The 60,948-nt window shown below is 41.8% G+C and overlaps 1 pseudogene; it reads left to right on the top strand.

Moving 5' to 3' along the window:
• Positions 1-5,378: 5,378 nt before the first annotated feature.
• LOC132820330 (sodium- and chloride-dependent neutral and basic amino acid transporter B(0+)-like) lies at positions 5,379-34,338 on the top strand (annotated as a pseudogene).
• Positions 34,339-60,948: the final 26,610 nt, after the last annotated feature.

Genomic DNA, 60,948 nt, shown 5'->3' with positions numbered 1-60,948 from the left:
GGCCAATTAACCTAACCTCGATTGTTGGTAAAATTCTAGAATCCATCATTAAGGATGAGGTTTCTAAATACTTGGAAGAGCAGGGTCGGATTAGAACAAGTCAACATGGATTTAGTGAGGGGAGGTCATGCCTGACAAACCTGTTTGAATTCTTTGGAGAGGTGACAAGTAGGTTAGACCAGGGAAACCCAGTGAATGTAGTCTATCTAGATTTCCAAAAGGCCTTTGATAAGGTGCCACGTGGGAGGCTGCTGAGCAAGGTGAGGGCCCATGGTGTTCGAGGTGAGCTATTGGTATGGATTGAGGATTGGCTGTCTTACAGAAGGCAGAGAGTTGGGATAAAAGGTTCTTTTTCGGAATGGCAGCCGTTGACAAGTGGTGTCTCGCAGGGTTCAGTGTTGGGGCCGCAGCTGTTCACGTTATATATTAATGATCTGGATGAAGGGAGTTGGGGAATTCTAGCAAAGTTTGCCGATGATACGAAGTTAGGTGGACAGGCAGGTAGTACTGAGGAAGTGGTGAGGCTGCAGAAGGATCTAGACAGTTTGGGAGAGTGGTCCAGGAAATGGCTGATGGAATTCAATGTGAGCAATTGGAAAAAAAGAATACAAGCGTGGACTACTTTCTAAACGGTGAGAAAATTCATAAAGCCAAAGTGCAAAGGGATCTGAGAGTGCTAGTCAAGGATTCTCTAAAGGAAAACGTGCAGGTTGAGTCCATGATTAATAAAGCGAAAGCAACGTTGTCAGTTATCTCAAGAGGGTTGGAATATAAAAGCACCGTTATGCTACTGAGACTTTATAAAGCTCTGGTTAGGCCCTATTTGGAGTACTGTGTCCAGTTTTGGTCCCCACACCTCAGGAAGGACATACTGGCACTAGAGCATGTCCAGTGGAGATTCACACGGACTATCCCTGGAATGGTAGGTCTAACATACGAGGAATGGCTGAGGATCCTGGGATTGTATTCATTGGAGTTTAGAAGATTAAGGGGAAATCTAATAGAAACTTACAAAATAATACATGGCTTGGAAAGGGTGGACGCTAGGAAATTGTTTTCGTTAGGCGAGGAGACTAGGACCTGTAGACACAGCCTTAGAATTAGAGGGGGTAAATTCAGAACAGAAATGCGGAGACATTTCTTCAGCCAGAGAATGGTGGACCTGTGGAATTCATTGCCACAGAGTGCAGTGGAGGCCGGGACGCTAAATGTCTCCAAGGCTGAGATTGACAAATTCTTGATGTCACAAGGAATTAAGGGCTACAGGGAGAATGTGGGTAAGTGGAGTTGAAATGTCTATCAGCCATGATTGAATGGCGGAGTAGACTCTATGGGTCGAATGGCCTTACTTCCACTCCTATGTCTTATGGTCTTATGATCTTACCTGCATATCATGCTTCAAATGATCCCAGTTAAAGTGGAATTTGGGACCTTTATATCCTTGCTCATGATGTTATCCTTCTGACGCATGTTTCTTAAAGATATACTGCATATTAGTTATGAGACATTGCAGAACAAAGGCAAGATCAGGATAGTAGTATGCAGATTTCCATCCTGATATTAGCTCTCTCAATCTCACACAGTGTCAGTGATGGAAGCCCACACAAGTCTGATAGCAAAAGACATGGACAGGCAAGGAATTCCCAATCAATGTCTGAACCAGAACTAAATCCTGATCAAAGATGACACATTAATGAATCACACCCTTACTGACCCTAAAGTGATTGCTGGCAGTTTTCTCGTTTGCAGGAATCCAGTGTAAATGCTCTGAGGTGAGCGAGGTTAAGTTTCACGTGGTGAATCTGGAACAGGTCAGAATTTTCCCAACTGTAGACTGTTGAAGATGGGATTTATCATGGAGTTATAATCCCACCTTCATCACACAATACCAACAAGTGTAATTTTTGTGTCTTTGTGGATGGAATTGTCCTACTGCCTCTGAGAGCAGCAAACATGAGACAGAGTCAATGGCAAATCAGTGTTAAACAATCCAATCCCATTTTGAGAAATGTCAGAATAATTCCTCGTTTAACAACTGCTTTAAAAACACGTTAAAATAACCCAACGAAGGAAATTGCTGTTATCATGTGAGTAGATGTAATCATGTTGTAACCATGCAGGGCTGCAGCTTGCTTCTGTGACCAGGCCTGCAGTCCTCGGCCTTGCCTGATGCCGGTGCCTGGGTGTTGACACGTTGGAAGCAGTGTGCAAGGAGGCGGAAGTGTGGTAAGTATGGAGGAGTTCTCAGCTTGCTGCAAAGACCTGGCCTGCAGTCCTCGGCCTTGCCTGATGCCAGTAGCCTGGTGTTTGGTCATTGGAAACGGTGTGTGAGGTATGGAAGCATGGTAAGTGTGCAGGAGTTCCTGCTAGGCTTAAAACAAACCCAAGCTGGTCAGCTCTATCGTCCATTCTGCTCTCTAATGTCTGCTCCCTGGACAACAAACTGGACTGCATCCGACTGTGACAGGTGACTCAGCGTGAGTTCAGCGACTGCTGCGTCCTTGTTTTCATGGACAGAGTTCCTGATACTGCCATCCAGCTAGACGGGCTCACCTTGTTTCACTCCGACAGAAATACAGCTCTGTGTGGTAAGGCTTGGGGTGGGGGTCTGCATGTCCACATCAACATGAAATGGTGCAAAAACTCCCTGCCAGTCTCCAGTTACTGCTTATCACTGGCGGAGTTTGTGACTGTTAGATGCAGACCACAGGAATTCACCGCTGTCTTTATAGTCAGGGTGTATATTCCTCCCAGTGCAACTGCTAAGGAAGCACTCGGTGAACTAGATAAAAACAATAACTGCAGATGCTGGAAACCAGATTCTGGATTTGAGTGATGCTGGAAAAGCACAGCAGTTCAGGCAGCATCCGAGGAGCAGGGAAATCGATGTTTCAGGCAAAAGCCCTTCATCAGGAAAGAGGCAGAGTGCCTGAAGGGTGGAGAGATAAATGAGAGGAGGGTGGGGGTGGGGAGAAAGTAGCATAGAGTACAATAGGTGAGTGGGGTGGGGATGAAGGTGACAGGTTAGGGAGGAGGGTGGGGGCAAGTTGTCAAGACTACATTGGGTAAATGGGGGTCTCGAGGAATTAAGGGCTACGGGGAGAACGCTGGTAAGTGGAGTTGAAATGCCCATCAGCCATGATTGAATGGCGGAGTGGACTCGATGGGCCGAATGGCCTTACTTCCACTCCTATGTCTTATGGTCTTATGGTCTTATGGATGAAGGTGATAGGTCAGAGAGGAGAGTGGAGTGGATAGGTAGAAAGGAAGATAGGCAGGTAGGACAAGTCATGGGGACAGTGCTGATCTGCAAGTTTGGAACTGGGGCTAGGTGGGGAAGGGGAAATGAGGAAAGTGATGAAGTCCACTTTGATGCCCTGGGGTTGAAGTGTTCGGAGGCGGAAGATGAAGTGTTCTTCCTCCAGGCATCGGGTGGTGAGGGAGCGGCAGTGAAGGAGGCCCAGGACCTCCATGTCCTCAGCTGAGTGGGAGGGGAAGTTGAAATGTTGGGCCACAGGGCGGTGTGGTTGATTGGTGCGGGTGTCCCAGAGATGTTCCCTAAAGCGCTCTGCTAGGAGGCGTCCAGTCTCCTCCCAATGTAGAGGAGACTGCATCGGGAGCAACGGATACAATAAATGATATTGGTGGATGTGCAAGTAAAACTTTGATGGATGTGGAAGGCTCCTTTGGGGCGTTGGATGGAGGTAAGGGAGGAGGTGTGGGTGCAGGTTTTGGAATTCCTGTGGTGGCAGGGGAAGGTGCCAGGATGGGAGGGTGGGTTGTTGGGGAGTGTGGACCTGACCAGGTAGTCACGGAGGGAATGGTCTTTACGGAAAGCAGAAATGGGTAGGGAGTGAAATATATCCCTGGTGGTGGGGTCCATTTGGAGGTGGTGGAAATGTCAGTGAATGATTTGGTTTATGCGAAGGTTGGTAGGGTGGAAAGTGAGCACTGGAGGGTTCTGTCCTTGTTACGGTTGGAGGGGTGGGGTCTGAGGGCGGAGGTGCAGGATGTGGAATCTGTTAAGTAAATAATACATCACTTGATTATGCATATAGAAAGCTATACATTTCAGCAGCTCACAAATCAGCAAAAGTAAGCAGCCATTACTTAACTAAGTAGTTAAAGGCTTCAAAATTATTATCTTCAAAATTTCATATATCTGTCAATTCCACCAAACCCACTCTTCGATGACAAGCAAAAAAATGTTGTACTTCCAAGCCTGTTGGTGCTTGTGAAACAGCCTGAAGATCATGCATCTAGTAAAGCTCCCATACAGCCAAACAGATGCATGAACTGATCAGTAACTGACATATGAAAGCAATGGGAGTCTCCAAATAATTAACTCTGGATCTCTCACTGGGTTGGCCCTGTATAATGACACATTGCAGAATATCACCTTGTCCAATCAATAACCTACATCAATGCAAATGAAGACTTTTTTTGACTTTTAAAATGCTCCTCTTTCAATTGATGACTGAATGGTTATCAGAGGAAACAACGTAGGAACCATATTATTTAATATCCAATTCCTTATCCAACACATGGAGCTATTTCGCTTCACTTTAGTGAGCAGTTATAACTCATGATAAAATACTAAAGAAGACAACACAAATATATTGTTTTTTTTATAATTTTCGTATCTCCAACACTTTGTTCATGTCTCCACTTGGAGAAGTGATTTTGCGTGGCCTTGAAATTTCAGTCACCTCCATGAAATTTCCAGAATTTCTGAATGCCCACTTCTTCAATGATGTGAGCTACCTCTCAGGACGGTTTTGCAATGTTCATTATATTCTTGGATCTGCTAAAAATGCCTGGTGATAGAAACGGAGGAGGGGCTTCCAGCTCAATGGTTAGGCAATTGTGTTTTTCCCAAATCTAAGTGTATTTCACAAAAAATCCATCCCACACTTTTGAAAAGAAAGAAAATGTCCGTGTGTAAAATGAACTTGGGCAACAGTGAATAACAGTGATGTTTCTGATATGGGAGAAGACCAGTTCCTTTTTGTATGAAATCTTACATAGTTTTGCTTTGTCTGAAGTCCAAATTGGTTTAGATTCACTTGGGAGCTGTCCCTTTTAAAACTAGCACTTTGTCCAAAGTCAGTAGACACAAAATTTATGCACTTTGATCCTGAATGTTCTGAAAACAAATCATTTAACTTTTCAATAGAAATGTTTAGTGTGGAAATTGAATGATTAACTAAGCAGAGCTTCTCAGGCACCTTAAACAGAGTTACACCCCCTTGTGAAACACTGTGAGAGGCTGATTTCTGACTGGGCAAGAATCATTAATGAGATGTTCAATGACTTTTGGCCAAAAGGAGTGTCCTCAAGGTTTACATCCAATTCTTGTGCAAGTGCAAGAATAATTCATTGATGTCTGCAAATGGACCAGAAGGAATTGCCTTTATCTGGATTCTCACAGAATGATATTCAGACAATCCATCCAGATGACATGGTATGTATTTCAACAAATCTGTAAAAACCTGTTTAGACAATGGGAGATACTGTTAATTTGTATATTGTGAACTGTACACTCTCTGTGAACTTCTGGCTGTTTATAATCTGCAAGATATTGCTGCAAATTGGAGAACAACACAGTTTTCCGATACAGGTAGTTGTGAGGAGTGGTGACAGTACATCTTGGGGAGGTCTAGTTTGGGGAAAGACCCATTTCTGAGCTTGCCATTTCCACTCTTTCTCTCAGGATACTGCCAATGAACATGGTGCTGTGGGTGATGAGAATGCAGAGCGGGGTAACTGGTCTTCGAAGACTGACTACTTGCTCTCGGTGATTGGTTACGCTGTTGGTCTGGGCAACATCTGGAGGTTCCCTTACCTGGCTTACAGAAATGGAGGAGGTACTGTAGACAAATTTAAAATATTGAAGAGTGAGTAGCAGAGCTAAATGGGTCAATTCATCGATATGTCCAGAATGTTGAAGTTCAGGAAATAGCAAATGTTTATTGCACTAAAAATAATACAGTAAATAATACAGGTTTAAACAATTAATGTGAAGTGAATTCAATCCCACAGCTAACAAATTTGCCAAATTTTTTTTCTGATGTGAGAAGTGTGTCAAGGTGATGCCTTAGAATTAGCCACGCAATGCATCAATTCAATGCTATTTATAAACCAAGGTAAATAGTTCATTTATTAATTTATATTTTCAAATAATATTATATAGAATGCATGAACCATCCACATCAGATATATTAACTGCACATTGTGTGAAATCCTCAGAATAACAGGCTCCTCAGTCAGGCCCTGGGGTCAGGTTTGTACATTATTATCAAAACTGCTCAAATCAGGGCTCTTCACAACCCACACCATTGGATTGATGGAAACCAAGGACAAATGCATTAAAGAAATGTCATGACATGATTGTATAAAATGACAGGGAAAGATATTTGATTCATATAGAGAGTGAAACTCAGAAAGTGGTCATTTGAGTACAACCTCCTGAATGTAGTAGAAAAATAAAAGTGCAGCTGAAAGTCAACCATCTCAATAGATTGCTAGATACACAGACAGACAGACAAAACATGCATTCATAGAGATTTCAGGATTAATTTTAACCCAGTCAACAAAGTGGAGACACCGAGTTTCAGCTTGAACGTATGGTTTTATCCACATTGAAATCCTTTCTACTATTTTCCAGGTGTATTTCTTATTCCATACATTGTCATCCTGGCACTTGTTGGGATTCCAATGTTTTTCTTGGAATGTTCCCTTGGGCAGTTTGCCAGCCTCGGACCTATTGGAGTGTGGAAAGCTGTACCAATATTCCAAGGTTAATGTTTATTTCTCAAAATAGTTATAACAAGCTTAAATAAGCCATACAATAAGTCAGTGTCAATGTCTTACACAAATATTGTTAAATTTTCCTTATCTGGTCGACGTTTAAACTGGACTGGCTGACGTAGTGTTTGCACTCTGATCTGCTGTGCACATTATGAAGTGCTGAAGATGGTATTTATTACCAAGACTGGGAATGTGTGATTATCACCAGCCACAATGATGATGACGTCCTAAAGTGTTAGTGAGAAGGAGTCTAAAGGTGAAGACAGGGATCATCATTCTTGTAACCAAGACATAGAATTCTAAGTTCATCAACATCTCCTGTTTAATACAAAGAGCCTTTGAAGTCTCTACTGTTGGACACTGAATGCTGAAGCAGCCAATACCGACTAAACAGAACAGACATGTCCTGAAAGGTGTGGTCAGCCAGGACAGTCTCCCTGCTCTGTACTGTGCCCACTGAAAAAAAATCCAATTTGATTGAATGACCAGTCAAACCCATGCCAAATACTTTATTTCACATCAATAGCTCACAATCTAATCTTCTGTTCTTTCATGTTTTCAGGTGTGGGGATTGCTATGGTCCTTCTGATTACAATTGCCAATATTTCATATGCCTGTATCATTGGCTACAGTCTGTACTACCTGTTTGCTTCCTTTCAATCGCCCCTGCCGTGGGCAGACTGCTTCAGTTGGTGGGGAGCAGATGAAACATGCAGCAGGATCTCCAAAGGTACAGTCCTCAATTCTGTTGGGGGATTGTACACACCGACTGTTCATTGTTCATTCTGTCAGTCTGAGTGAGGGAGAGAGATGGACAATAGTTTCAGTGACCTCCCTCATTGTGACCATACAACAGAAAGATTCAGTTAGAAAACAGCAGCGGTAATCATGGCACTGAGTCACTGGAATAGCAGGACAGTCAGTCAGAAATAAATAGTGAAGCATCAGAATTTGTCAGTCTTTGATAAAGTTGTTCATATGTCTTTTATTCTTACATCTTGTCAATAAGTCTGTCTTGTGTTCTTTCTGACTAAGTTCATTGTCTGTATCTCTCTAACATCCCAGAACGGTGGCTCACATTGATTCTCTTCTCTATCTCTGTGTTTTATGCAGGTATCATTTTCTCAACTTTTTCTCCGCTTCTGGGTTTTTTCCAAGTATCTACTATCTCATATATATTTCTTATACCATCTGACTCTATGACACATTCAGTTTTTATTGTGTTATTTAAAAGCCTTGTTTCTTTCATTTTCATCTCACCTCCCACACTGACACTGTTTCACTCCTAATATCTAACATTGTTATCACAGATTATTTCTGTTTGAATTGGCAAGAGTAAGTCTGAAATCTTGAAATGAGTCCATTTAAAATTTCTGAAGCAACTTTGAAACAAAATTTCCTTTTGCACAGACTGGGACTGTGGGTGCTCCCTGACTATCTATGGAATTGGGAGATAGTGAGGACTGCAGGTACTGGAAAAGTCAGAGTCGATAAAATGTGGCCCTGGAAAAAGCACAGCAGGTTAGGCAGCATCTAGGAGCATCAGAGGGCTGAGAAATAAATGGTGGAGGTGGGGCTAGGTAGTTGGGATGGCAATAGCTGGCCGAAGGTAGGAGATGATTGTGATAAGTCGGAAAGGTGGGAAGAAAGATGGACAAGTAGGTCAACTCAAGAGGATGGAGCCAAGTCAAAAGGTTAGAATTTGGGGTGGGGTGGGGTGAGGGAAGATTTGGAAACTGATAAATTCAATGTTGAGGCTGTGTGGTTTAGGGCTCCCGAGGCGGAAATGAGGTGTTCCTCCTCCAGTTTGGGGGTGACCTTGGATGGTGGAGCAGACCCAGAATGGACAAATCATCAGTGGAGTGGGAGGGGGAGTTGAAATGGATGGCTATAGGAAGGTGGGTTTGGAAGGTGCATACGGACCAGAGGTGTTCCCTGAACATTTTCACAAGTTTGCGGTCGGTATCTTCGATGTAGAGTAGATCACATTGAGAACAATGGCTGCAGTAAATGGGGTTTGAGGATATGCAAGTAAATCTCTGCCAGATTTGGAATGCTCCTTTGGGACCTTGGACGGAGGTGAGGGGGGAGATGTGGGTGCAGTTTTTGCACCTCTTATGCCGGCTGGTGAAGGTGTCGGGTGTGGAGAGGGGTTTTATGGGGAGTGTGGACCTAACGATGGAGTCTTGGAGGGAACGGTCCCTGCAAAACACAGGTAGGGGTGGGGAGGGAAATATACTTTTGGTGGTGGTGGGTCTGACTGTAGGTGGTGAAAATGACGGAGGATAATATGCTGAATTTGGAGATTTGTAGGTGGAATGTGAGAACCAGGGGATTCTATCCTTGTTGCAGTTGGGGGGAGTGGGGTTCGAGGGCGGAGGTGTGGGAAATAGAGGAGATGCAGTTGAGGGCTTTGTTGATAACAGGGGAAGCGAAGCCCCCATATATGAATTTGGGAAATGTTTGAAGTTTGTTTCCTTTGCTACATTTACATCAGAGATTGCTTTTAATTCTTGTCATTTTAATCATCCATCACTCAATGTCACACATCACCCACAATCACAGTCTGTACAATACGGTCAGGGATCACCTTGACTGTATTGGTTATGGTGAACTTATTTTTAAAAGACTGCCTCAGTTTCAGCTGGTTTATTGTGTCCTATCCTGGGCACTGCACTGCACATGAAAGGGTCCCGAAAAGGCTGATGGGAATGATTCCAGGGATTGAGGTTCAGACGCCTAGATAGATTGACAAAGCTGTGACAGTTCTCTTTTGAGATGAAAAAGTTGAGAAGAGATTTGGCAAAGCTGTTCAAGTGTATGAGGGATTTGGGCAGAATAGATAGCCATAAACTGTTTCAATTGGCTGAAGGCTCAAGAATCAGAGAATTGAATTGAATTTATTGTCACGTGTACCAATGCTCAGTGAAAAACTTTGTCTTGTGAGCAATACAGGCAAATTACAGAGTTAAGTAGCATAGGTAAGTAAATAATATGTAAATAGGGCAAAAATAAAAACGCAGATACAAACGAATGTTAAATGTTTGTGAATCCATTCAGTTTTCTAACAACAGTTGGGTAGAAACTGTTTTGAAAATGGTTGTTGCATGTGTTCAGGCTTCTGTACCTTCTCCCCGATGGTAGAGGTTGTAGAAGAACATTGCCAGAATGGGATTGATCTTTGAGAATGCTGGCGGCCTTTCCTTGACAGATGGATAGATGGATTCTATAGATGGGAGGTTGATCTTTGTGATTGTCTGGGCCGAGTTCACCACTCTCTGTAACTGTCTCCAATCTTGAGTGGTACAGTTGCCATACCAGGTAGTGGTACATCCAGACAGAATGTTCTCGATGGTGCACTTAAAAAAAGTTGGCAAGCGTAATCGCCGTCATTCCGAATTTCCTCAGCTGGCTGAGGAAGAAGAGACATTGTTGGGCCTTTGTAACCAGTGTGTCCACATGAAGAGGTCAAGATTTAAACTTCTTTACAACATACCCAAAGGTGACATGACTGATGAAACTATATTAAATAGTTCCTCAGCAAAAGATAGATTATTACATCCATGGTTCATTGCCCGAGCAACTGATGAAACATATTTCATACTTACCTCATATAATCTGATCCTTACAGTAGATCCCTTACAGTATCCAAACCCTGACCAGAAAACCTGGATACCTCCCACAGTCCCCACCACAACTTCCTCTGGAGACCTAACATCACCCCCGATCTCTGATGGTGTCAAATTTGGCCCATCCTCCCACTTACTGATACTGTTGGATCACCCATACCCCACATTCCCTTTTCCCCAATGTCACTGCTGCTGGAACTAACCCCAAGATTGCCTCCTTCCCTCTCTCCACAAATTCTCCCATCAACCCCAACCTCTCTTAAATACTGCATTATTTAGCAGGATCTTTAGCTATCCTGCACCATGGTTCCTTACTCACTTGACGCCCTACCTCTCCTCAGTTGTCACCTTATCCACCTGGCAGCCTGGCACCCTGCTCCAATCCACATGGCACCCTCCTTCTATCACTCATTTAGCTGCCACCCTCCTCCTATCAGTCTAGCACCTTCCCCTCCCTGCACCTGAACACACATTTACCTTGTGAACTTACTAAATGACAGCAGTTGTTAAAGTGTCATTAAAATGTCAGAAGACAGCAGCTGCCTGCTGTGAAAACGGTCATGTTCTGCCTTCCCCTGGCAGGCTCTGTGCTGTGAAAGAACTGTCAGAGTTCAAATGTGCCTCCGTATTTCTGAGAGAGCCCTGAATTGAATCTCCTGCTCAGAAATGTGGAGCTCCATTCATTCATCTGACAAAAAAAAGAGTGGTGTAGCCAGGTGTGTGAGACTCCCCTTCCCTGGGAAATCCAGCTCATTATAATTCTTAAAGTCTTCTACAATAACTACTACTGAATGCTTTTGAAGAAACTTTTTATACTGTAAAATTTTAATTTGGTTTTATGATTCTCATATGACAGACTTTGTCAAACAAGAGAACAAGCAGATTGAGCAGCAGAGCTGGACTGGGCTGAGAGTGAATGCACGGACTGTACCTCTGTGTTCTGACCTATGCATGACCTTACCCTTGTAATGAAAATGATTAACTGATTCAGTCAGAGTGAAACAGTGACCCTGGTTATGTTGAAATGGAATGCAAAATGTAAATGTAATACTGAAACACATTCCATGTTTTCCAGACCCACTCTGCAATCTCAGTCTGAATGATGGATATTTTGAAATCGTTAATATAACATGGCTGCAGACAAACAATGAAAGTTGTCCAAATGGATCAGAAATCTCCATTCCTCACCAGGGCCCGAGTGAGCAATATTGGGAGTAAGTACATTGCTGCAGATAGCTACACCAATAACCTGCCCAGTAGTAATTCCTCTGTAGATGGTTATTTAGTGAATGTCCTGTTTGATGAAATGGAAGCTGTTTGAGTTTGATAGAGAGGCTACTTACATCACAAACCTATTACAAAATGGCATCATTGGCAGGGACCCGTTGCTAGTTAACAGCCTTCTGGTTTCAAAACCCTGCTTTTGACAACATTTATAGCACAAAAGATTTAATTGAAAAAAATTATTCATCAAGGAAAATATTCACCACCAGAATTCCTAAACATTAAATGTTTGAAATTGATCAATGTCCCTTTCTCTGCTTTCAATTGTGATATTGTCTTGTATTTAACATATAGACCTGGGAACTGCATTTAGATTAACTATCTGGAAGTAGACACCATGTTAAACAATATGAAGGAGCTAAGTTCACTGGGAGACATAGTGATTAAATCAAATAGTTTTAACAGTGCAAAGTGAGGCAGTCAGTGAAACTCTGTCACAAACTCCTTCAAATCAAATCCCCTCTGGTCAACAACATTAGCACTCACTATTAAAACAAAGATCTATATTGAAAGGCAATAGAAAGAGTGAGATAGATCAGAAAGAAGATCAAATCTCATCTAACCTCAGGAACAATTTTTAAAAACTACAGGCAAACGTTATGATGTTCAAATCTACTTAGGTGCTTTGTATCTAATCGATGATATGGGCAATTAATTTTATCCTGACACAGATGCTCTGTGTTTTCATTTCCTTCAGTAAAGTGGTTTTACGCCGTTCCAGTTCAATGGATGAGACTGGGGAGATAGTCTGGTATTTAGCCCTCTGTCTGCTTCTGGTCTGACTGATAGTTGGGGCAGCGTTATCGAAGGGAATCAAATCATCAGGAAAGGTAAATGTTTGTGATGAATACAGTGATAATTAGTGACTAAGCATGAATTTCTGAAACAAATAAATTAGAATTTATAATTCATTTGTGAAGAGGCTGGTTTATCTCCCAGGTGATGAAGAATAATCATTGAGAGAAAACAATAAAATGCTGATAATGTCTGTAAGAGGATATCATAACATATCTGATATTCCAGCATAAAGTTACCCACCTCACCTCCTGTGGTTATTAAAGTTGCAGAAATATGTTGATAGCCTTGTTGCAGTTACTGTGGGTGGACTCTGTTCGGGGTGTGAGCCACGTGGCCTATGGTGAGATTTAAAGCAAAACTCTGACATGGTCCATTTCCATCAGGAGCAACTCGCAGATCTTTTATGAATTTGTTGAATGTTGAGGTGTGTTTCTTACTAGGCAGTAAGGGGAACTGTAACTTGTTTAGTGCCTTATTAATGACACAAATTGCTGATTAATAACCCGTTTCCTATCTTACCATACACGCCAAACAACCAAGATGTCGTGAATCCTTGGTCTAGAAGTCAGAGTGAGTACCTGGCAACTTCAGATCACTACTGACTGTGCATAGCTTCCATGTTGCTCACCATCAAACTCCACCCACAAACATTGGCAGCTAGCATTTACCAATACTTTGTGACCATCATGGGATGTGGTGAGGGTCAGGGAGCAATTAAGAGCCAACCTTTATTGCTGTATGTCTGGAGTCATATGTATATCAAGACCAGGCAAGGATGGCAGATTTTCTTCCCTAAAGGGCATTAGTGAATGAAATGAGTTTTTTCAAACAATTGACAATAGATTCATGGTCATCATTACTTTCTAAACTCCAGATATTTATTAACTTTAAATTCCAACATCTGCTGTGGTAGGATTTGAAACTACGTTCCCCAGAACATTATCTTGGTCTCTAATATTGCATTGATAATACCACTAAGCCATTGCCTCCCAAGGGTGTGAGACATCTCTCACTGTGTAGAGGAATGTGTGCAGCCCTCATCTGCAGGGTATTCCTCCACTGACTGTGCTCACAGCTAAGAGCCTCCTTAGCCCAGTTATGTACGTAGTTTGTGACAACTAGTTACTTCTAAGGAGCAATAGGGGCTCTGTACGGTATAGTTATGTCACACACCCACAAATACATCAGGACAATGAATGATGCCATCTGTGCCCCAACAATGAGGCTTGTGTTGTCACCCAGGCAATAGGATTCAAGAATATAGAGTTCAGGCATCCCCAAGAAACAAGGTGTCATCGACATGTGGCTATAAGAGGGCCATATCACAACACTGTGGCATTTATCAACAGAAAAGGTGTTCATTCCATTAATGGTCATGATCTCTGACCACTTCTTACCATTTCCTGGAGTTATGTACCTGTTACCTTGGTAACTGCTTCATTACTTTTCCAGTACATTGACAACTGTTTCAGTATCACCTCTTCCCCTCTGCAAGAACTGGAAAGCTTCATTCATTTTGTATCCAATTTCTAACTTCCTAACCTTCACCTGGTCCAATTCTGAATCTTATCGTCTCTTTTACACCCTCTGTGATTTATGGAGCTAGGCTTTCTAAAGTTCACTCAAAAGCAACAACTCTCACAGCTGCCTTTTGACTACATTCCTCACATCCTGCTTCTGTCTCTGTCATATTGATTTGATCTTGCAACCTTTCACACCAGTACTTCTGATATTGGTAACTTTTACTGAAACCATGGGCTCCCAATATGGCCGTATCCTACTCTCTGTTCTATTTTTCTTCAGTTCTATTGACAGGTCAATGACCTGAAATGTTAATTTTGTTTCTCTCTCTCTGCAAGTATTAGTTAAATTGCTGAGTACCTCCAATATTTTTGTTTTTATGTCCCAATATTCAGCATTTGCAGTGTTTTGCTTAAGTAACTGTAAGGATATCTGTTGTATTATTACAAGCCATTTGGGCATCGTTGGCTATACCATCTTTTGTTGGTCATTAATATTTATCTTTGAGAAGGTGGTGGTGAGCTGTCTCCTTGAACTACTAGAGTCGAATTGGTGTCGGGACACCCTCAGTATTGTTAGGGAGGGAGTTCCAGGATTTTGACCCAGCGATACTAAAACAACAGTGATATATTTCCAAATCGGGATGCTGAGGGCCTTGCGGGGTAAACTGCAAATGATGTTGTTCCCATGTATTTGCTGCCTTTGTCCTCCTTGATGGTAGACGTCATAGATTTGGTAAGTGCTGTCTATGGAATTTGGTAAGTGGTATACATAGCTGCCTCATTGCACAAGTGATAGAAGAAATGAATATTTAAGATGGAGGATGGGAAAAAAGTCCAACTTTTTGGAAGTTTTATTGTCTCAAACGGCATTTCCCAGCGAGATGATGTAAAAGATCACATAATAGAGACATGTAAGAAGAAGCTGCATAGCTTCCACTGAGTTAGCCATACCTCTGGAAAGCTGTATATAGTTGTTTGATTATGTTAACAAACTGGGAGTTGTGTAAACCTGCAAATAGCTTTGTATCTCTCCTAAGCTCAACTAATTAAATACATAACATCAACTGAGAGGCTTGCTCGATCATGGACAGTGGAGAGGTTTATGAGTGTTGTGGGGCACATTTATTTAGACAAGTGTGGAGTATTCCATCACTCTGCTGACCTGTGCCTTATACATGATGGTTAGATTTTGGGAAGATTTGGAAAAGAGCCATTCACCGCAGAGTTTCCCACCTCCAAATGGCTGTCGTAGCCACAATATTTATATGGATGGTCCATTGAGGTTTCTGGTCAGTGGTAACCCCGACGATGACTGAATGCACAGGAAGATGGCTGGATTCTCATTCATGGGTGATGATCGGCATCAGTGGCTTAGTGCTTAGCACTGCTGCCCCACAGCACCAGGGACCCAGGTTTGATTCCATCATTGGAGCACTGTCTATGTGGATTTTGCACATTCTCCCCATGTCTGCGTGGGTTTCCTCTGGGTGGTCTAGTTTCCTCCCACAGTCAAAGATCTGCAAGTTCGATTGATTGGCCACCCTAAATAGTGTCCAAGGATGTGCTGGCTAGGTGGGTTAGCCATAGGAAATGCAGAATTACTGGCATAGGGTAAAGAGTGGTGGTGAGTCTGGCTGGGATGCTCGTTGGAGGATTGGTATGGACTTATGGGCCAAACGGCCTGTTTCCACACTGTAGGGATTAAATGATCATTATTTGGTACTTGTATGCTGTGAAGTTTGCTTAGCTCAACCTTAAATGTTACCAAGTCTTACTGAATATGGGCATGAACTGCTTCACTGTCCTAGAAATTGGGAATGACATTGAATTTTGTGCAATCTTCAGCAAACAGTCCCATTGCTGACATTATGATGGAGTAAAAACATTTGATAAAGCAGCTGAAGATGGCTGGGCTACGGACCTGATTGTGAGCAATGCCAACACAGATGTCCTGGGATGAGTTGCTCAGTTCCTAGTCACCATAACTAATTTCCTTTGTGCTTGCTCTGACTCCAACCAGTGGAAAGTTCTCACCCCTCCATTCTCCACCCTGCTGTCTGTTTCCATTCCCTTCAATTTTACTCGGACTCATTGTGGCCACACTCAGTCAAATGCTGCTGTGCTGTCTAGGCCAGTCTCTCTCACCTCACGTCCAGAGTATGGCTCTTGTAGGCATGCTTGGACCAAGGTTATAGTAAGCTTAGGTGCTCAGTGAGCATGGAAGAGCCTGAATTGTGTAGCTAATGAGTAAGGAACAGTTGCTAGAATGTCAACTCTTCTTTCCATCACATCACAGATGATAGAGAATGTACTGATGGAGCATGACTCGGTCAGATTAGATTTGGTCTGCTTTTTGAAGAGGCGGCATACCTGAATAAATTTCCACATTGTAGTGGAATAATTTAGCAACGTCTGCAGCTCGTTCTGGTACATTGCAAAGTCTGCTCAATAATAACTGATTATACATGTGTATTCATATTTTTGTTCCTCAAATAAATAAAATGTAATTAACTTTATTTGATTATCTTTATTTTGTTATTTCTATTATTTTATCAGTGGGTTTAACACTTCTTAAATGAGCACATTTATAACAAGGTCTTGCAAAGCACAAGCTCAAGATGCAAACCCTGTGAAACCACATGAAAATGTGATCCTGTGTGTATCCTCCATGTCACTATTCCTCTCCTGGTTGTTGTCTGTTAACCTTGGTGCACAAATGAGAATCCTGTTAGTTTGCCATTTAGTTGGATAATGTTGTTTTTATTGCAAGGAGAATGAAGTATAAAAGTAGGCAAGTCTTACTACAAAGGTACAGCAGCTACTGTTCTGATTTCCTTATTTAAGAGGTATATTTGTTTTTGAGACAGCTCTGTCAACCTCTTTGTGCTAATTCCTCAAATAAAAGGTATATCTTAGAAAACACATGTTTGAGCCTATACTAACAGAAATTTAGGAGACTGAAAACTAACCTTCAAAAATTCTGAATGATCTTGACAGGCTTTTTCTCCTCATGGGAGAATCTAGAACAGGGAGCACAGTTTCAAAATCAGGCAGCTCCAAGTAAGGTAGCGTGAAAAGGAATCTGTTGCTTAGGAGCATTTTTAAACTTTCAAATGCTCTTCCTCAGAAAGTAGTAGAGTCTGTGTCATTGAATATATTCAAGGCAGAGTTTTTAAATCAACAATCTATCAAGAGAATTAAAAGTTATGGAGAGGGGGTGTGTTGGGCGATCAGGCAGGAAAGGAAACGTATGGTTAGTACCTGATCAGCCAGAATCTTATTGCATGGTGGGGCCACATGGCCTCATATTGCTTCGAGATTTTATTTTCTTCTTTTGTACCACTAATGCAGGAAAATCTAACAATGTTCTCTCCATGCTCAGGTGGTTTATTTCACTGCGACATTCCCTTATGTGGTTCTGACGATACTCCTGATCCGAGGGGTTACTCTGGAGGGAGCTTCTAAAGGAATTGAATTCTACATCGGAAGCCAGTCAGACTTCTCCAGACTGGCTGATGCTGAGGTAAATACAGCAATATGAATGATTGAGTCTTCATTATATTTTTAGTCTGCTTGGGATAGTCAATTTAAAATCAGTGCCTTACTTATGAGTCTTTCACTAAATGTCAGTAAACCAGATTTAGTTATTACAAAGTTTTAATTGAGCTTGTGATGAATTCAAAAGATTAGATTAGATTACTTACAGTGTGGAAACAGGCCCTTCGGCCCAACAAGTCCACACCGACCCGCAACCCACCCATACCCCTGCATTTACCCCTTACCTAACACTACGGGCAATTTAGCATGGCCAATTCACCTGACCCGCACATCTTTGGACTGTGGGAGGAAACCGGAGCACCCGGAGGAAACCCACGCAGACACGGGGAGAACGTGCAAACTCCACACAGTCAGTCGCATGAGTCGGGAATTGAACCCGGGTCTCAGGCGCTGTGAGGCAGCAGTGCTAACCACTGTGCCACCGTGCCACCCAAGAGTCAATTTAAGGTCTATATCATCCTGCCATTAGCAGGAAAGAGGGTCAGTCATGGTCTGTGATGGAAGAGAGGATGGAAATTGTTGGGGAATGATGACAAGGAATGGGATGCAACAGAATTCCTCCTTCGTGCCTCCTTCTTTCTGAAATCTTGGAACTGATTCAGGTCTAAGAGTTTCAGGTCAAATGCCTCATTGACGTTTGAAGCCAATATTGACCCACATTGCTGTGTCAGGGCCATAGAAAGGGCCACTCTGAATGAGCCTTGTCCTTATCCATTCCGTGTCAATGAGATTTGGTGCTGCAAGTATCTGGAAGTGGGAGGGGTAAATGAGACAATATTGTCTACATCTAAAATTTAGAATCTCCATCTGGAGTGAACATTGGAAAGTCACTGATTATATCCTTAACCAGTCAGAATGTAGTATTTTGAACTTAACAATGCAAGGACTGAGGCAGAAAAGGAAAGTTTGAGTAGGTGACTTCAATACTGTGAATCCATTCTTCCAGTAGCTGGTTTAACTCCCAGGGATTGTGACTGGTAGTAAATAAATGCTTGCACATCATTAAAAGGTTATTCAACGTAATATTGCGTGAAACAGATTTTTGAGTTTACAGCATAAGGATAGAGATTTCACTGCCACAGTGCATACATACAGGCTGACTAGGAGATACCATTTTAGGAAGCTGACAGTGGACTAATATAGACTGGATAACAGCGGTTGGAATTTTGTATTCTGTCCAAAAACACAGCAGTATTTGTGAACAGAAAATAGTGAACACTATTACTTCCTCACATTTTCTGACAGCAACTGGATTTGATTTCCATTTATATTATTTATCCACTTTCAACATGAGTCTGCAGATTACAATGTAGTTTTATAGTGGCCAATAACAACTATTGCATGGTACCCGTTGATATTAAACCACTTTGGTTGCTGTGATATTGCTACATGAATCATTATTTGTGCTGAAAGGTGTTCTAGAGATGTAAAACATGGTGAATGCTGCAAATAATGAACTAAGAACATAAGAAATAGGAGCAAGAGTAGGCTATCCAGCCCATCGAGCCTACCCCACCATTCAATAAGATCATAGCTAATCTCTTTGTGGGCTCGGCTCCATTTATGCTCCAGCCACTGACCATACCCATAATTCCTTCACTGTTCAATAATCTATTTATCTTTGCCTTAAAGACATTCAATGAATTAGCCTCAACCATTTTGCTGGGCAGGGAATTTCACAGATTCACAACACTTTGGGTGAAGGAGATGCATCTCAACTCAGTCCTAAATCTGCTCCCCCTTATTTTGAGGCTATGCCCCTGCTTCTCATTTCACCTGCCCGTTGAAACAACCTCTCTGCTTCTACTTTATCTATTCCTTCATAATTTTATATGTTTCTATAAGATTCCCCCTTATTCTTCTAAATTCCAATAATTGAGTCTACTCAATCTCTCCCCATAAGCTAACCCTCTCAAGTTCAGAGTCAACCTTGTATACCTCCTCTGCACCCTCATTCAGTGCCAGTAAATCATTTTTCAAATAAGGAGACCAAAACTGTACACAGTACTCCAGGTGTGGCCTCACCAGCACCCTGTACAGCTGGAAATTTGTATTCCAGTCCAAAAACACAGCAGTGTTTGTGCATAGAAAAGAGTGAACACTATTACTTCCTCAAATTTTCTGACAGCAATTGCATTTGATTTCCATTTATATTAAACCTGTTTTTAAACTCCATCCCTCCAGCAATGAAGGACCATAAACCACTTGCCTTCTTAATTAACTGCTGCAACTGCAAACCAACTACTTGTGATTCATTCACAAGGACATCCAGGTCCCTCTGCTCTGCAGTATGCTGTAATTTTTCACCATCTAAATAATAGTTCATTTTCTTGTTATTCTGACCAAAATGGATGATCTCACACTTCCTAACATTGTACTCCATCTATCAGACCCTTGCCACTCACTTAAACTATCTATATCCCTCTGCAGACTTGAAGCATTCTCTTCACACTTTGCTCTGAAAACCATTTTAGTGCCATTTGAGAAATTTAAAACAAAATACTTGGTCCACAACTACAATTTATCTATTTAAATCGTAACAATTGAAGCCCCAATACTGATTCATGGAGCATACCTCCTTTATCTTAGGCACCTTTAACTTTGGCAGCAAGCTTTCATATGACACTTTGTTGAATGCCTTCTGAAAACCGAGTCAGTCACTGAAAACCATGGCTGATGGAAGAATATATCAGACATCCCAGGGGAAATTTGGCAGTAAGTGATTAACAATAAAGATGACCGTCCTGTTTAATAAGAGATACTGTTAATTCAGAGGGAGCTACTTTGGTCAGTTCGCCATGGATTAAGCATATATGTTCTCATATTATTTTCAAGGTTAACATCATGTTATACTTTGAATAAGTTTGTGTTTCATTTCCCTCCAGACACCAATTCTATTTTCTATTTACCAGGTCTGGAAAGATGCTGCAACGCAAATTTTCTTTTCTATTTCAGTGGGTTGGGGCAGTTTAGTAGCATTGTCATCCTATAACAAGTTCCATAACGACTGCTACAGAGATACCATCATTGTCTGCATGGTTAATTGTGCTACGAGTGTGTATGCTGGATTTGTCATCTTCTCCATCCTTGGACACATGGCTCATGTACAAGACAAGCCTGTTTCAGAGGTTGCACAGTCAGGTAAATTAGAGCTGTTCTAAATATTCAGGGTCAGACAGCTTGAATGTACTCTCTGAAGTGAATCAACCTGACATTCTAGTGTCTAGACACAATGATCAATCCTCAGATCTAAATTGATAACCAGGCTCTGAAGAGCAACACCCATTGCCATGATGTTTGATTTATACTGGACAGAGACTGGAGCTGAATAATGCAATGGAATGCCTGGGAATTGAACCTTAGCTCTTAAAAGTGAGCTTTTGAAATAATCGCAGAAACGGCAATATCAAAGCAATCAAGTAAATTTAACTTAGAGTTACATTTTATATGAGCCACGTTTAATTTTTTATGAAGAGAATTTGAATGAATTCCACAATGTCAACTTATATTTCTAATCTGAAGCACTTTTGTTTGTTTATGACATCAATTAAAGTACTGTATTGTGGTCTCAAATTATAAATTGTTGAAAGCACATTTTCCAGAAAGATTTTCAGGTGAAAAACCAGTTTCATATGAACATTCTGTGCAATGCCATTTATATTAGGTTAGATTCCCTACAGTGTGGAAACAGGCCCTTCGGCCCAACAAGTCCACACTGACCCTCCAAAGAGCAACAGTTCTATCTGTTGATGATGCTGTAATAAGTAAGTAATAATGACCAGGGCTGCACATTGGCTCAGTGGTTAGCACTGCTCCATTTCAGCATCAGGGACCTGGGTTTGAATCCAGCCTTAGGTGACTGTCTGGCTGTGTGGGGTTTGCACGTTCTCCCAATGTCTGTGTGGGTGTTCTCTGGATGCTCTGGTTTCCTCCCACAGTCCAAAGATGTGCAGGTTAGGTGGATTGGCCATGCTAAATTGTCTGGTAATGTCCAGGATTGTGCAGGCTAGGGCAATGCAGGAATAGGGTAGGGGTCTGCAGCTAGGTGGGATGCTCTTCAGAGGCTTGGTGCAGACTCACTCAGCTAAATGGTCTTTTACCGTGCTGTAAGGATTCTATGATTCTGGGTAAAGTTATAAAACATAGCTCATACACCAGTCTGATTATTCCAATAGCCTGATCACTGAGTGGTTCTACAGCCTGAACCTGAGCAGGGACATAGGAACAAGGGTAGGCCATTCTGCCGGTCTAGTCTGTTTTTCTACACCATATAATCCTGAATGATCAGTGCCTTTCACTCATTCCATTCCCTGCCTCTGTACATCATTGGGAATCTTTTTCTCAAAATATAATTATGAGATGAGAGTGTCATTGGCTAGACCAGCATTTATTACCAATCCCTAATTACCTTGAGGGCAGTTAAGTCTGGCTTGGGTCTGGAGTCACATGTAGGCCAGATTAGGTTAGCAGTTTCATTCCCTAAAGGATGTGAGAGAAACATAGTTTTTTTTATGATAATCGACAATGGATTCATTGTCATCATTAGTCTCTTAATTCTAGATCGTTATTGAATTCAAATTGTACCATCTGTTATGGTGGAATTTGATTCCACGTGCCAGAATAATGTGCATCTCTGTTTTAACAGGTCAGTGGTAATATCACTAGAGCAGCACCCAATCCACACTGTTCCTATCTCTGTCTTAAATCTACTCAAAGACTGAGCTTTCACAGCCCTCTGAGGTGGAGAATGTTTCAACCCCCTGAGTAAACTAATTTCTCCTCATCTTGGCCCTAAGTGATATCCACTTTCATTTTTAAGTTGTGCTCCCTGGTTTTAGATTCTGCAGGTACAGGAAACATCTTCTTTGCAGCTACCCTGTCATTCTTGTTATGACACGGCGGTGAACCCTAATTAAACCAAACAGCCAGAAGAGTTCACCTTGCTCCATAATCTGAGAAAATATGAGAGACAGAGAACTCCCAAATTTCACTGTTTAAAGAAAAAAAATCAATTTATTCTTTAACTCTAAAAATGAACATTAAACAACAACTATTTAGAACTCTAATCCTCCTTTCTCGTAAATGTTTGTTATCTACATCACACTGTATAACTAAACACTGTTCCCATAAAACCCATATTAAAACTGCATCAACTTAATTTCAAAACCAGACGGTGGCTGTTGTTTTCAGTGTCTGTCTTCCTCTGGCTCTAGTTCTCCCTGGGTCATCTTCAGTCTTTTGCTGCAAAGATGTTTCATGTGAAAAAGGTACCTTTGATAGAGAGTGTGATGCTGGCAGTTAGTCTGCCAATGGCACTTGGTCTCTCTCTGTCTGTCAAAATATCTGCTTCTTTATGCCCCAAGCACTGGATCGTCTCATTGGTTTGAGGTTGGCAAAAGCATTAAATTCAAATTCTATTGGGTTTTAGTATCCTGGGGCATAATTTAAATTGATTGGTTAGATTTGAATTGTGGTCAAAACAACTGAAGTATCTAGTTTATAGCCAAATGTTACATATTTTCAATTTTCCAATACACTCTGAGACTGCTAATCAGTCACATGACAATTGCCTGCAAGCTTTCAGTGCAAAACAGCTTTCACTCTCTCTTAAAGGTACATTACACACCTTCAATTTCAGAAATTCTCTTTAACTATTTTGTAAGTTTCAAAGTGATGACCTCTCATTCTTCAAAATCCTAGAGACTATAGATCCATTTTTCACAATCTTTCTTCATTGGATAGTTGTACCAACCCTGGGAACATGTCTCGTGAACTTTCATTGCAGTCCTTCTATGGCGATGATATCTTTCCTGAGAAAAGGAGACAAAAGTGTACACAGTATTCCAGGTGTGGTCTAACCAAGCTCTCCTCCACTTCCCGCACCTCCGTCCTTGAACCCTATCCCCTCAACCGCAACAAGGATAGACCCCCCTAGTCCTCACATTTCACCTCATGAATCTCTAGATACAGTGTGTTGTCCTCTACCATTTTTGCCACCTACATTCACACCCCACCATCAGAGATATATTTCCCTCCCCACCTCAATCTGCGTTCTACAGATACCATTCCATCCGGGAATTTCACAATTCCACAATTTCCACCAACCCACCCCCTGCACCCAACACCTTCCCTTGCCACTGCACGAGGTGCAAAACCTGCACCCACACCTCCACCTCACCTTCGTCCAAGGCCATAAATGATAATTTCAAATGCGGCAGAGATTTTACTGCACACCCTCAAACCTCATCGATTGCTCTCGATGTGGTCTCATTTACATCAGAGAGACCGAGTGCCAACGCACGGAGTGGTTCGGGGAACATTTCTGCTTCACACGCACCAAACAACCTCACCTCCCTCTGGCCAAACACTTCAACTCCCCTTCCCACTCCCCTGAGGACATGCAAATCCTCGACCCCCTCCACCACCAAATCAAAGCCACCTGCCAACTGGAGGAAGGACACATCATCTTCCGCTGTGGGGCCCTCCAACCACGTGGCATCAACATTGGCTTCATCAGTTTCCAAATCTGCCCACCCCCAGTCCGCCATCCCAGATCCAACCTTTCATCTTGGCACTGCCATCTTGTCTCGTCCTACCTGCCCATCTTCCATCCCACCTATCCACTCCATCCTTCCCAACAAACTATCAGAACCATCTCTATGTGCATTCATATATCACCTTCCCACCAGCCGCACTCCCACCCCCTATTTATCTCTCAGTCTCCTTCCTCATCCATATTCATGATGAAGGGCTTTTAACCGAAACATTGACTCTTCTGCTCCTTGGATGCTGCCTGACCTGCTGTGCATTTTCCAGTGCCACACTTTTCAACTGTAACCAAGCTCCTAGACAATTGAAGCAAGACTTCACTCTTGCTTTACTCAAATTCTCTTGCTATACAGGCTGATATTCCACAAGGCTTCCTAATAGCTTGCTGTCCATGCATGTTAATCATCAGTGACTTAGCGACAAAGTTACCGAGGTCCGTTTGTGCATCTACACTTTTCAACCCCTAACAATTTAGAAAACGCGCTGTGCTAAATTATCTGTTCAATTATTTCTCTCTCATTCCCGATTCTCCAACATTAAAACTTGCTTTAGAATTCCAGTCTCAACAACATTGGAGAGATTCTTTTTTTGCCTTGAATATAAATGTCACTCTGAACTCAGTGTTCACTGCTTCCAAATATTGTAAATTCTTAATTGAGAGTGATTGGTTATATGATGTAATTATAATGATTTATATTGTAAACATATATCAGCGCATCATTGCAGTTTGGTAAAATGAACAATTTTGCAAATGTTGACAAATTAAGAAATAATAAATTAAGTGGATTTTAAGTCAGTAACCTGTTTACAGTAACATTAATTGTACTTTTTCAATTCTGTTCACTGTTCAGGTTTCGGTTTGGTCTTCATTGCCTACCCAGAGGCCCTTGCACAGTTGCCGTGGGCACCATTATGGTCTGTTTTATTTTTCTTCATGCTGTTCACTCTGGGAGTTGACACAAATTTTGGAGGTTTAGGTAAAAATGGCATTGCATCATGCAAACAACTGATTTCTTTTGAAGGAATAATGATGGAATTGAGCAAAAAAGTGCTGTTGATGATGATAGTTGATAAATGCATAATATTTCTTTGTAGTAATTGTTTCCTCGTTGTCTGAAAGAAGAATCAATCTCTTTGTTTTAATGATTAGCAATTGCTTTGAAGCAAAATTCGGGGGAAAGAAAATCACACGACATCTGAACAATTTCACAATGTCATATTTGATATCTATTATTGTGGTTTTAATCTTGATGTTCATGTTCCATCTCTTTTCTTTGCTCTCATGTCTAGAATTTATCCCTTCACATTTAATTGTGACAGATATTACTGTTCAAGAGACGGAGACTTTTATTTACCTGCCTCACAGGGAGCAGATGGTCAGCAAACTCACTTACTAATGTTGAAACTCACTCATATTGAAACACCCTCCGTGATATCTGAGGATCATGATGATGCAGTTATCCTCTGCATTAGAGCACCAGGAACACAATTGGGGGAAAAAAATACATGACTCAGGGCTAGAGAAATGGATGCAGAAACCTTTTACTCCAAACTCCAGGGCTTTGGTGTGTCCAGTGGTGTTTTGTCCTGTCATTGTGCAAGTTATTAATTGATCATTTCATTTGACATTTTCTTCCATCAGAAACAGTTATGACAGCCCTGCAGGACCAGTTCCCTACATTGCTCCGATCAAAGCGCCTTCTTCTGACAGTTGGTGTTTGTTCGTTATTTTATCTGCTTGGCCTTCTATGTGTGACACAGGTAGGTTGTATTTCAGTGATATCAGCTGCTTTCACATGTACTCAGTAACTCTTAAATGTTGATCAAATTCATGGGATGAAGTAATACAGTAAGAGCTTGTGCTCTGGTCCTTTCCTTTTGCAGCTGTTTAATGTTGTGCAGTGATCTTGTCATATTGAGATGTTGCTGTGATTCTGAGTTCGCTCTCAGACATTCTAATCTCACACTAGGACTGGGAAACAGGACCACAATTCTGTTTATTATGTTATAAGATTTCTCAGCAAACACATTTGTCATCACTGAATGGAATACGCTTTGTACACATGGTAACTGCTATGGGTATAGTTGAGTTATCATTCCAATGTCTGGTGGTTGGAAAATTAGAAAATTAGTCAGTGACTTAGTGAAAAATGTCACCAGTAATGGGAAATAACTGTTACAAACTTCAACCAAGGCTGGAATGGAATCTTATGAGGATAGAGAGGTTCTTTCTGTTTATATGGTGGGTGACTTTGACACATTCTCACTGACATCTCAGTGTTCCTGTTGATCCCTGACCAATACTCAGTGAGCTGTACAGATGCTCTTTTTCACTCAATGCCCATATGCCCCTGGTATAATGTGGCAATATAACTTGGTAAAGAGCTTCAGCTACAAGCATCTGTTTATCTTTGAAAGTCATGTCTCTTCAGAAACTTCTATTTCATCTCTGTATGGCTGAAACCCTTGAAGTGTATCTGGCAACTCTTGTATTCACACCAAGCCAGACTTCAATAATAATTTTCCAAAATATCATCAGTTATCTGTTTTTATTGAAGTGATGGCTGTTCTGTTGTCCAATACTCATAATATTGATATTGACGATATTTTCTAATGTAATGTTTTGTCACTTTAGCAAAACATTCACGGTCTAATTTGGCTTTGGTACACCTCTCATTGTGTCTGAAGAAACTATTTTCCTGCCTGGTTTGTAGTGGATCTTGAAGTTATATTGCTGAACTTTGAGATTCTGAGAGAGATCATTGTATTAATGGGATTTGTGGAAATGCCCCCAATGTTCCCCAGCAGTTAAATCTGGAGACAGAGGGTTAAGATGTACAGAAAGGGTGATCATGTTTAAATCTAGAAAGTATTTGACCCACGTGAGATCACATTTAGAACACTGCAGGTAATTTCTGATCACTCATTTTCAAAAATCACATTCAGTTATCAATATAGAAGAGAGAACAACAATGTCATAGATGTCCAGACATAAATGAGTTAGTGAATATTGAGCATCATGTTAGAATTGTGTTGAAACATTTCTGACAATGAGTCATACCAGACTCGGAACAGTAACTCAGTTTCTCTCTGCACAGATGCTGCCAGACTTGGAAAGTTTCTCCAGTATTTTCTGTGGTTGTTTCAGATTTCCATCATCTGCAGGATTTTGCTTCAATTAGAATTATGGTTTTTTTTACCCATAGGTCTTCATATTGCAAATCTCTTTAAAGTCTGAATTTGAAAGTAAGAGTACTTAATAATTTTCCTGTGTAACATTTTTGAATTTTCCATGTAATTTTAGGCTGGGATTTACTGGTTAAATTTTGTCGATCATTACGCTACAGATTGGATTCTGTTTATAACAGCTCTCCTGCAACTCATCGGTCTCAGCTGGATCTATGGTCAGTGAATCTTGGAAAACACTGAAACAAAATCAATTAAATTACAGCACTTTGTAGTTTCTTTAATAAAATCAGACCAAATGAATTGGCTGCTGGACGTGGTGTAGATGGCTCTTTATATCAGAAGTGATGGAAATTCAAGTGCTCTTCTTTGTTAAATGTGGTTTACAGGACAAGGGTTAGGCCACCTTTGGATTACTGTGTTCAGCTTTGGTCTCCCTACTATGGGAAGGATGTTGTGCAACTTGAAATGTTTCAGGAAAGATGTACAAGGATGGTGCCAAGGTTGGAGGGTTTGAGCTTTGGTGAGTTGCTAAATAGGCTGGGACTATTTTCCATCGAGCATTGGAGGCTGAGGGCTAACCTTATAGAAGGTTATAAAGCCATGAAGAGCACGGATTGGGTGTTTAGCTATGGCCTTTTTCCTGGTCTAGCGGAGTCCAAAACTAGAGGGCATAGTTTTAAGGTGAGGGGGAAAGATTTAATAGGGACCTATTCTTGCAGAGGGTGGTGCATGTGTGGAATAAGCTGCCAGACAAAGTGATGGAGGCTGGTACAATTGCAACATTTTAAAAGTTAAAAATCACACAACACAAAGTTGTAGCCCAACAGACCTGGTGTTATGTGATTTTTAATTTTGCCCACCCCAGTCCAACACCTGCATTTTGACATCATACCATTTTGAAAGATATCTGGATGGTGTATACATAGGAATTATTTTGAGGGATATATGCAAACTGCTGACAAATGGGACTAGATTAATTTAGGATATCTGGTCGGCATGGGTGAGTTGGACCGAAGGGTCTGTTTCCATGCTGTACAGCTCTATGATTCTCTTTCCCCACCCCAAGTGTGGTTCAGCTGAGGCATGTCCACCCCAATGGTACACTTCCCTTTGACCACAGTACTATCCTAGTGTATCATGAACTGAACCCTATTACCTCCCACACCAATCTGAGCCATACATTTAACTCCATTGTTTTATTTATCCAGAATCAGTTTGTCAGTGATACAGGCAGCAGTCTTGAGGTTATTCATATTTCCTCTCCCAACTTGAACAGCTTTTTCTACCATGGTGTCATTTGGTGACAGGATTCAATTTCCTTATAATTAAAATGCCAAGTGACCCCTTCTCTGGTTAAACCTGTTCATTAGTGGGCCACCCTGTACAAGATGAACTTCGATAGTAAACAAGCTGCCCTGAAGACAGGACAGAGAAAGTGATAGTGTCTCTCTGCTTCATTGTTGTGTATAGGGATAAACAGATTCATCAAGGACATTGAGATGATGATTGGGGAAAGGAATTGGCTCTTCTGGCTGTGGTGGAGAATGTGTTGGATTCTGATCTCCCCATGTTTGCTGGTGGTAAGGTGCACATTTTTATGATTTAAACTGAAAATAGTCAATCTCTTACTCTGTTTCTGATCTAGCTTTGTATCATTTCATTCAGGCAGTCTTAATCTGGTCCTTAGCAACACTCACCCCTCCAACATATGGACCTGTTGAATACCCTGTCTGGTCAGTAGCACTGGGCTGGTGTATGACCATCTTCTGCATTATGTGGATCCCCATTGTGGCCGTGGTGAGAGTTGTCCAAGCTGAGGGCCCCACCTTGTGGCAGGTGAGGGACAGCTTTGAAATCTTTTAAAGATTAAGGAACAGAGAACATAAAATTAGGCTTTGGAGTTCCAATAGATTCAACACACAGCATATCCTTTCAAAGTCAAGATATCCATTTGTTCTGCTTCCACTCATGCTCAGTTTAGTTCACTGTGAATACCATCTAGGTTAGGGATTGAAGCTGGAGTAATGGGCATGCATTGGAGGTTGTGCGTGCGAAGACATCACTGAGGTGTAATTCACAGTGTTATTGGTCTGTGTAAGGATCAGGTAAGGATAACTGCAGAGTGTGACAATGAAAGACAGAACATACAAACATAAGAATGCACAGTAGTTAGGGTCAGAGTGAGGAAAAATAGTAAAATTACAAAGGCTGTTTACCTGAAAGTATCAAGGGTTCATCACAAAACAGATGAATTGTGTTGATTAAACAGCTAAAACAAGATGGGTTAGTTAGCTCAGTTGGTTGGATGGTGAGTTGGTGATGCTGAGTGATGCCAATTCCCATACCAGCTGAGGTTACGATGAAGAACTCTCCTTCAGGAACTCTCCCCTTGTCTGAGGCACGGTGACCCTCAGGGTAAACCACCACCAGTCTCCTCACTCTCTGATGAGAGAGCAGCCCTTTGGTCTGATAGGACTATGGAGACTTCAGTGTTACAAAAAAAGCATAATTTATAACATTTACACAATTAAAACAATGGTTTTAGTTAAGTGGGCTAAAAGGGGTCATTGAATATCTTTAGCAAATAGCTTTAAGGACAATCCCAAGGCTTTTTATTCAGAAAAAGGAGCAAGGAGGTAACTAGACAAAGGGTTGGCCCACTGAAGGACAAAGGAGGGAAGTTATGTGTGGAGTTAGAGATCGTGGGTGAGATTCTTAATGAGTACTCTGCGTCGGTATTCATTGAGGAGAGGGACATGGCAGACTTTGAGTTTAGGGGTAATGTTTGATTACTCTAGGTCAAGTCAGCATAAGGAGGGAGGAAGTGTTGGATATTCTAAAAGGCATTAAGGTGGACAAATCCGGATAAGATCTATCCCAGGTTACTGAGGGAAGCGAGACAGAAAATAGCTGGGGCGTTAACAGATATCTTTACAGCATACTTGAATGTGGTGAGTCCCAGAAAACTGCAGAATTGCTAATATTATCCCCTTGTTTAAGAATGGTAGCAGGGATAAGTCAGGTAATTATAGACTGATGAGCCTGACGTCAGTGGTTGGGAAGCTGCTGGAGCAGATACTGAGGAATATGATCTATTCCTATTTGAAAGAAAATTGGCATATGTGTGATAGGCAGCATGGTTTTGTGCAGGGAAGGTCCCAACTTAATAGAATTCTTTGAGGAACTGACAAAGTTGATTGATGAGGGAAGTGCTGTGGATGTCACATATATAGACTTCAGTAAGGCGTTTGACAGGATTCCACATGGTAAAGCTGATTGGGAAAGTGAAGTCGCATGGGGTCCATGGTGTACTAGCTAGGTTGATAGAGAGCTGGCTGGCAACAGGAGACAGAGAGTAGTAGTGGAACATAGTTTCTCAAAATGGAGAACTGTGACCAATGGTGTTACACAGGGATCCGTGCTGGGACCACTGTTGTTTGTGATATACATAAATGCTCTGGAGGAAGGCATAGGTAGTATGATTAGCAAGTTTGCAGATGGCACTAAGATTAATAGAGGAGTAGATAGTGAAGGGACTGTCAGACAATGCAGCTGAATATAGATAGATTGGAGAGTTCAGCGGAGAAATGGCAGATGGAGTTCAATCTGGGCAAATGCGAAATGATGCATTTTGGAAGATCCAATTTGAGAGCAAACTATATGATAAATGGAAAAGCCCTGGGAAAATTGACGTACAAAGAGATCTGGGTGTTCAGGTCCATTGTACCCTGAAGGTGGCAGTGCAGGTTGATAGAGTGGTCAAGAAGATATACGGCATGCTTTCCTTCATCGGACAGGGTATTGAGTACAAGAGTTAGCAGGTCATGTTACAGTTATATACAGAGGAACCTCGATTATCCGAATACTAATTATCCGAAAGTCAGATTATCTGAAGGAGATCTCGAGGTCCCGATGGAAACATTACATCAAAGATGTGTTTCCAACAGAGATCGCATCTTTTGTTTACAGTAATTAAACAGGCACCATCTCCAAATGACTGACCTCCCACCCTCTCTCTCTCTCCACACTTTCCCTGGAGTTCTACACAGGGGTGTACCCTGAACACCCCCCTTTCCCACATAATCTCTCCAACAGTGTCCTGTACAGGGTGAAGGTGGAACCTGTCAAGTAGTTGCAGTAAAAATTTGTATGTGAGTGTGTGTGTGTTTGTGTGTGTGTGTGCACGCGCTATTTGGAGACTTACCCCACAAAGGCAGTTGCAGCAGCAGCAGTCTTGGTGTCCAGTCCAGCTGCCCCGGAGAAGGGGGTGGGTGTGTACGGCGTTCAGGGTGGGCAGGGGGCATTGTTGGATGGGGTTTGGGGCAGAGGGGGAGGTGTTGGGGCGGGGGGAGGTTTGGTTTTGGATGGGGTTGGGGGCAGGGAGCAATGTTGCACGCGGCTTGGGGTGGGGGTCGGTGTTACAGGGTTGGGGTGGACAGCAGTGTTCGATGGGGTTCGGGGTGGGGAGGAGGTGTTGGATGGTCATGAGGGCGGGGGCGGTGTTGCATGGGGTTGTGGGGGAGTCGGTGTTGAACATGGTAGGGGGCGGAGGCCTTGCATGATGTGTGCTGTTGCAGTCTCCTGAACGAGAAGATTTTAACTCCAAACCCCAAAGAAAGGCATTTAATCGATTAACCGAATAATCGATTATACAAACAAAATAGTGCCCGACCATCACGTTCGGATAATCGAGGTTCCACTGTACAACTTTGGTTCGACCACATTTGAAATGCTGCATACAGTTCTGGTCGCCACATTATCAAAAGGATGTGGATGCTTTGGAGACAGTACAGAGGAGGTTCATCAGGATGTTGCCTGGTATGGATGGTACTCGCTATGAAGAGAGTTGAGTAGATTAGGATTATTTTGATCAGATAGATGGAGGTCGGGGGGATCTGATTGAGGTCTACAAAATCATGAGAGATATTGACGGGGTGGATAACAAGAAGCTTTTTCTCAGAGTGCGGGACTCAATTACCGGGGTCATGAGTTCAAACTGAGGGGGATAAGTTTAAGAAAGATATGTGTGGAAAGTTCTTTATGCGGAGGGTGGTGGGTGCATGGAACACGTTGCCAGCGGAGGTGTAGAGGTGGGCATGATAGCATAATTTCAGATGTACCAAGACTGATACATGAATGGACAGGGAGCAGAGTAATACAGATCCTTAGAAAATAGGCGACAGGTTTAGATAGAAGATCTGGATCAGCGCAGGCTTGGAGGGCCGAAGACCCTGTTCCTGTGCTGTAATTTTCTTTGTTTTTTGTTTTAAAATAATTGCACAAATATGAAGATGCCAGCTTGCAAATAATTACAATAACTTGCAAATTGCAGGTATTCTTAATTTAGCAAATATAAAATGAAAGGTCCACTATGTTCTGTAATTTGTGTCACAGTTCATGGATCATAGTTTGTCAGTTTGAGCGCATTAAATTCTCAAGTAATTCATATACTGTTTAAGTATCTTATACAGTCTCTCTCAGATTCAGATTGGTGTCTTCTGCATTGCAGATTTTTACGTTTATCTGACTGTAACAAGAGGTGGCAGCAATGGGAGATGGGATTCAATAATTTTCTAGTAACATCCCAAAAAAAATTTCCTGATTTTCCAGTAACATCCAAAAAAAATTTCCTGATTTTAGTACACATTTTCCAAGATCAATCTCACTTTTTTTACTTAACGTTGTCAATGAATTCCAGACCTCCCATAATTTTGAAAACATCAATCAAATCTCCTCTGAGCCTTCTCCTCTCCATGAAGAAAAGTTTCAAATCCTTTAATCAAAGCCTAGAAGTTAACTGCTAATCAGCATTACTGGGAGTATTCCTCATATCATCGTCTCTGCCAATTGGAATTCAATTTAGCAACCATTTGTGTTGCATAAATTTTGTTTCTCACTTTGAATTATTTGGGATTCTTGCAAAATGTTCTGATGAATGCAAGCCAAAAGTTTTGACAAAATGTGCCTTTTCTCTGCAATGCACAGGTTCCATAATTCCAGAGGACTATTGATAAACTATTCTGTGATCCCTATGTCATTGCTCATCAGTCTACTCCATGTGTTTCTCTGCAAGTGGTTCTAATGTAAACAATGTTAGATTTTGGGGCTCTGCTTAATTCACGCAGAATTTCTGTCTTTCTTAATTCAACTCACACTATGGTATCTCTTCCCAATGAAGATCTGCTCTGTGACATCATTACAAGGGTGCCCCAGGGTACGAAAGCCTTAATACAATAGTTAAGAGATTGCTCTTTGAGATTGTTACAATCTGCAAATTCTTACAGTCCAACAGGAGCAATTTTGCAGCAGGAGGGCCCATGACCTCCCTTCAGCTGCTGTCCCACTGCTCTCCCACCTGTTTGTGTCGTCTGCAACATTATAAGCCTAGAGCCTCAGTTAATCCTCCCCTGCAATTGTGTACTTTCATGATAAGGGGAGGGCAATGAGGGTGGAAAAAGGTGAGAGCTGCCTCTATCACTCCTCCATTGGTGTCTGTGTATTTAGGAGGTTTGACGCTAAGTGTTGGAATTCCATTCCTAAACCTCTTCATCTCACACTGTATCTTACCTTTTACACTTAATGCATTGCAATAATGTCATTTCACCAGGGATAATTTTAATGCTATGCCCAATTTCCTTCAGTCTGTCTCACTGCCAGTGTATAACACGATCAATTAGAGTGTATGGATGTAAGTATAATCTTTGTGAACATACCTGTTAAACATTATTCAGTATAACATGAATCACCAGGTGTTGGAACAAACTGCAGAAAAATTGGGTTGGAAACAAGATTTCTTTTCCACTTAACAGTGGGTGGAAATCCAATAGAAATGATTAAACATTTTACTTTTCCATTCACAGAAAATATCTGCTGCTTGCACATCAGCCCCTGATTGGGGTCCCTACTTGGAACAACACAGAGGGGAAAGATACAGGAAGAAGCCTGACTCTACAGAAGACCCAAACTGTGTGCACCTTCTGGTCATTCCTGAGAAGTAACGACGCAAAGGAAAATTCCTGTTCAATTGGTAAACATTGGTCCTGAAATTCCACAGCCATTCTGGAGTACAATCAGTGTCACTTCATTGAGTGCTCCCATGATCAGTCAGCACCTCAGCCAAGACCAGGGATAAGATTTGCTGAAGTTTCCTGTGCCCACTATAAACATGGGCATCAATTTGGGACAGGGTGGGGCTGGTGAGAATTACTGAGCATTTGAGTTCCTGCATCATGAGTGTTCAGTCATGTCCCTCCCTGAGTCCTGGTGATAATACACAGGATTCCAGTTTCTGTACATTGTGGACACAAGCTCCTGCTCTCACAGCCCCCACTTACAGTCTGCACTGCCTGGGTTCCCAGCCAATAACCACTGGTTTGGTGCAGCTGGATCTGATCCAAACTAATACTTACCATAGAAGATGCGGAAAGAGTTAAAGTTGAGGAATGTGTTCAGAACTACAATATTGAAGATGTCATCCTGATTTGGGTGGAAGGATAGGATTTTGATTAATAAAACCTACTATTGATGTCCTCTTTTCAGTCTCTTTAACAATGTCTACCATGGTGGGGGTGGGGGGGTTTGCTGTTGAGGTGGTGAGGTGAGATTTGCTAAAGTTTCCTGTGCCCGCTGTAAACATGGCCATCAATTTGGAGCAGGGTGGGGCTGGTGAGAATTCTCTGAGCATTCGAGTTCCTGCATCATGAGTGTTCAGCCATGTTCCTCCCTGAGTCCTGGTGATAATACACAGGATTCTAGTCTCTGTACTTTGCGGATAGAATTCCTTGAAGAAATAACAAGCAGGTTAGATCAAGGAAAGCCAATGGATGTTTGTGCATTAATGATCTAGATGAAGGAACTGAGGTCATTCTGGCTAAGTTTGCAGATGGTACAAAGATAGGTAGAGGGATGGGTAGCATTGATGAGACGGAGAGGCTGCAGAAGGATATGGACAGGTTAGGAGAGTGGGCAATGAACTGGCAGACGGAGTGCAATGTGGGAAAGTGTGAGGTTGTAAGCTTTGGTCGGAAGAATAGGGGCATGGACTATTTTCTAAATGAGGAGAAATTTCATAAGTTTGAAGTGCAAAAGAGATTTGGGAGTTCTAGTCCAGGATTCTCTCAAATTAAACTTGCAGGTTGAGTCAGAATTTAGGAAGGCAAATGCAGTGATAGCATTTATTTTGAGAGGGCTTTAACGTATAAGAGCAGGGATGTACGTTTGAGGCTGTATAAGGCTCTAGTCAGACCACATTTGGAGTATTGTGTGCAGTTTTGGGCCTCACACCTCAGTAAGGATGTTCTGGCCCTGGAACGTGTTCAGAGGAGGTTAACGAGAATAGTCCAAGGAATGAAAAACTTAACATATGAGGAACATTTGAGGACTCTGGGTCTATACTCAATGGAATTTAGAGGAATGAGGGGGAATCTAATTGAACTTACAAAATACTGAAGGGGCTGGACAGAGTAGATATTGGGAAGATGTTTCCATTGAGACTAGGACTCAGAGCACAACCTTCGATTTATGGGAAGACTTCTTAGAACAGATATAAGTAGAAACTACGTCAGCCAGAGAGTGGAAATCCATAGAATTCACTGCCACAGAAGGCTGTGGAGTCCAGGCCATTGCGTATATATGAGACTGAGACAGATAGGTTTTTGAGTATCAAGGGGATCAAGGATTAAGGGGAGAAAGCAGAAAAATGGAGTTGAGAAGCTTATCAGCCATGATTGAATGGCAGAGCAGACTCAATAGGCTGAATGGCCTAATTTCTGATTCTATGAGTTATGGTCTTACTCTCAATGGAATGCGTGCCCAGTTGCTAACTTTAATGAACAACATATTGTTTAGGACAAGGGCTTCTTCTCATTGGATGACCAAGTGGTTTTCCTTGTCCACACACAACAAAGTGAGCCCTTCAAATCCTGCTAGGAAAGATATGGCGGATGTGACCCATCAATGGCCTGCCTTGATAGACTGATAGTATGAGTAATCTGTGACATGGTGAGCACTGGTGCAGGTTCTGGTAAGCTTTGAAGATATCTCTGACACAATTTCTAGAATATTAACTCATGGCAATGTTTGGCAAGACAGAATCAATAGAGTGAGATTCTCTGCTAGAACACATTAAAATGAATGGGATTATCTTTAAACCCACATGCAGCAAAATGGGAAATATTTGAGACCCATCCATTAATTTGCAAACAAGGTGGAAATAATCTACTTTGACCATATAAACATGAGAAAACCCTACTGGACAGCAATACACAGTAACAGCATTGTTATGCTGCAAAATAGAAATCCTTTAAGGTCAGGAGAATAAAACAATATTGAGAAACTGCATAATTAAAAACGAAGATAAATTATCACATTAGGAAAGTAAGGCAGCATATTTCTGGTAAGTTATAATTTCAGAAATGGGTAAATAATGCACACAATTGGACACCTTGGAGAAAACAGTTCTCCAGGTACAGAATTGCCTCCAAACTTCACTGTGAACTGGAGGCTGAACAAGCAAACACACTTTTATATTCAATGATCCAACTTGCCAAGTCATAAAAGTTCCATCAGAAAAAAATTGCTGAAGTTCTGCAAGTATTCCACAATTACAGGGGAGACAATGGCATAGTGGTATTATTGCTGGACTGTTCTGTTAATGTAAAGACCCAGATAATGTTCTGGATACCCAGGTTTGAATCACGCCATGGAAGATGGTGGAACTTGAATTCAATTAAGATCTGGAATTAAGGGTCTAACAATGACTATAAAACCATTCGGATTGTCAGAAAAAACAATCTGGTTCACAAATGTCATTTCGGGAAGCAGACTGCCATCCTCACCTGGTATATGACTCCAGAACAACAGTAATGTAGTTGACATTGAACTGACCTCTGGGTAATTAGGGATGGGCAATAAATGCTGGCCTGGCCAGCGATGCTCACATCCACAAATGAATACATTCTTTTTGAAAAGTTCAAATTTAAATTTTAGAAAATGCAATATTTATCAGATGTGTTCAACATTCACAGAAAATGGTTCATGTGGTGTATATGGATTTCAGGAAGGCGTTCGATAAGGTTCCCCACAGTAGGCTATTGTACAAAATGCAGAAGAATGGGATTGTGGGAGATATAGCAATTTGGATCAGTAATTGGCTTGCTGAAAGAAGACAGAGGGTGGTGGTTGATGGGAAATGTTCATCCTGGAATCCAGTTACCAGTGGTGTACCTCAAGGGTCAGTGTTGGGTCCACTGCTGTTCGTCATTTTTATAAACGACCTGGATGAGGGCGTAGAAGGTTAGGTTAGTAAATTTGCAGACAATAGTAAGGTCGGTGGAGTTGTGGATAGTGACGAAGGATGTTGTAGGTTACAGAGAGACATAGATAAGCTGTAGAGCTGGACTGAGAGGTGGCAAATGGAGTTTAATGTGGACACGTCTGAGGTGATTCACTTTGGTCGGAGTAACCGGAATGCAAAGTACTGGGCTAATGGTAAGATTCTTGGTAGTGTAGATGAGCAGAGAGATCTCTGTGTCCAGGCACACAGATCGTTGGAAGTTGCCACGCAGGTTGACAGGGTTGTTAAGAAGGCATACAGTGTTTTAGCTTTTATTAATAGAGGGATCGAGTTCCGGAACCATGAGGTTATGCTACAGCTGTACAAAACTCTGGCGCTGCCGCACTTGGAGTATTGTGTACAGTTCTGGCCACCACATTATAAGAAGGATGTGGAAATCTTTGGAAAGGGTGCAGAGGAGATTACCAGGATGTTGCCTGGAATGGAGGGAAGGTCTTATGAGGAAAGGCTGAGGGACTTGGAGCTGCTTTCATTAGAGAGAAGAAGGTTGAGAGGTGACTTAATAGAGACATGTAAGATAATCAGAGGATTAGATAGGGTGGACAGGGAGAGCCTTTTTCCAATGGTGACGGTGAGCATGAGGGGGCATATCTTTAAATTGAGGGGTGATAGATATAGGACAGATGTCAGAGGTAGTTTCTTTACTCAGAGTGTAGTAAGGGTATGGAATGCTTTGCCTGCAACAGTAGTAGATTCGCCAACTTTAAGTACATTTAAGTCGTCATTGGACAAACATATGAACGTACATGGAATAGTGTAGGTTAGATGGGCTTCAGATCGGTATGACAGGTCAGCGCAACATCGAGGGCTAAAGGGCCTGTACTGTGCTGTAATGTTCTATGTTCTATGTCCTATCCAAATTAGTGGAAAAATGCGAGTATGAAGTCTTCAAATCAGCCTTCATTAGAAATAGAATTGTTGTTGGAATTACTGATAAGACTTTAGAAATAGAACCAGTCTGAATCAACACTGAGATGCAGACAGACTTTATCCTCACAACTTCAGTGAGGATTTGGAGATGCCGGTGTTGGACTGGGGTGTACAAAGTTAAAAATCACACAACACCAGGTTATAGTCCAACAGGTTTAATTGGAAGCACATTAGCTTTCGGAGCAATGCTCCTTCATCAGGTGATAGTGGAGGGCTCAATCCTAACACAGAATTTATAGCGTCGCTCCGAAAGCTAGTGTGCTTCCAATTAAACCTGTTGGACTATAACCAGGTGTTGTGTGATTTTTAACTTCAGTGAGGTTAAGCTCACTGAGTCTGAGCTGAGGTGGCACCCTGTGTTAGAAAAGCTGAAGATATCTTGAGAATGTAACTTAAAAGGAGTTCTAGGATTTACATATTAAAGAACCAAAACTAGTATATCCCATTCTAAAAGATGAAAAACTGAATCCAAATTTATTTAATATATCATTACATCTCCATGACACAATAATCTTTTCATGAGAAATTCTGTGTCTTACAGTCCTGTTCCACAGCCACCTGATGAAGAGGCAGTGCTTTGAAAGCTAGTGCATCCAAACAAACCTGTTGGACTATAACCTAGTGTTGAGTAATTTTTTTATATTGATAAGACTTAGACAGCTTTATTGTGGTCCAAATAAAATTTTCCTTTAGAGAAAATCATTTAGATTGCAGAAGAAGCAAAAATCTGGAAGCAAAGCAGTTCAATCTAAGACAGGGAGGTCAACCTTACCACAAGAAGTCTCTTTGTAACAAGAACCATAAATAAACATTGATGTAACCAGTGGAAAGAGTTGGCCAGACAGCAGATACTAAGTTTCAACATCAATACTGTAGAGCAAGGAAACTGCACAGGCAAACTGTACTCAGCCATTTATAGAGAATCCTGAATCTTGTTGAGAGCTTCATTATTTATTCAAGTGCCATTCTTAGTTTGGAGTTATGAGCTGAGAGCTAAAGGTGACCTTTGGACAGTGAGTAGCAGTTTGTGTTTTTGAGGCCAGGCCTGGAAATTAATTCTTGTTTTAAGAAATCTACAGGTATTTCAACTCTGGAGACATTTTCTCATATGGCAGATATTTGGATATTAATTGGTGCCAAATAGTGTAAACATGGGAATGATGTAGAGAAATACAAAGAGAAAGCACTGTTTTTGTCAGAACATTATGGCTTCCAAAGCTACAGGACAGAGGTTTGAATGTTCTCTGGTTATTCCTTCCATAACCAATGTATTAAAAGTTCAGTGAATAGAATTTCCGCTATAAGAATTAAACAAATAATCCTTGAAGCCTATTGGAAGCTATTTGCATGAATTGGTGTCTTTTGATACCAAGCAATTTGCAATCCTATATGTGTGATGTCACAAATCAGCGGGTTTGGGTGAGTGAACTGGCCAGTTACTTCTCTTTCAATTTATCCCTTTAATTGTGTCAGTTTGTTTGTGTGGGGGCTGGAACAAAGAAGATTGGGTTAAATTCATAGACATCAATTAGATTACTTGCTGTTTAATATTGCAGTGTTAAAGATATTGTCATAAACCAATTGTTAATTTTGTTGTTTAAGCTATAAACTTGGTGCTTATTATCAATTCTTCACAAAGGTCACGTTAGGAACCATTGGGGTCAATTTTGAGAGTCACTATTTCAATTTTACTGTGCTGTGCATACAGGGATAGACTGTCTGTCTCCATGTCATAACAACCTGCAAAAACAGTTACACATTTAAAATCTGATTGAAGATTTGTAGCTCGGGTATCCGTTGTTGTGGTTCTGCTCGCCGAGCTGGAAGTTTTTGCTGCAAACGTTTCGTTCCCTGGCTAGGGAACATCATCAGTGCTGTTGGAGCCTCGTGTGAAGCGCTGCTTTGATGGTTCTTCCGGTATTTATATTGGTTTCGTTCCCTAGCCAGGGAACGAAACGTTTGCAGCAAAAACTTCCAGCTCGGCGAGCAGAACCACAACAACAGTTACACATAGACACACTTTGGAATCTGGGGTTCTAGGTCATGATGGTACAGGTTCCAATTTTCTCTCACTGATCACAGATCTCTCCTATTGTTACAACCAGCCATTAGGCTGTACTGGATGGTTTCAGAAGATGATAATCAATTTGTTTGTCTTTTGGTATGATGCATGTTCTGCCCCCATGAAGATGGCCTCAACCATGATCTTGGTTTCATATTGCACTGCATGTGACCCCATTACACTGTTCTGTATCTTCCTTACTGTCTGGTTTTGACACCATCACATTGATAACTTGCTATGATCTCTCTACCTTATTTAGTTTGTACAGTTTTGGATTAGTACTTGTTACTTTGGTTAGACCCTCGGCGTGTGACTCTTACACCTACCATGTTATTCCAGTCATTTGGTTTGTCTCCACCTTATTTTTAATGGTTTGTAATTATCTCTCTTCCTTAATGAATCAGATTATAGGTCATCCCTTCACCTGCTATTCAGCTGTTGACACTTTACTCACACCATCTAACACTCTTGATCATATGCAGAGACCTATTATTCAGTCTGTCAACACTCCACTCACACCATTTTTATGATCTTTTGATCTCTCTGATTATAAACTCTATGCCTGTGTGCTTCACCTCACCTGATGAAGGGGCAGCACTCTGAAAGCTTTTGATTTCAAATAAACCTGTTGGACTATAACCCGATGCAGTGTGACTTCCGACATTGTCCACCTAGTCCAACACTGGCAGCTCCACATGTTGTGGTTACAATATCATTAAAAGCCTGATAGGTATCCAGACAAGCACTGCCATTCCATAACTACCCTACAGTGTTATTTATATTGATCCCAGATATGGCAGGCAGGCAGGGAGAAGGAGTGTCCTGCCTGATGGGTAGGGATCTAAAGGTTCTACTGCATAGTGTGGTGTTGAGGTGGGATTTCTTCTTACCCCTGGATTGGTAAGAGCAGGGCATGACATGCCAACCTGGTCCGAGGTTGCCACCTGGATCAGTGCAATCTCAGCCATCTGGTGGAAGCCCCAGCTATGAAAGAAGGAAGTCAATAATTTCTCCACTCTGCTAGCCTAAGTACTACCATCTTTGATATCTCACCATAACTCTCCCTCTATACCCACCTTCCACTGAGACTCATGCCCTACCACTCTCAGTACAGCTTGCAATCTCTCCCCCTTTGCTCACTCGCATCTAACCCATTAATCTTGCAGTCCCTCTACACTGCCTATTCACTCAGGACACCTCCCCCCTGCACTAGCAGTAACAATTGGGACACTTCCTTTCATCTCCATTAATACCTGCTTCTGTCTCATTCCAGGAAGTAAGCAGCCCACAATTGAGCAGAAAGACTCAAGCCAGGTGGTGGGCTGACCTACATTCAGTTCCTAATCCCTTATGTGGAGAAAATCTTGATGTAGACTGACCATGACTTAGTGTGTAAGCACCCTGAGTAATGTATACCCCCCTTGATTTGATGGAGTCCTGCTGACAACCAGAACAAGATTCCTTCCTTTGTTTCTCACTAAATGGCAAGGAGAGACTGGAATAATATCCCTGGCTGAGATAGCAAACACACAAACGCAAGGCAAGGGAGAGATGTGAGCATCCAGGCCTGCTCAGAATGAGTGAGCACTGGGACAGCAAGTGACTAGCTCGGAGATGCAGCCTGAGGCATGCCAATAGCTGGGTTCATGTCTCTGAGTGTGCTGGCTGCAACATCACAATGATAGTTAGTGGGCAGACCGTGGTGCAGTGTTGAAGTGTAGAAATGTTCTGAGAAGGCTCAGCAGTGTCTTAGGGGCTGGTACATATCAGATCCAATTGTCATGAACGTGATGTGTAAGTGGCTGGTGTCCTTAGAATGATCTCTCAGACCTCAGTGCCTAATATTTAGGTCATTTGGAGCAGGTAATAAGCTGAATTCACTATGTCCCCACTTTAATCTCCAGGTCAAGTTTTCTCAATGTTAAGCTTGTTTGGTGAGTTTTTTTAAGATCCAAAGCTGAATATTAATTAGGCATGTAGTGCCATTAGCAAGCTGCTTAACAGGCAATAACCCCATTAATTAGGAACTCATCCCTGCCGAGTGACAGAGTCAGCTCACTGCTTATTAAAAGAATTAAAAAAGTAGCCCATGATCCTCCCGACATCAGGATGACCCTTGCTAGAGTTCTCATCCAATTTTGGAATAAACTTTGCCAAACCCATATCACCCAAATCCCTAAAGATATTGCTGTCATCTTCTGTCAGCTCACCAAACCACTATCCATGGTCATACTGTACACTCAGCAAAATGGGCTCTCAGGTTATTAAGGAGCCTCATGTGTGGTACTATATCAAATGTTTGAGCTGATCCAATATAACTGGATTTCTTAGGAGTCCAGCAGCACCCACATGCTACAGCTGCAACATATCACCTAAGTGGCAATCTCTATTGCATTTAACTCAATGGTGTATTTTATAAGTTATTAATTAATAACATTATACCCCTGTTCTTTACATTGAAAACATCCCACTCTTTACCCTTCATTGGTTTCTATCAGTATTAATCGTATCCCTTACAAGTGATTTGTAATAAGATTAGAGAAAATTAGCCTATTTTTGCTGTTGTTCACATGTTTCTGTATTTAGGGTTTGTTATGAACTCTTCACTTTCATATTTTACAAGTCCTTAGCAGAAATAGACCACTCAGCCCCTCAAGCCTGCTCCACCATCAATACAGGTCATGATTGGTCTGTTTGTGTTTCAAATTCCACCTTACCTTCATCGCCCAAGAAGAACTCATTCCAGGAAAAGCTTATGTTTCCAATTTGTGCTGGGATGGACAAACCCTTGTTCCCAGAATGGGAGAGAAAGATCGATCAGTTGGTGACAGGGATCAATTTCCTTATCCTGTTTGAAATCTGAAGCACTCCCTTCTCTGCTTTAACCTGTTCATCAGTGCCACCCTGTACAAGATTAGCTTCAACAATAAAGAAGCTGCCCTGAAGACAGGACAGAGCGAGTGATGGTGTCTCGCTGCTTCCTTGTTGTGTAGCTTTGCAAATGCCTGATTTAAATGACCACACATGTCACAGAGATTTCCAGGAAAGGGTGAGCCAAGACCATGGAAAGATTTGGAAACAAGTAGGAGAATGTTAAAATTGAGTACTTTGCTTTAGCAGGAGCCAATATGAATTGGTGAAAAAGGAATGATCGATGATCATGACTTGATATAAATAAAAGCACAGATTTGAATTACTAAGTTCACAGAGGGTAGGATTTGGGAGGTCAACTGAGTTATTTGAATCAGTGAAAGTGAGGAGTGCAGATGCTGGAGGTCAGAGTCGGGAGTGTGGTGCTGGAAAAACACAGCTGGTCAGGCAGCAAGGAAGGATGTTTCAGGCTAATGCCGTGACCTGCTGTGCTTTTCCAGCATCACACTCTTGACTTGTTTTTCGAATAGTCAAGTGCCAATGGCATGACTGCAGGGGTGAGGATTTCTGCAACCGCAGAGGAGTGTAACCAGATTATGCAGGTAGAAATAAATGGTTTTAGTGCTGTTACGGAAATGTTGTCAGAAGCTCATTTCAGCATCCTATCGGAAGGATGTTGTGAAACATGAAAGGGTTCAGAAAAAAATTACAATGATGTTGCCAGGATTAGAGGATTTGAGTTTCAGGGAGAGGCTGAATAGGCCGGGGCTGTTTTCCCTGGAGCTTTGGAGGCCGAGGGGTGACCTTCTAGAAGTTTATAAAATCATGAGGAGTGTGGATAGGGTAAACAGACAAGGTTTTTTCTCTGGGGTGGGGGGAGTCCAGAACTAAAGGTTTAGGATGAGAGGGGTAAAATTTAAAAGGGACCTAAGGGGCAACTTTGTCACATAGAGGGTAATGCATGTTTTGAATGAGCTGCCAGAGGAAGTGGTGGAGACTGGGACAATTATTGCATTTAAAAGGCATTTGGATGGGTCTATGAATAGAAAGGGTTTGGAGGGATATGGGACCCGAAAGACTGCATCTAAGGTATGGCAGTTTTTAAAATTACTTGCCAGTAGCGGACAGCGGTGTTTTCCCTTTCACAGAAGGAGCGGGAGCAGCGGAAGAAGTGATGAGGACCAGAGGGGCAGCCGGGAAGGAAAGCAGGGGCCATATATATCAGCAAGGTGGCTAAACCCGAGACTCTACAACTGTAATGTCTCCCACCCACCCTCCTCCTCTAACCTAGTTAATATGGTAAGGTTCATTCTAAACTTCCTCTATTGAATATAAGTTTGTTACTAATTTTATAGCAACTTGAACTAAGCTTTCTACTTTAGTACTGAGTGGGTGTTCAGATAAGCCGGGTATGGATGCTAGAGCCGTTGCTTGCTCCTCCTGCAGAATGTGGCAGGTGGGAGACATGGCACACGTCTCCGTTGGCTACATCTGCAGGAAGTGCACCCAACTCCAGCTCCTTGAAAACCATGTTAGGGAATTGGAGCTGGAACTGGATGAACTACGGATCATTCAGGAGGCTGACGGGTTAATTGAGAGGAGTTACTGGGAGTTGGTCGGTTACAGTTAGGGGGAGGAAAGGGGACAGCGAGACAGTGCAGCGATCCCCTGTGGACATTCCCCTTAGCAATAAGTATACCGTTTTGGATACTGCTGGGGGGATGACCTACCAGAGGAGAGCCATAGCAGTCAGTTATCTGGCACTGAGCCTGACACTCTGGCAAAGAAGGGAAGGGGGCAGAATAGAAAAGTACTGGTGGTAGGGGACTCGATAGTTAGGGGAATCGACAAGGGATTTTGTGGTTAGGGTCGGGATTCCCGGAAGGTATGTTGCCTCCCTGGTGCCAGGGTCCGGGACGTCTCCGATCGGGTGTATAAGGTTCTAAAAGGGGAGGGCGAACAGCCAGAAATCATGTTACATATTGGCATTAATGATATAGCCAGGAAAAGGATTGAGGATATGAAAAGTGATTTCAGGGAGTTAGGATGGAAGCTGCAAAGCAGGACGAACAAAGTAGTGTTCTCTAGTTTACTATCGGCGCCACGAGATAGCGAGGCGAGGAACAGGGAGCAAGCACAGCTTAACAACTGGTGTAGGAGGGAGGGCTTCAGATATGTAGATAATTGGGATGCCTTCTGGGGAAGGTGGGACCTGTACAAGAAGGACGGGTTGCATCTGAACTGGAAGGGGACCAATGTTCTGGTGGAAGGTTTGCTCGAGTAGTTCGAGAGGGTTTAACCTAGTTTGGCAGGGGGGTGGGAACCTGAGCTGGAAACCGGAGGTGAGAGTTGATGCCGATGAGGCAATAGCAAGAGGTAGACCAGCTAGTGAGAAGGATTTTCCTGGGAAGGAACTAAGGGATAAGTTAAAGTGTGTTTGCTTTAATGCAAGGAGTATCAGGAATAAAAGTGATAAACTTAGAGCATGGACCAGTACCTGGTGCTATGATGTTGTGGCCATAACAGAGACATGGGTTTCTCAGGGGCAGAAATGGCTGATGGATGTTCCAGGTTTAGAGCATTTAAAAAGAATAAGGAGGGGGGATAAAGAGGAGGGGGTATAGCACTACTAATCAGGGAGGGTATCACAGCTACAGAAGCTACCATTGTCGAGGAAGATCTGCCTACCGAGTCAGTATGGGTGGAAATTAGGAACAGCAAGGGAGCAGTCACCTCGTTAGGGGTTTACTACAGGCCCCCCAATAGCAGCAAGGAGATGTAAGAAAACATAGGTTGGCAGATTTTGGAAAAGTGTGGACGTAGTAGGGTTGTTGTAATGGGTGACTTTAACTTTCCCAATATTGATTGGAACCTCCTTCGAGCAGAAGATCTGAATGGAGCTGTTTTTGTAAGGTGTGTTCAGGAGGGTTTCCTAACTCAGTACGTTGACAGGCCGACGAGGGGAGAGGCCACTCTAGACTTGGTGCTCGGAAACGAACCGGGGCAGGTATCAGATCTTGTGGTGGGATATACATAGCTATGGAGAAGGAAAGGATTAGGCAAAATGGAAGGGTATTTAATTGGGGAAGAGGAAACTATGATGCGATTAGACATGAGTTAGGAAGCATGGATTGGGAGCAATTGTTCCATGGTAAAGGCGCTATAGATATGTGGAGACTGTTTAAGGATCAGTTGTTGCAAGTGATGAATAAGTGATGAGTCAGGCAAGAAGTGGTAAGATAAAGGAACCTTGGATAACGAGAGCGGTGGAACTTCTCGTCAAAAGGAAAAAGGTAGCTTACGTAAGGAAGCTAGGGTCACGCTCAGCTCTAGAGGATTACAGGCAGGCGAGAAAGGAGCTCAAAAATGGTCTGAGGAGAGCAAGGAGGGGACACGAGAAAGGCTTGGCAGAATGGATTAGGGAGAACACAAAGGCATTTTACACTTATGCGAGGAATAAGAGAATGGTCAAAGAAAGAGTAGGGCCAATCAGAGATAGCATAGGGAATTTGTGTGTGGAGTCTGAGGAGGTAGTTGAAGCCCTAAATGAGTATTTTGCTTCTGTCTTTACGAAAGAAACAAACTTCGTAGTGAATGAAACCTTTGAAAAGCAGGTGTGCATGCTGGAATGGATAAAGATAGAGGAAGCTGATGTGCTGAAAATTTTGTCAAACATTAAGATTGACAAGTCGCCAGGCCCGGACCAGATTTGTCCTCGGCTGCTTTGGTAAACGAGAAATGCAATTGCTTCGCACTTGTGAAGGTCTTTGCATCCTTGCTCTCCACTGGAGTCATACCTGAGGACTGGAGAGAGGCAAATGTAATTCCTCTCTTCAAGAAAGGAAATAGGGAAATCCCCGGCAATTACACACCAGTAAGTCTCACGCGTGTCGTCTGCAAGGTGTTAGAAAGGATTCTGAGGGATAGGATTTATGACCATCTTGAAGAGCATTAAATGCAGTCAAGATGGCTTTTTGAGGGACAGGTCATGCCTCACAAACTTTATCGAGTTCTTTGAGGATGTGACTAGAAAGGGTGATGAGGGTCGAGTTGTGGATGTGGTGTATATGGACTTCAGCAAGGCATTAGATAAGGTTCCCCATGGTAGGCTCATTCAGAAGGTCAGGAGGAATGGGAAACAGGAGAACTTAGCTGTCTGGGTACAGAATTGTCTGGCCAACAGAAGACAGCAAGTGGTAGTAGATGGAAAATATTCTGCCTGGAAGTCTGTAGTGAGTGGTGTTCCACAGGGATCTGTCCTTGGGCCTCTACTGTTTGTAATTTTTATTAATGACTTGGATGAGGGGATTGAAGGATGGGTCAGCAAGTTTGCAGACGACGCAAAGGTTGGAGGTGTTGTTGACTATCTAGAGGGCTGTTGTAGGCTGCAGTGGGACATTGATAGAATGCAGAGATGGGCTGAGAGGTGGCAGATGGAGTTCAACCTGGATAAATGCGAGGTGATGCATTTTGGAAGGTCAAATTTGAAAGCTGAGCACACGATTAAGGATAGGATTCTTGGCAGTGTGGAGGAACAGAGGGATGTTGTGGTTCTGCTCGCCGAGCTGTAAGTTTTTGCTGCAAACGTTTCGTTCCCTGGCTAGGGAACATCATCAGTGCGGTGGGAGCCTCGTGTGAAGCACTGCTTTGATGTTTCTTCCGGTATTTATATTGGTTTGTTCTTGCCGCTTCCGGGTGTCAGTTTCAGCTGCAGTGATTTGTATCTGGGGTCCAGGTCGATGTGTCTGTTGATGGATGTTCTTGCCGTTTCCGGGTGTCAGTTTCAGCTGTAGTGGTTTGTATATGGTGTCCAGGTCAATGTGTCTATTGATGGAGTTTGGGGATCACTGCAGCTGAAACTGACACCCGGAAGCGGCAAGAACAAACCAATATAAATACCGGAAGAAACATCAAAGCAGCGCTTCACACGAGGCTCCCACCGCACTGATGATGTTCCCTAGCCAGGGAACGAAACGTTTGCAGCAAAAACTTACAGCTCGGCGAGCAGAACCACAACAACGGATACCCGAGCTACAAATCTTCAATCAGATTTTGAACAGAGGGATCTTGATGTGCAGATACATAGATCCCTTAAAATGGCCACGCAAGTGGACAGGGCTATTAAGAAAGCATATGGTGTTCAGGCTTTCATTAACATGGGGATTAAGTTTAAGAGTCGTGAGATCTTGTTGCAGCTCTATATAAAACTTTGGTTAGACCACACTTGGAATACTACGTCCAGTTCTGGTCGCCCTATTATAGGAAAGATGTGGATGCTTTGGAAAGGGTTCAGAGGAGGTTTACCAGGATGCTGCCTGGACTGGAGGGCTTACCTTATGAAGAGAGGTTGACTGAGATCAGACTTTTTTCATTAGAGAAAAGGAGGAGGAGAGGGGACCTAATTGAGGTATACAGGATAATGAGGGGCATAGATAGAGTCGATAGCCAGAGACTATTTCCCAGGGCAGAAATGGCTAACACAAGGGGTCATAGTTTTAAGCTGGTTGGAGGAAAGTATAGAAGGGATGTCAGAGATGGGTTCTTTACACAGAGAGTTGTGAGAGCATGGAATGCGTTGCCAGCAGCAGTTGTGGAAGCAAGGTCATTGGGGACATTTAAGAGACTCCTGGACATGCATATGGTCACAGAAATTTGAGGGTGCATAGATGATGATCAATGGGCAGCACAACATCATGGGCTGAAGGGCCTGTTCTGTCTTGTACTGTGCTATGTTCTATGTTCTAATACTCCCCTACCTGCATCCACCTATCACTATCTCATTACCTTTCCCCTAGCCCCACTCCCCTGCCTCTATTTATTTCTGAGCTTGCTTTCCTCTCTCCCATCCTGATGAAGGGTCTCAGCCTGAAATGTCGACTTCTACACCTCCTTGCTGTGCTCCTCCAGCCTCCTGTCTGTCTTCTCTGTAGTATATGTTATGTGGACTAATACGTACAAAGTTTCAAAGCACATTAAGGGTAACAATACCATCAGCTCCTGACGTGGCATTTAAATCTGGAGCCAGTGACACAGCGATAGGTTTATTACCCACTGCACCATAAGTCTGTCAGCAACAATCACTAACCAGTATTTCTCACACAGGGCTGGAACACAAAAATTACTTCAATACAATACTGCAGTAGGGCTGCACTTTTGGAAATGCCATCCTCAGATGTGATATAAAAATTGAGTCCACATTTGCCCATTTTGGGTGAATGTCAAAGATTTCATTAGTCTACTTGAAAGGAGGACAGGGTAGATGTAAGTCAATCAACATGAAAAAAAAATCATCTGGTCTTTTTCCACATTGTTGTTGGGTTTTGCAGTATTTGAGTTAGCCACCATATTTCCTACATTACACCAATGCTGTTTCCTACATTACAGTTCACAGGCATTTCAATACCTTGCGATATCTAGTAGTTATGATAAATGCAAGATCTTGGTTCTAGAAATGTTTTTACCTCTGAGCTTATTTGTCGATATGCAAACAGTCAGTAAAGTACGTACTGAATTGGCATACTCCAGGAGAAACGTGAGACACCTTCCATTTCAGTGAATCTTGTATATGAAGCTTCAGAACTTGGGTCTGAAATAGATACAACCCCAGCTGAGTTTATATTAAGCTTATTACAAGTCCCCTTTGTAAATGTTGCCAGTGATTCCCTGGCAATGTACCATTTTGCTGTAAGCAGTATCCTTAGTTGCGCCAAACTCCCCAAGTCCTAATACTAACTCTGCGTGATATGTACAGCATTGGGTTCCTGTGCAGACTCAAAGGCTAGACTCCAATCGCTCTCTTTTAATCAAAGTGGAAAGGAAGGAAAGTAATATTGTTCTTACCTACAGCTACAAATTGACTGCTGAGTCCTACAGTGATCAGCATGAAGAAAAATAATGTGGCCCATAAAGGTGCCCATGGCAACTGTGCAAGGGCCTCTGGATAGGCAATGAAAGCCAAACTGAAACCTAGATACAATTGAAATGGTCAACTAATTGTACTTAAAACAGTAATTCACGAACTGTTTAATTTCTTTTGAATTTAACACTCAATAATTAATTAAGATTTTTTTTTGTTGAAATGTATCACATTTTGTGCAGTAATGGGTCTGAGATTTTGTGGCTCTCTTCCATCCCATTGAAACATTCAGTTGTTTGGTATTCCAATCCTGTTCACCAGTCTCTAATCTCAGCAACAAAGCCATCCGGTTTCTGCTGAGAGTTGTGTGGCTTTGGCTCTTGAAATATCATGTGCCTTTGCTTCTGAATTTTATCCTCCTCCTCCACTTCAGTTTCTTAACCACATCTTCTCACTGGCCTCCCTTCCTCTCTGCTTCCACTGTGTGTCAACACTTCTATGCACTAATCGCATGATCACTCACCCATCTCTCACCCTGGCTTGTCAAATCCTTTCATTATTTGTTCCATTTAGATCCCCCACTCTTTCCCTTTCTTTTCATATTTTCCACATTTTCTCTCTTCCTTTGTGTCTATTACTGATTTTCTCATTCTTCCCATCTCCTTCCCAATTGCTCTTTCCCTCCCTAATACAATGGAATTGACTCCAAAATTTGTCAACAGAGTAGATATGAGAAAAAAAAGGCATCATAGAATCCCTACAGTGTATAAGCAGGCCATTTGGCCCATTATGTCCAAACTGACCCTCCGAAGAGCATCCTACCCAGATCCACCCCCCGACCTCATCCCTGTAACCCAGCACTTCATGTGGCCAATGCACCTAACCTGTATATCTCTGGACTGTGGGAAGGAACTCAAGAAAGTATTATTGTTTCTTGACAGAAGTTTCACTTCTGTGATACAGAAACTAAAAAGGACTCAAATCTGAAGGTTTTTGTCTTGCACACGTCAGGACTGAAATGCAAGAAACATAGGTTTTATACAACATGAGAAAATATTACTGTTGCTTGGCCAATGTATAGCATGAAGATACACCAGAAACCAGGTAGTTTCAAGCAGGTATACTCTAATTGTTCAAGTCGGTACCATGCAAAATGGTCCTGTGGGGAATGCATGGAACATTAAACTGACATATGTGACCTTCCTTTACATTGTCAAATGGAATATAGCCACACATTGTAACGTTTCCAGTGAGGAAAGGGTCATGGAGACTGCCAATCCCTGCAGTATTTCCCATGACCACACCCTAACCAATCTGTCTGCCTGGTTCAAGTATTTCCAGCTAAGATTGACAGCTAACAATAGTACAACCAATCTTTTTCATGCTGCATAAATTAGTGCTCACTTTCCAAGTTTGGTATCTTGTACATCAGTTCTGATGAATGCAATACCAAAAAAATTAACTTTGTGTTTCCTTTCAAGAGAGGAGATAACATGAGGTCGAGACACCCAAACAATTATATCGTGGGTCAGATATATTTTAACAGAGGATAATAAATGTGACTCTGCAGTTTCCTGACTGGACAACCTCTGAAACAAGCTTATGTTGTTTATTAGCCAAGGATGGAGAAGATGACAAATCCAGCAAACACACTGGTAGCACAATTAACAACATCGACAACAATGGTATCTGTGTAACAGTTGCTGTGGAACTTAATGTAGGATGACAGTGTAATTAAACTGCCCTAACCCACTGCAAGAGAATAGAAAATTTGTGTTACAGCATTTTTCCAGACCTTACAAATAGAAGGGAGAAATCATCAGCACAGGAAAACGATTTCAATTGAAACCATGAACTAATTGTTAATTTTCCCAATATAATGTTATCAATGTCAGCCATGCTTTCTAGTGAATGACTCACCTCGTTACTAGCCACGTGTGCACGGTCAACTCGAGAGTCACATTGTACTTTTTTCAAAATCAGTAATTAAGAACAGGCTGTGAATACAAAACAAAGATCCACAAGTGATAATCATGTTTTTTTAAAAATCTTATTCAGGGAGAGACATTGACCAACATGGTCCCATCATCTTATGGGATGGAAGGCTGCTATCACCAATAAGGATCTAATTAAAATAAATGAAGCAGCAAAGATGGGAGAAAACATTTGAGAAAATATGTGGAAAATAATCCTGTTATAAGGATTAAGGTAATGAGTACCAAGTGAAGATCATGCAAAGTGGGTATTTTTAAAAAAAACGATGAAGGGAAAGGATATGAAGCTATACTGACCAAGAGATAAAACAAAGCTTGATAATATTTAAAGAAAAAAATGAACATACACAAGAGAGGATGATAATTGCCTTTGCCTAAGGTTTTTACTGAAAAGAAAACAAAAAAGAAATAACAACAGTCGAAGCAAAGAGCTATTTCAGAAATGTTAAAATATCAAGGAATAATATACAAGACAAACTGATCAAAATTTAGGCAGTTTAGATCCCAGGTTTTGATGGAATATCATCAAATAATGGAAGGAACAAAGCAGGAGCGAGGAGACACTTATGTATAATTTACTTATGTATAAATTTCAAAGAAAAACATATTGAGAAATGATGATTCCTGAATTCCAGAAAGGGAACCAGAACTATTCGGGGGATAGTTCCCCAGGTAATATGATGAATGTAAACAATATAAGAATATTTGCTGCAAGATGAATTAATTGAACATCTGTGCACAAGAAAACATGACATAAATAGCTAACAAGGATTTCTTAAAGGTGGTCATGTTAAAAGAGTAGTCAAGAGTAATGTCCTATGAAAGCCTTTTAAAAAACCTTTGATAAGATATGACAAAGGTTTGGATGGTTGGATCCAGGGCTGGGAAATAGAGGAACTGACAAATGACTATGAACATAAAGTAAGAAATAGGGCTATATTTCGTGAACTGGAGGACAATAACCACCTCCAATTTACTTCCTGCATCAAAAAGCAATGACTGAAATTGTGACTGTGAACAACAATCCAAAACAAACACTTAGGCCTTTCTCAATTATCTTGAGCACCAAAAAGCAAATAAACAGAAATGTGAAATAAACAGTAATTTTGACACAAAATTCCATTGAAACCATACGGATTGTTCAGATGTGTTTACCTCAGCATTAGTCAGTTTTGAGAGGTCCAACTGCTTTCCAATGTAGAATTCAATCCCTTTATAGGCTCATTCCAGGGTAATTCCTCGGATCAGGAATATGGTCAGAACCATATACGGGAAAGTTGCAGTAAAATAAACAGCCTGACCATGGAGAGAAGCTTGTCAGATTTCAGACTCTGGGAATAGGAGGAATTGCTTTCAAGTGAGCTACCCGCTTAAAGCATAAGTGAATTTAAATAGACAGAATTGTTCTATTTATTTTTAACCTTTGGGGTCAAAACTCATTTAAATGGGAGATTAGAATAGGGTGAGATGAAGATATTTCAGTCCTCACATCTGCAGTTCTTTTTCCCATTCACATTGAAATAAATTGCACTCGTAAATGCTCTCAATTACTTTTTCAGATTTACCCAGCTTCCCTGCGTCAGAGACTGAAACACTCAGAATGAGGGAGACATTGTGGATGTTTTGGAGATTTGCAGCTGTTCTTTCTGTCAGAGAAAAGATCTTCAGATCTCCCTCAGACCTGAAGTACTGATGAATTATGGATCTCCCTCTCCCCAAAGAGACACGATTAACATCGCCTGGGAGATAAACCAGACACTTCACAAATGATTTATAATTTCTAGTTTTATTGTCACAGAGAACTGTACTTTGTCACTAGTTTTAATTTGATTGATCACCGATCATGTACCTTGCCTGAAGATTTGATTCCTTTAGATAAGGCTGCTCCAACTATCAGCCAGGCCAAAAGCAGACAAAGAACTAAATGCCACACAATCTCCCCAGTCTCTTCAGTTGAACTGGAACAGCTTAAAACTACTTTCCTAAGGAAAAAGACAATAGGAAATGTATTATTAGGATTATTTTCATCACACAGCCATTAAACATTCATCTAGTTTGGTAATGTATTTTAAGAGAGAAATTTGTCTTCATGCAGCCTGGGAAATATGTGACTCTACACAGCAAAGTGGCTGCCTCTTTACTGAGATGTGATCACAAAGTCCTCAGTTATACCAAATGTTATGAAGAAACTAACAAGATGACAATTGATGGATCAACAACCATAAAATCTCAGTACTAGACATCAGAAGGCCATTTCTAACCAAATGGAGCTTCAAAGTTCACTCTCCTATCGTACAGAGGGCAGGTTTCAAGTTTGAGATAGATCGAAGACCATGTCTTTTGCATATAGCTACAATTATGGAATCACCTCCAACTCCTTCCAAGAATGTGCTGATAACATCTGTTGTGTTTCACAATCCCACAGCCCACAAGGGTATCTCCTGGGAGACATGTTTGCCAAGGCCACGACTTTGAGGAAGCTGAGGTGAGTCAGACACAGAGAACTCTTGGTGCAGTCACTGGTTCCCACTGTTACAGAGAGGCCTGGACTGAAATGGTGTGGCAATCAAGGCATCCTTAGGAGTATTTATAACCCAAAATGGATTTCACTCCCTCAGTGTTCAGCTGGTTTGTCACCATTTTCATGCATGTCTCTGCAAGAAATTGTAAAAGATGCCATGGAGGCCTGAAGGCTGTACCTCAGTTATTTGCTGGGAGTGGGTAGCTCATTGATGATAAGGGCTATCCACTGAGGAGGTGGTTCAATTCAGCCTTGAGAATCCCCAAGACTGGCACCGTGGAGAGATAGTGCCATGGCCACATGGGACAATCAATGAGCTAGCGATTGAGTTGCCTGGACAGTTCTAGGTGTCATTCAATGTATATGGACAATGTAATGGTCAGGCTGCAGATGAGGCAGATCCCAATACCCAGTCAACTGGTTGCTAGGAAAATCTCAAATTCATTCAGACAAGTGGATGAATAAAATCAAACTCATGACCACAGTCACCAAGACAGCTCAAACTCAAACCATTCTCACAGACAGTCAGCTCTCCAATTCACTCACACCCTTTGCTTCCACTCTGATCATACCATTCTCTTGAAGGCAAATGTACATTTGATAGATGGGAGGTAGCATCAAGGCGACTGGACAATAGAAACCTGAACTGATATGATTCATTTACATTTTGTAATAAATGAAGACAGGGTTTTCAATAATCACCCAAATGAATTCTCTTGTGCAATTAAAATAAAAAGAACCTCCTTCCTTTTTCCAATTACCCTATGGGATGTTACCTCTGTGGTTTCAGTTGAACCTTAGTTCATAAGTTCATGAGATATAGGAGCAGGATTAGGCCATTTGGCCCATTGAGCCTGCTCTGCTATTTGATCATGGCTGATATGCTCCTCACCTCCATTTTCCTGCCTTTCCCTACTGTCCTTCAACCCATTACCAATTAAAAATCTGTCTAATCCCCTCTTTAAATTTACTCACTGTCCCAGCATCTACTGCACTTAGGCAGCCTGGTCAGCCCCACACTTTAGAAAATGAAATGCTTGTGATATTTGTCGCCTTAGTTCTGGGACTTCCACTCACCCCACCCAGAGACCATTACCTGTACAAGAGGGCAGGGGTTTTGGAGTTTCTGTATGGGCTGCAGTGTCAACCATTACCAGCTTGTGTCTGTGATAGTTTGCTGTGATCATCCTCTTTCTGAGGGTCTAGGCCCTATTTGGTTTACAGTGATAAATACAATGCACTAATGAGGTGAATGAGAAGAGGGTCTCTTTTTAAACAAGATGCAAGTTGTTACTTGATAACAATTGGGCAGAAGTTAGATTAGTGCTGAGCCATAGTTGTTAAGAGACCTGTGAATATAGATCTTTACGTGACAAGATCCTAAGATGTTCTGGCTTTTCCCCCCTTATTTCTCTTCTGATCTTTAATTCAACTCACAACACAAAACCAGAGACCCTTCCATGAAATTCTACATCAATATTTCATATTTAAATATATATTGATGACACACTTTGATATCAGATTAAACTCTTTTTACTTTACTATTGGGCTATGTGATTAAAGTATGTATCAAACAAGATTTGCACATACATGGAAGGAACAAACCAAAGCTGGACTGCGCTGTGTGTGCAGTGTACTGACTATACTTCTCTGTCTGCCTAATCTGTTACCTTACTCTTATGAGTGGAATGGTTCAGTCAGAGTGAAACAGTGACCTTGATTATATCACTAGATATGACAGCATTGTTCCAAGTGAACTGTAATTTTAAAACATATTCCATATTTTCCAGGTCCACTCTGCAATCTCACTCTGAATGATGGATGTTTTAAAATTGTTAATACAACATGGCTGCAGGCAAACAATGAAACTCGTCCAAATGGATCAGAAATCTCCATTCCTCACCAGGGTTCAAGTGAGCAAGACTGGGAGTAAGTACATTGCTGCAGAGAGCTACACCTGCACAGCTGAGCAAGGAACTCCTATTGGGAAGGTCAATTGGTAAATGTTCTGTTTTTTGAGAACAAAACTGTTTGATTTTGATAGGGATATTGTTTACATTGTCCATCTCTTTAAAAAAATAAACAACATAGCAGGGGATGCTTCTTTAGGTAACTGCTTCCTGGTTTACTGCAGGTTTACTTTAACAATGTTTGCGCAGGCAAACATTTATTTTTGTATTCTTCAAAGATCACCACTAGAATTCCTAAATACTGAATAGTTGAAATTATCTAAAACTGATACGCCCTTCTCTGTGCTTTTATTTGAATGCAGTTTTGTGTTTAACCCATAGTCCTGGGAAATGAACTGGAGAAAACTGGCAGAAAGTGTTGTGTTTAACAATACAAAAGAGTTGAAATCATTAGGAGATGCAGTATGGAATTGTAATGTAACTGAACTGAACAGGGATTAAGGGAAGGTTGCTGCTTTTAGTAGGTGGGGAACACAATTAGTGCAACAGTGAGCTTTCTCATTGTTGTTTAATATACTATCTTTGGGTTTCATGACTGATCACTGAATGTGGGCACAACAATGACTTTACCAACCAAATGATTTATTTTCTTGTGAAAATAAAGGGAAACACATTGGGGTCCTTGTGATTTTAGCAGTTATGCCAATGAAAAGGAGAGATTGCAAAGTTGCTCCCTTTCTGCCTCCCCACCCCCTTCTCTCTCTCTGTCTCTCTGTCTCTCTGTCTCTCTGTCTCTCTCTCACACACACACACACACACACACACACACACCATTTCACCTCCCAGCAATTGACGTTTTCTTGGAAGTTCTGGTGCATGATTTGAAGGAGTACAAAGATATATTGCTTACTGTGGATATGAGGAAGAGGCCAGCTCTTAGACCAAGCATGTGGATGAAGTGGACTGAAGGAGCATTGCCTCTTGAAACTAGATTCAGGGTCATAAGAGATTCATAAATTTCATGGGGTCACGGAGAGGTGAGTTCCATTACACTTTCAGTTGTTGACCTTTGCACACCGATTCCCAAAGTGTTCTGTCTCAAAGCATTCCCTCTCTCTCAAAGAACTTCATCACATTCTCTAATGTTTGCACTCACTGTGAGGTTTATGCCATCTCCCAAACATGCTTCTTTGTTGTTCTTTGTCATTTAACACTTTGCTAAAATATCACAGCGTTCTCCAGTTTTTGGCTTGTGAGGTAGTTACATCATAAGAATTGAAATGGAGAAATGTACTCAACGACTCAGTCTCTGTAGCCCTCTAAAGCCCAGAATTGCAAATGTTCCTCATCTTGTGAGTGAAGAAATTCCTTCTTACCTCAGTCCAAAGTCAGAGTGACCATGAACCCATTGTCAATTGTAAAGACCCATCTAATCCATGGATGTCTTTCAGGGGAGGAAATAGCCATCTTTCTCTGGTCTGATCTACATGGGAAACCCTACGCATAGCAATGTGGTTGATTCTAAACTGCCCTCTGACCAATTAGGCAAGGACAATAAATGCAGGCCTAGCCAGGAACACCTGCATCCCATGAATGAATTAAAACAAAAAACTGAATTCCTTATCACTTTCTCAATCTCAAAACAAATAATGAATTAGTGAAATGATGCAAATTCACTTCTAGCCTTTTTTCTGATTTTTCTGTAGTTTGAACCTAATCTAGTGATTTTTTTTCCCAGCAAATGTTGTACACCCACTGGTCGCTGGTCCAAGTTAAATTTTTACAATCAAAATTTTTACAACCCTTAAACATCATTAACCATTAACCTGAAGGGACATCCCAGCTGGGCACTGTCCAGTCCTTACCCAATGTACTCATATACGCACTTGTGATGGAAGAGTTGGCAATCAGCGACAGGATCTTTGTCTGTTATTTTCCTTCATTAATCATACATTTTGATTTGTTATTTAAAACCACAGAACTTTTCAGTTCCTATGACTCTAGTGGTTCTTCAGGGACTACTGTGTCAATGACCTCTATGATTTGGACTTTATTTGTTAAAATGCAAAGTAGCATAACAGGTACCCTTCCTGCTCTCAAAAATCTTAACTTGTTAACTTTTCCCACGAACATTTCTCATCAGCAAATATGAATTTGTTTCTCCTCTTTGCACTAATGGAAAATATTTCTCACACGTATAAGTTGTTTTCAGCAACACTGCTGTATTTAAGTAAAACAGCAAAAATTTCAATGAGCTGTCATTTCTATTACAAAAGAAATGGAGCACACAGCCATTACTAATGCTGGGGACTGAGGAACAGGTTCCCCTGATCTTGGTTCTGATAGCTCACTAAACTGGGAGGGAAGAAAACATAACATTCGCTGCATCTCTCTGTTCACTTTATCAGTCTTTGCAAAACCAAATCCAGACCAGATTGCATCAAGGATATCAAGCAAGGCTGGCCTCAGGCTCCACTTACTAACATGAATTAATTACAATATTTAAACCTTTAACAAGCTCACGGTGCTGGATAAACATTAACCTTGTAACATGGGCACAGCTTTCCACACTGCAACAGGTCTGAGACTGGCAAACTGTCCAAAGGAACATTCCAAGTAAAACATTGGCATCGCAATGAAAGCGGCATCAGGGTGTAGGGAATTAGAAACACACCTGGAAAATAGCAAGGGAAAGCTGAAATACATTGCACACACATCAGGATTAATCATACATTTTGATTTGTTATTTAAAACCACAGAACATTTCAGTTCCTATGACTCTAGTGGAAATAAATACCATTGTTGACAGAACAGTGTGACTTCAAATTGCAACTTTACTTGTACAAGATAAATGTTTGAGCCATTATCTTAGTGTTACATTCCCAGCAGACCAATTCATTTGAGACCTTCAAATTTCCACCTTACATAAAGGAGATGTTCTCGTGCAACACAGGCATGTGTTTGTCAGGGAATTTATTATCTGGTCTTCCTTGCAGCTGAGAATACAATCTGTGCATTGAACAGAAACCTTTTGCTTCAATTTTTCAACATGAAGTAAAGGACCGATCAACACCAGATAATTAGCGATTGCCAAAGTATACAAATATATTCACTGGAATATCAGAGAATACACCAGCCCTCAAGCTCCACACTGGTTTTCAATCAAATCTTGTGTGTATTGCAACTGTTTCTTGGAGTAAAAAATGAGGTCTGCAGATGCTGGAGATCACAGCTGCAAATGTGTTGCTGGTCAAAGCACAGCAGGTTAGGCAGCATCTCAGGAATAGAGAATTCAACGTTTCGAGCATAAGCCCTTCATCAGGAATAGAAGCCAACGTTCTACATTCTTTCACACAATCCCTCCCTGGAGATGTCCGATCCTAGGGGGCATAAAGATGATAGGTCAGGAGGGATGGCCCAGGGAATCCTTACCCATCAAGCCTCATGATTTTGACAAGGAAATTGCTGTTGATTGATCTCCCAGCTGATAAATCAGCGTTTCTCCATGATGAGCACTCGTTAGAGGAAGTGCTGAGAGGAGCAAAAACTTGCGATTTGTTGCTGACACTTTTGCTGTTGTTCTACTGCACATCTTGGAATCTACATTGGGTCATTTTCCACTGTACAAAAATATCCCGAGGCTTTTCACTGTCTAAAGGCATGTCCAATACAGTCAACATGAACAGCAAAAGCATCTCACTCCAACAATTATTTCCCAGCACAAAACAAACAGTTTTGTGGGCGGCACAGTGGTTAGCACTGCTGCCTCACAACGCCTGAGACCCGGGTTCAATTCCCGACTCAGGCGACTGACTGTGTGGAGTTTGCACATTCTCCCCATGTCTGCGTGGGTTTCCTCCGGGTGCTCCGGTTTCCTCCCACAGTCCAAAAGATGTACGGGTCAGGTGAATTGGCCATGCTAAATTGCCCGTAGTGTTAGGTAAGGGGTAAATGTAGGGGTATGGGTGGGTTGCGCTTCGGCGGGTCGGTGTGGACTTGTTGGGCCGAAGGGCCTGTTTCCACACTGTAAGTAATCTAAAAACAGAATGGTGGATGCTGGAAATCTGAAGCAAAGACAGAAATTGCTGGAGAAACTCAGCAAGTCTGGCA

Source organism: Hemiscyllium ocellatum, chromosome 11 (assembly GCF_020745735.1).
Source record: "Hemiscyllium ocellatum isolate sHemOce1 chromosome 11, sHemOce1.pat.X.cur, whole genome shotgun sequence".
NCBI lineage: Eukaryota > Metazoa > Chordata > Chondrichthyes > Orectolobiformes > Hemiscylliidae > Hemiscyllium > Hemiscyllium ocellatum.
The sequence above is the reverse complement of the archived record's forward strand: the minus strand, read 5'-3'. Positions and strand labels throughout refer to the sequence as shown.